Here is a 72,089-nt window from a genome sequence, read left to right as displayed (position 1 = left end):
ACCGCAGACAGGCTTCAAAGGCCTAACATAAGAAAATGGGCTGGCTGTAGGCACTTTATAATTGGTTCCAGGGGTACACGGGCAGCAGTGGTCTGGTCAGTGGAGGAGTATTTAAAGTAGGGACCGCAGACAGGCTTCAAAGGCCTAACATAAGAAAATGGGCTGGCTGTAGGCACTTTATAATTGGTTCCAGGGGTACACGGGCAGCAGTGGTCTGGTCAGTGGAGGAGTATTTAAAGTAGGGACCGCAGACAGGCTTCAAAGGCCTAACATAAGAAAATGGGCTGGCTGTAGGCACTTTATAATTGGTTCCAGGGGTACACGGGCAGCAGTGGTCTGGTCAGTGGAGGAGTATTTAAAGTAGGGACCGCAGACAGGCTATCAAAGGCCTAACATAACAAACAATAGGCTCATGGCAGTTTCACAGCGGTTACATGGATACACGGGCAGGCAGCTTGGTGGTCAGTGGAGGAGTATTTAAAGTAGGGACCGCAGACAGGCTATCAAAGGCCTAAAATAACAAACAATAGGCTCATGGCAGTTTTACAGCGGTTACATGGATACACAGGCAGCTTGGTGGTGAGTGGAGGAGTAGTGCAAGGAGTGTCTGTCCCAGTACTCCCAAAATATAAATAGATGTTAATGTCTCGCAAAACAACCAAACCAAAAAAAAAAGGTGGCATACTTAGGTACAGGGGTGGGCTCATCTACTGAGTTTCTGACATAGTAATTTGGCAGTAACTATTTAATGGTGCCAATATAGGACACAGACACAGACTACTTTAAGTTGCATCATAGATGTCTACAAATTTGTATTGTCAGTGCCAGACATTGAATGATGTCAGCGAATAGACTAAAGATTGGTGGAGCTGTGCGACATAATTTTGCACGTGGTAGAGCACATTTTGAGCTGGGGTAGGGGGGAACTCTCTTGAGGCCGGCGGGACCGCCCCAGGGCCCCTCATGTTACAACGGTGTGTCTGACGTTGGGTGCGCACCACCACCGCCAGAGACACTACATTGTACTATGAGGGACCCAGTAGCAATGCCGTCAACCAAAAGCGAGCACACCCACCTCTTCAGACAAACAGCAGTCTCACGGGTGCTTGCGCCAAGTCGCGATACCACGGCCCCGTGTGGGGAGTTTTGCCATTTAGGGAGGTGTAAACATGTCGTATGCTGTACAATCAGCTGCAGCAAATTAGACATTAGAAAAGTAATTCACAGGCAAGAGCTTTTCATAGGAAAGCTAGGTGTCGGCCGGGCAAGGTGGGGCAAAAGATTTCGAAATCCAGTTGTGGTTCATTTTAATGAATGTTAGATCGTCAACATTTTGGGTAGCCAGACGAGTCCTTTTTTCGGTTAATATTGAACCTGCAGCACTGAATACTCTTTCTGATAGGACACTTGCTGCCGGGCAAGCAAGCTCCTGCAATGCATATTCTGCCAATTCTGGCCAGGTGTCTAATTTGGAGGCCCAGTAATCAAATGGGAATGACGGTTGAGGGAGAACATCGATAAGGGATGAAAAATAGTTAGTAACCATACTGGACAAATGTTGTCTCCTGTCACTTTCAATTGATGCAGCAGTACCTGTCCTGTCTGCGGTCATAGCAAAATCACTCCACAACCTGGTCAGAAAACCCCTCTGTCCAACGCCACTTCTGATGTGTGCACCCCTAACACTCCTAGTCTGCTGCCCCCTGGAGCTTGTGTGAGAACGATCACGTGCGCTGTGTGCTGGGAATGCCTGAAGCAAACGGTCAACAAGAGTTGATTGTTTGGTTGCTAATATTAGTTCCAAGTTCTCATGTGGCATAATATTTTGCAATTTGCCTTTATAGCGTGGATCAAGGAGGCAGGCCAACCAGTAATCGTCATCGTTCATCATTTTCGTAATGCGTGTGTCCCTTTTTAGGATACGTAAGGCATAATCCGCCATGTGGGCCAAAGTTCCAGTTGTCAAATCTCCGGTTGTGATTGGTTGAGGGGCAGTTGCAGGCAAATCTACGTCACTTGTGTCCCTCAAAAAACCAGAACCCGGCCGTGACACGCAACCAATTTCCTGTGCCCCCGTGAAAGTTTCCGCATTAAAAATATACTCATCCCCATCATCCTCCTCGTCCTCCACCTCCTCTTCGCCCGCTACCTCGTCCTGTACACTGCCCTGACCAGACAATGGCTGACTGTCATCAAGGCTTCCCTCTTCCTCTGGTGCAGACGCCTGCTCCTTTATGTGCGTCAAACTTTGCATCAGCAGACGCATTAGGGGGATGCTCATGCTTATTACGGCGTTGTCTGCACTAACCAGCCGTGTGCATTCCTCAAAACACTGAAGGACTTGACACATGTCTTGTATCTTCGACCACTGCACACCTGACAACTCCATGTCTGCCATCCTACTGCCTGCCCGTGTATCCTCCCACAAATAAATAACAGCACGCCTCTGTTCGCACAGTCTCTGAAGCATGTGCAGTGTTGAGTTCCACCTTGTTGCAACGTCTATGATTAGGCGATGCTGGGGAAGGTTCAAAGACCGCTGATAGGTCTGCATACGGCTGGCGTGTACAGGCGAACGTCGGATATGTGAGCAAAGTGCACGCACTTTGAGGAGCAGGTCGGAGAACCCAGGATAAGTTTTCAATAAGCACTGCACCACCAGGTTTAAGGTGTGAGCCAGGCAAGGAATGTGTTTCAGTTGGGAAAGGGAGATGGCAGCCATGAAATTCCTTCCGTTATCACTCACTACCTTGCCTGCCTCAAGATCTACTGTGCCCAGCCACGACTGCGTTTCTTGTTGCAAGAACTCGGACAGAACTTCCGCGGTGTGTCTGTTGTCGCCCAAACACTTCATAGCCAATACAGCCTGCTGACGCTTGGCAGTAGCTGGCCCATAATGGGACAACTGGTGTGCAACAGTGTCATCTGCCGATGGAGTGGTTGGCCGACTGCGTTCTGTGGAAGAGCTGTAGCTTCTGCAGGAGGACGAGGAGGAGGAGGAGGGGGTGCGAACGCCTACAGCCAACTGTTTCCTAGACCGTGGGCTAGGCACAACTGTCCCTAAATTGATGTCGCCTGTGGACCCTGCATCCACCACATTCACCCAGTGTGCCGTGATGGACACATAACGTCCCTGGCCATGCCTACTGGTCCATGCATCTGTAGTCAGGTGCACCTTTGTACTCACAGATTGCCTAAGTGCATGGACGATGCGCTGTTTAACATGCTGGTGCAGGGCTGGGATGGCTTTTCTGGAAAAAAAGTGTCGACTAGGTAGCTCGTATCGTGGTTCAGCGTACTCCATCAGGGCTTTAAAAGCTTCGCTTTCAACTAAACGGTAGGGCATCATCTCTAACGAGATTAGTCTAGCTATGTGGGCGTTAAAACCCTGTGTACGCGGATGCGAGGATAAGTACTTCCTTTTTCTAACCAGAGTCTCATGTAGGGTGAGCTGGACTGGAGAGCAGGAGATCGTGGAACTTTCGGGTGTGCCGGTGTACATGGCAGACTGAGAGACGGTTGGAGACGGTATTGTTTCCGCCGGTGCCCTAGATGCAATATTTCCTCCTACTAAACTGGTGATTCCCTGACCCTGACTGCTTTTGGCTGGCAAAGAAACCTGCACAGATACTGCCGGTGGTGCGGAAAATGGTGGCCTTACAGTGACGGAAGGGATGTTGCGTTGCTGACTAGCTTCATTGGCCGAGGGTGCTACAACCTTAAGGGACGTTTGGTAGTTAGTCCAGGCTTGAAAATGCATGGTGGTTAAGTGTCTATGCATGCAACTAGTATTTAGACTTTTCAGATTCTGACCTCTGCTTAAGCTAGTTGAACATTTTTGACAGATGACTTTGCGCTGATCAGTTGGATGTTGTTTAAAAAAATGCCAGACTGCACTCTTCCTAGACTCGGATCCCTTTTCAGGGATTGCAGACTGAGCTTTAACCGGATGGCCACGCTGTCCTCCAACAGGTTTTGGCTTTGACACGCGTTTTGGGCCAGATACGGGCCCGGCAGATGGAACCTGTTGCGATGTTGATGCCTGCTGCGGCCCCTCCTCCACCTCCGCTTCTGAACTACTGCCGCCTGCACCCTGTTCCCCCAATGGCTGCCAATCGGGGTCAATAACTGGGTCATCTATTACCTCCTCTTCGAGCTCGTGTGCAACTTCGTCTGTGTCACTGTGTCGGTCGGTGGTATAGCGTTCGTGGCGGGGCAACATAGTCTCATCAGGGTCTGATTGTGGATCTGTACCCTGAGAGGGCAATGTGGTGGTCTGAGTCAAAGGAGCAGCATAGTACTCTGGCTGTGGCTGTGCATCAGTGCACTCCATGTCAGAATCTACTTGTAATGGGCATGGCCTGTTAAATGTTTCACTTTCTAAGCCAGGGACGGTATGTGTAAAGAGCTCCATGGAGTGACCCGTTGTGTCGCCTGCTGCATCCTTCTCTCTTGTTGTAGTTTTTGCTGAGGAGGACAAGGAAGCGACTTGTCCCTGACCGTGAACATCCACAAGCGACGCGCTGCTTTTACATTTACCAGTTTCGGAAGAGGAGGCAAAAGAGCTAGAGGCTGAGTCTGCAATGTAAGCCAAAACTTGCTGTTGCTGCTCAGCCTTTAAAAGCGGTTTTCCTACTCCCAGAAAAGAGAGCGTTCGAGGCCTTGTGTAGCCTGACGACGAAACTGGCTCCACAGCTCCAGACTTAGGTGGAATATTTTTATCCCCACGACCACCTGATGCTCCACTACCACTACCATCATTACCAGCTGACAATGAACGCCCACGACGACCTCTTGCACCAGACTTCCTCATTGTTTAAAAATCGTAACCAAACTAACTTTATTTGTTGCTGTCAAACAACTTACACGGTGAGCTATAACTTCAGTATGATTTCAATATCCCTTAACAGGTTGGTGAGACCACAAGGAAAATCAGGCACAATGTTACACACTCTGTTTTCTGTGACACCAAATCACAGAGATGACACACACGCAGGACTGTCACTCAAGCACTAATGTCAATATTAATCTCCCACCTAATTTTTTTTTTTTTTTTTCTCTGTGAGACTTTAGAAACCAAATAATATTTAAAAAAAAACAAAAAAACAAGGCTTTCTATGGCCCACTGAATGAGAGATGGCACGCACAGGAGTGGCACACAAGCCCTGACTGAGGCCAATATTTTTCTCCCACTGATTGATGTAGTGTTTTTGTGTTGAGGTTGATTTTAAAACACAAATGAAGGAAAAAAATAAAAAGGCTTTCTATGGCCCACAATTAGAGAGAGAGGTGGCACACCCAGGAGTCAAGACTGGCACACAAGCTGAAATGGCAATATTACTCTCCCACTGTTTTTTTATGTATTTTTTTTTTATTTTCAGGGAGACTTTAGAAACCAAATAATATTAAAAAAAAAACAAAAAAACAAGGCTTTCTATGGCCCACTGAATGAGAGGGACAGAGGTGGCACACCCAGGAGTCAAGACTGGCACACAAGCTGAAATGGCAATATTACTCTCCCACTGTTTTTTTATGTATTTTTTTTTTATTTTCAGGGAGACTTTAGAAACCAAATAATATTAAAAAAAAAAAAAAAAACAAGGCTTTCTATGGCCCACTGAATGAGAGGGACAGAGGTGGCACACCCAGGAGTCAAGACTGGCACACAAGCTGAAAGGGCAATATTACTCTCCCACTGTTTTTTTATGTTTTTTTTTTTTTTATTTTCAGGGAGACTTTAGAAACCAAATAATATTAAAAAAAAAACAAAAAAACAAGGCTTTCTATGGCCCACTGAATGAGAGGGACAGAGGTGGCACACCCAGGAGTCAAGACTGGCACACAAGCTGAAATGGCAATATTACTCTCCCACTGTTTTTTTATGTATTTTTTTTTTATTTTCAGGGAGACTTTAGAAACCAAATAATATTAAAAAAAAACAAAAAAACAAGGCTTTCTATGGCCCACTGAATGAGAGGGACAGAGGTGGCACACCCAGGAGTCAAGACTGGCACACAAGCTGAAAGGGCAATATTACTCTCCCACTGTTTTTTTAGGTTTTTTTTTTTTTTTTCAGGGAGAATTAGAAACCCAATAATATTAAAAAAAAAAAATAAATAGGCTTTCTATGGCCCACTGAATGAAAGGGAGAGAGGTGGCACACCCAGGAGTCAAGACTGGCACACAAGCTGAAAGGGCAATATTACTCTCCCACTGTTTTTTTATGTATTTTTTTTTTTTTCAGGGAGACTTTAGAAACCCAATAATATTTAAAAAAAAAAATAAATAGGCTTTCTATGGCCCACTGAATGAGAGGGAGAGAGGTGGCACACCCAGGAGTCAAGACTGGCACACAAGCTGAAAGGGCAATATTACTCTCCCACTGTTTTTTTAGGTTTTTTTTTTTTTTCAGGGAGACTTTAGAAACCAAATAATATTAAAAAAAAAAAAAAATAGGCTTGCTATAGCCCACTGAATGAGAGATAGCACACACAGCAGTGGCACACAAGCCCTGACTGAGGCCAATATTTTTCTCCCACTGATTGATGTAGTGTTTTTGTGTTGAGGTAGATTTTAGAACACAAATCACGGAAAAAATAAATAGGCTTTCTATGGCCCACTGAATGAAAGGGAGAGAGGTGGCACACCCAGGAGTCAAGACTGGCACACAAGCTGAAAGGGCAATATTACTCTCCCACTGTTTTTTTATGTATTTTTTGTTTTTTCAGGAAGACTTTAGAAACCCAATAATATTTAAAAAAAAAAATAAATAGGCTTTCTATGGCCCACTGAATGAGAGGGAGAGAGGTGGCACACCCAGGAGTCAAGACTGGCACACAAGCTGAAAGGGCAATATTATTCTCCCACTGTTTTTTTAGGTTTTTTTTTTTTTTTTCAGGGAGACTTTAGAAACCCAATAATATTAAAAAAAAAAAATAAATAGGCTTTCTATGGCCCACTGAATGAGAGGGAGAGAGGTGGCACACCCAGGAGTCAAGACTGGCACACAAGCTGAAAGGGCAATATTATTCTCCCACTGTTTTTTTAGGTTTTTTTTTTTTTTTTCAGGGAGAATTAGAAACCAAATAATATTAAAAAAAAAAAAAAAAAAAAAAATAGGCTTGCTATAGCCCACTGAATGAGAGATAGCACACACAGCAGTGGCACACAAGCCCTGACTGAGGCCAATATTTTTCTCCCACTGATTGATGTAGTGTTTTTGTGTTGAGGTAGATTTTAGAACACAAATCACGGAAAAAATAAATAGGCTTTCTATGGCCCACTCAGTGAGAGATGGCACACACAGGGATGGCACTGTAGCAGAAATGCCAATCTTAATCTCCCACAAAAAAAAAACAAAACAAAAAAAAAAACTGTCCTACAATTACTATCTCCCTGCAGTAATGTAAGCCAGGTATGGCAGGCAGCAATAGGAGTGGACTGATGCACAAATTAAATAAAAAGTGTGGACAAACAGAAAAGATAGCTGTGCAGAAAGGAAGGAACAAGAGGATATGTGCTTTGAAAAAAGCAGTTGGTTTCCACAGTGGCGTACACACAGCAATACAGCTATCACGGAGCCTTCTAGGGCAGCCCAATGAGCTACAGCGCTGAGGGGAAAAAAAAAAAAAAATAGCTTCCACAGTCCCTGCACACCGAAGGTGGTGTTGGACAGTGGAAATCGCTGCAGCACAAGCGGTTTGGTGGTTAGTGGACCCTGCCTAACGCTCTCCCTGCTTCTGATGAAGCGGCAGCAACCTGTCCCTAAGCTCAGATCAGCAGCAGTAAGATGGCGGTCGGCGGGAACGCCCCTTTATAGCCCCTGTGACGCCGCAGACAGCAAGCCAATCACTGCAATGCCCTTCTCTAAGATGGTGGGGACCAGGATCTATGTCATCACGCTGCCCACACTCTGCGTTCACCTTCATTGGCTGAGAAATGGCGCTTTTCGCGTCATTGAAACGCGACTTTGGCGCGAAAGTCGCGTACCGCATGGCCGACAAGCACAGGGGTCGGATCGGGTTTCATGAGACGCCGACTTAGCCAAAAGTCGGCGACTTTTGAAAATGATCGACCCGTTTCGCTCAACCCTACTCAAGAGTACTGTATGGATGAAGAGTGGAAGCTTTGTTAGTTCAGCAATCCCAAAACACGTGACGTTTCAGTCAACCAGGCCTTTATCAGACAAATGGATTGCGTTATCAGTGGTGTGTGAATATTATACTGTACATAATAGCACAGGTAGGAAAAGCAACCTTTCTCAAAGTGAAGTATTCTGTGTGTGCCATTTCTTTTTATTTTCAGAGTATGATTATCTTATTCCCCTCTGTAGTGAAATATGCATAGGTATTAGTGATGAGCAAATATACCCGTTACTCGAGATTTCCCGAGCACGCTCGGGTGTCCTCCGAGTATTTTTTAGTGCTCTAAGTTTTAGTTTTTAGCGCCGCAGCTGAATGATTTACATGTGGGGATTCCCTAGCAACCAGGCAACCCCCACATGTACTTATGCTGGCTAACAGATGTAAATCATTCACCTGCGGCGCAGAAAACTAAAACTCTGAGCACTAAAAAATACTCGGAGGACACCCGAGCGTGCTCGAGAAATCTCGAGTAATGAGTATATTCGCTCATCACTAATAGGTATGATTGTGTGACTAGCAGTAATTTAACATCTGTCCTGAAGGCTGCAGGTCTCACCAAGGTGATATGTTATTCTGAGAAAAGGCAGTTTTCCTGTTTTCGGACCACAGGGGGGGCCTTCCTGGAAAAACAGAATTGGAAACATTTAACACCTCTATGAGGCCTCAAAGGCAGATGCCAAATGGGACCTAGTACAGCCTGACAAATTCTATTTACTATCTATCTGTGAGAACTTACACCAAGAATTTCAGAGAAATAATATATTCATTGGTGGAGTGGCCATGGGCCATTCAATCAACAAGCAATTATAATATCAACCTGAGAGACTGGTCTAGAAATCTGACCTCCAGGGTGACTCTATAAATTAGGCCTGTACACATAGAATCGTGGTTCACAGATTGAGGGGCAGCCAAGCTGATGTGTTCCATTCCATATTTTTCCCCTCAGAGAGCAGAAAGCAGACTTCCAAGTTAGATATTTCTGTAAGTTTTCTCCCGTTTATTTTTATAACTGTTTTGCATATTTGTATGTCACCTTTTATTACCATATTTTATACCCTTTTTATTGTAAGCACTGTACCTTTTCTATTAAAGCATAAAACTTTAATAAGTTGAACCTTGCATGTTCAAAATAATCTATAGCCTTAAAGTGTGTGAGCCTTATGATTGGCAGACAGTAGTAGTAATATTTCTGGGACTCATCGCCCGTGTGTTCTGTGAGTGGTGGCAGCGTGTATGAGTGGGTGTGTGACCTGGGTCGGTGTGTGATTTATGCTCCCATTACAGCATAGGACAGAGGTTGAATGCTGGACTGAGAGAGGGGAGATAGGGTTGCGCCTGCAAGGGTTAATCTAAGTCGCGTGCTGAGAAGTGGGTACCGGACGCCCTCCTCACCCAAAAAAAAATTGTAAGATGATTTTCTGCTGCAAAAGTAGCAAAAAATATATGCATATCATAAATATATATCAATTGGTTATCACTGTATTTGGACTGCAGAATAAATGTAACATGTTAATTATACTGCGTGGTAAATTCTATAACAAACATGAATAAAAAAACAACTTTTCTAGAGTTATAGTTTTTTATTCATCTTTGTAATGGACTAAAAGGCGTGGTGTTCAATAAATTGTATCTACCCAAAAATGATACCAATGAAATGTTTCTCTGTGTAAAACATAAAAAAATGACAAATTAGGTATAATCATAATTGTATTGGCCTACAGGATAAAGGTTACATATCAATTATTCAGAACAGAGAGCAATATTTAATTAAATGCATATATAAAATCCAGATTTATTTTTTTCTTCAGTCCACCTACCAAAAAATATAGTATAAAGTTATCACAAAAGTCATACATACCACACAATGGTAACAATAGATCTTACTATGAAAAAATAAGCACTCATACACCTCTGTTGACAGAAAAATGTTAGACTAAAAATACCTTCACACTAAACAACTTTCCAATGAGAACGACAACGATCCGTGATGTTGCAGCGTCCTGGTTAGCGATCTCGTTGAGTTTGACACGCAGCAGCGATCTGGATCCTGCTGTGATATTGCTGGTCGGAGCTAGAAGTCCAGAACTTTATTTGGTCGCTAGATCGGCGTGTATCGTCATGTTTGACAGCAAAAGCAACGATGTCAGCAATGTTTTTACATGGAGCGTGAATGATAAGTGAGTCGCCGTTACGTCACTGGATCGCTCCTGCATCGTTCTGGAGCTGCTGTGTTTGACGTCTCTACAGCGACGCTCCAGCGATCTAGTTTAGGTCGGATCGTTGTCTATATCGCTGGAGCGTCGCTTAGTGTAACGGTACCTTTAGGACTATCAGAATGTAGCGACAAAAACATATGATCGATTTGTATATTTATTGTGCAAACGTAAAAAAACAAATCAAGAAAAATTGATATTGACTTGATCATACTGAACGACAGAATGAAGATAATACTTAATTTGTGCAACATGGTGCAAAGTGTAAAGTTTAAAATTAAAAAAAAAATGGCAGAATTTTTGTTTTATTCCTTCCCTTAAACAGTTACGGCTCATGCAGACATCCTTGGTTCATGGCCTGATATCGGACCGCAGTGTACTAGTGCACTGACAGGTCGTCACTTTCGGGGACAGGGCTGGTCTCTGCTTGCTGTGTTCTCATTACAAGGTGCACTGACAGTACGCTTTGTTGCCAGCACAACACTTCTAATCAGAGTTTGTGAGAAAGCGCACTGTCACTGTGCATTGAAAAGAATGTTGCACAAAAATACAGTCATGTACTTAAGTATTGGCACCCTTGAATTTGTTCCAGAAAATGAAGTATTTCTCCTACAAAATTATTGCAATATCACGTTTTGTTATACACATCATTTCCTTTGTGTGTATTGGAACAACCCAAAAAAAGACAAAAAAGGCAAATTGGACATAATTTCACACAAAACCCCCAAAATGGTCTGGACTAAATTGTTGGCGCACTCAACTTAATATTTGCTTGCACACCCTTTGGAATAAATAACTGCAATCAGTCGCTTCCTATAACCATCAACAAACATACTACACCTTTCAATTGGAATTTTGGTTTCAAACTATTTTATTAGATTTCCATTTTTGGCGGGGGAGGGGAGAGATGGGAGGGGAGGGGGGGGGAGGGAAAGGGTATGGAAAATGGAAAAGACATACCCCCTAACGACTGGGGGAGATAACAATTCTGCTTTCACATTTGAAATGCATGGAATATGATAATACAGGAACTATGTACATTTCTAATACAGTCAAAGTCGTGTGTAAGAACAGTAGAAACATTAAACATCACGTTGTGTGACTTTTTTTATGAGTCAACGAAAGTGTTAAGGACAGGGGTACTTACTATGGTTAACGAATGGAGCATGAACAGGTCTGTTGTTTCAAGTGATAGGTATAGGGAATTGCTGATCCCATCTGGACCATTTTTTTGCGAATTTTGAGCATTGGTTGTTTGTAATTGCGAAGTGGAACTCGTGGGATCTATGCAGAGAGATTCTTGAAATAATGTCTTTTATTGATGGGGTTTGTTGAGTTTTCCAAAGGGAGGCAATGAAGTTTTTTACCACTAAGCATATGTGTATCACCAATAGTTTCAGATTATGGTCGAGCCGATCGAGTCCAAGAGACAACAAAGCGCTCTGGGGCTTCAGATCAAAAGGTTCAATGGTAAGTTTGTCAATTATCTCTTTAGAAATTTTCTTCCATAGGGGGTTTACCGCTGGGCAGCTCCAAAATATGTGTATTATGTCACCCCTTTGGCCACAGCCTCTCCAGCATTGAGCAGAATTTATAGAATCCATGTGTGCCAATCTGCTGGGGGTGTAGTACCATCTTGAAACTACTTTGAAGTGAGTCTCTTGAAGAGACATTGAAAGGGTGGATTTGTAGGAAGTGGTAAAAGCCTCTTCCCATTCATCGATGTTGTATGTGTTTTTTATGTCTTGTTCCCACTTAGTCATTGGGGGGCTCTTGGAAAGATTAGAATCTGAGTTGAAGTTGTTATATATAAATTTGTGGCTCCAAAATATGTAGTGTCTTGTATTGCTTAGAAGTTTGATGGATGTTTCTGATAGTTTAGGTCTATTCCCCATGAAAGACCCAATGTTTTTTTTAAGTATCAGGAACTCGAGGAAGGAAGATGGGTGGATGCCGTATCTACTTTTCAGAGTTTGGAAGCTTATGAAGGTCTCCCCTGTGTGTATATCCCCAATTTTCTTTATTTTTGAATCTGCCCAAATTTTTGGGAGGGTTTGGTCGATTATGGAGTAAGCCAGGGAGATGGGGATGTTTTTTAGAATAGCTGAGTGTTTTGGTCTTTTTTTTTTGGTACGATAATTTCTTCCAGGCTGTGGCTATTGCCTGGAAGAGGGGGTGCGATACTGAGTTTGGGAAGTTGCCAAATATTGTTTTGTAGATGACCGATTTCGGGTGGCGATTATTATTTAGTGCTGTTTCCAGGTCTAACCATACTGGCGGGCTAGAGCTCTGTAGCCAGTGGGTACTCTGTTTTATAAGCAAGGTGTGATAATGGGCTTTGATGTTTGGTATGTTAATCCCTCCGTTGATTTTTCTTTTGTAAAGAATTTGGGTGGCAGTTCTAGGTTTTTTTGAGTTCCAAATGAAGGCTTTTATTTGTGACTGTAGGTGGGTGAGGCTGATATCTGAAAATGGCAAGGGAACGCATCTGAGGATGTAGAGAAGTTTAGGTAGGGTGAATAATCCCATTGTTAGCACCCTGCCCCACCATGTCAGTGTGTTGTCTCTGTGTGTTAGGATTTCTTTGTCCAGTATTACTTTTAGTAGGTTAAAATTTGATTTTACTGTCCCCTTAATTGATTTGTTTATTATGATGCCTAGGTATGTGAGTTCTTTTTCACACCAATTCAAGGTTGTTGAGTTCTTTATGATTTGGGTTTGGTCTTTGTTTAGGCCTATTGCTAGAATATTGGATTTGGTTTCATTTATTTTAAAGTTTGATAGTGTGGAGTAACTTTCTATATTCTGCAGCGCTTCGGGAATAGAGGTTTCTGGGTTGGAGAGGGATAATATGATGTCATCTGCGAAGAGTGAAATTTTGTGATGTCTAGTGGGTGTGGAGATACCTGAGATTTTATTGTTGGATCTTATTATTTCGGCTAATGGTTCAATAGCTAAGTTAAATAGTATTGGTGAGAGTGGACAACCTTGTCTAGTACCATTTCTGATACTAAAGGGGTTTGAAATTTGACAATTACAGTAGACGCTGGCCTTAGGATCGGAGTATAGGGCCATTATACGTGATATTATTAGTTTGTCAAAGCTGAATTTGTCTAGGCATTCATTCAGGAAGGTCCAGTTAACTCTGTCGAAGGCCTTTTCGGCGTCGAGCGACAGTAGTGTAGTGGGAATTCCTTGTCTCCTAGCCCAGCTTGTGAAGTTGATGATTCTTCTAGTTGCGTCTGCTGGTTGCCTACCTCTCACAAATCCCATCTGATCGTTTGGTATCAATCTTGGGATAACCATACCGATCCTATCTGCAAGAATTTTTGAATAGATCTTGACATCTACATTTATTAAAGAGATAGGCCTAAAGTTCTCCATGGCCTCAGGGTCTCCTTTTGATTTGGGAATCACTGATACTGTGGCCACTAGCATCTCCGCAGGGAAGGAGCCGCCTCGGAAGATATAATTAAATGTGTCTGCCAGATGTGGGGAAAGATTATTTGAGAAAGCTTTATAGTAGGCATTTGTAAATCCATCTGGGCCTGGGGATTTGTGAAGACCAAACTCTTTGATGACATTTTCTATTTCGTCAGGCGTAATGGGGGCATTGAGGGCGGTGAGTTCTTCTGGAGTTAGGGCGGGGAGGTTTATTTGTTTTAGGAATTCTTTCAATTGGAATTTTGGACAGCTCTTCTTTTACAATCTACTCCAGGTCTTTCATATTTGAAGGGTGCTTTCTCGCAACAGCAATTTTAAGATCTCTCCACAGGTGTTGAATGGGATTTTGATACGTACTCATTGCTGGCCAATCCAGGGCTCTCCAGCACTTTGTTTCCATCCATTTCTGGGTGCTTCTTGAAGTATGTTTTGGGTCATTGTCCTGCTGACTTAAGACACAAACCCAGCTATCTGACACTGGGCACTATATTGCGACCTAAAATCCTTTGATCTTCAGATATCATGATGCCTTGCACACAGTCAAGGCGCTCAGTGCCAGGGGCATCAAAACAACCCCAAAATATCTTTGAGCCTCCACCATATTTGACTGTATGTACTGGGGTTTCTTTGTAGGCTTCATACCGTTTTTGGTAAACAGTAGAATTATGTAATCTACCAAAAAGCTCAATCTTCATCTCATTGGTCCATAAAATGCTTTCCCAGAAGGATTTTGGCTTACTCACTTACATTTTGACAAACTGAAGTCTAGCTTTTTAAGGACTCTGGCTCAGCAGTGGTGTCCCTTGGGGTCTCCTTCCATAGCATTTAATTTAATTCAAATGTTGACAGATAGCTTGCGCTTATAGATGAGCGAACCGAAACTCAAAAGTTTGGCGTTTGTATCAGACAGTTGGTGTCTCGTGCTAAACGCTGAACACTGACTTTCCCTGGAATTCCGAACATTGCAATGGACTTCCGTGGAAAGGGAGAGATTATTTTTTCATACCCAGACCCAAAGTTTGTGTCTCCATTGTTTTCAATGGCGTTTGGATTTCGGCACCCAAACTGAAATTTGGAATAGTTTGGGTCGTGGTATCAGAACTTCCATAGGTCCGCTCATCCCCACTTGCGCTGACACCGATACACCTTGAGACTGCAGGACAGCTTGAATGTCTTTGGAACTTGATTGGGGCTGCTTATTCACTATCCGGACTATCCAGCATTTCATCTATTTTTATCTGCCATCCATGTCCAGGGAAATTAACTACAGTGCCATGGGTTGTAAACTTCTTGATTATATTGTGCACCATGAACAAAATAACATCAAGATCTAAGGAGATGGATTTGTAACCTTGAGATTGTTGATATTGTTCAACAATTTTGGTTCTCTAGTCCCCAGTTCTCTTCTTTCTGTTCTCCATGCTTAGTGTGGCACACACAGACACACAATGCAAACACGGAGTCAACTTCTCCCTTTTTTATCTGGTGTCAGGTGTGATTTTCATATCGACCACAACTGATATTTGCCACCGGTGAGTTTGAACAAGCATCACATGTTTGGTTTAGTGTGAAATTATATCCAATTTGTTTGTTTTTTTGTGCGTTTCAATACAAAGGAAATAACAGGTGTATAACAATTTTGTGGGAGAGGTACTTCATTTTCTGGAACAATTTCAAGGGTGCCAACACTTTCGGCCATGACTAAGTGAGCTCATATTGAACTTACATTGGGATTGCCAATGCTCAGTAGAACATGGAATAGCACACAGCCCCTGAAAGAAACGTCAGCGATGACGCTTCATTTCAGGATTGGGAGTGAGGCTGCAGCAGTGACTCTCTGATGATATCCTGTATGAGTATTCGAGCATGCTCTGGAGGCTCCCAAATGAAGCGTCAAACAAAGTAGGGTAAAAAAAAAAATTACACTAAGATTAGAGAGGGAACGGTAGGGACTTTTCAATTGAGTCATATTTCAAAAAGCTATTACAATAAATACACATTAAGGCTGTGTGCACATGTTCAGGATTCTTCACATTTTTTCGCTATAAAAACACGATAAAAATGCTTAAAAAATGCATAAATATGCATCCCATCATTTATAATGCATTCCGCAATTTTTGTGCATATGTTGCGTTTTTTTCACGGAAAAAAACGCATCACGGTAAAAAACGCAGCATGTTCATTAATTTTGCGGATTTCCCACTATATTATTGCATTGGGAACCTCTGGAAAAGAAACGCAAAAAATCTGCAAAAAAAGCGCAAAAAAAGTGAGGGGAAAAAAAAAAACGCGAAAAAAACGCATGCGGATTTCTTGCAGAAAATGTCCGGTTTTGTTCAGGAAATTTCTGCAAGAAATCCTGACGTGTGCACATAGCCTTAGGATGAAAATCAATATTAGTTTTGGACCACCCCTTAAATAAAAGTTAATTAGGTTAATAAGTTATATGCACCCTAAAATAGTACCACAACAAGACATTACATTATGTCAAGGTTGAATAGCAAGCATCAAAAAATAGTATGGCTCTTTGAATGTGGCTGGAAAAGAAAAAAGTTTGAAAGGCTGGAGAACTCAAAATAATTATTGACCAGAATAAATTATATGGGATGTGTGTTAATTTCTCTATTATCTCTATATATTCCATGTTCATTCCCCACCTAACAAGCACAGGGAATACAATGCCGATGTTTATACGAGATTTGTGTTCATTCCCCTATAATTATTATTATTTATATAGCACCATTAATTCCATGGTGCTGTACATGAGAAAAGGGGGTTACATACAGGGTTATATAGATATATCTGTAGATAAATCTGTATATATTTCATGTTCATTCCATGTCTAGGGTGGCTGAGAAAACGGATTATACCCCTTCAGTTTTGTATCAATAAGTTATGTTCATTTTTTTCTATTCATTCCTTTCGTTCATTATTTTTAGAACTTTAGTGTTTGAGGTGGTCAAAAGCAACATGTTTTTATTTTTCTTTAGATTTTAAGCATTTTTTCTTTTCCTAAAAGCATCTTTTGCAATCTTTTGAGTTATGGAGTTGTGTCAAATTTAGTGTAGATTCAAAGAGGTATCCACCTCGAATGTGTGACGAGCTTCATTATTCCCACCAGGTATTTTTCAAAACCGTAAGAGGGTGTGGGGGGGGGGGGGGACAAAAACAAAAAACACTCAAAATACCAAACATAGTCCACTTTGTGGTTCATACCTAATGCTGAAAGACTCTTCTTATTCATTTCAAACCATTAATAAGGCGGTTTTTGAATCTCAAAAAACGTCAGAACATAGCCTTAGGTTGAATTTAGATGTCCATGATGAACGGAGCAGACGTTAGGAGGCCTGACCTAAACTCAACTGCTTCACAGGCAACAGTGAGGCTGTTGATTTTAGAGACTTGCGGCCAGCCATAAACTGATCATGTTTCACGTACATCTGAATTTGGCCTAAGAAAGGTTTTCCTAATGCCCTGCAATAAGATCACCATTTAGCAGAGGCACTGTATATAGGGAAATTATATGGCTAGTCAACCGTCTATGGTAATGCTCCTCAGCCAGAACATTTTACATGGGGGCACTCTGGCTAGCATGCTGTATATATGGACCACTCCTTGGCTAGTCACTGGTTCCAGAGACATTCCTCGGCTTGTGCATTGAATATGGGGGCACTCTCTGGTCAGGTCACTGATTATGGAGGCACTCTCTGGCTAGTATACCGTTTCTGGAGACACTCCTGAAACCGAATACTGCTTATGAAGACACTGACCAGTGCACATGGTATTTGGGGGCACCGTCTGGCAAGTGCATGTTGTCTGGAGATACTGTATCTCTGGCCCCTGCACTGAATATAAAAAGACAGTCGGCTGAAGTACCAGTATGAGGGCAAATGGTAATGAAAAGCCCGAGTTTTCTTATCAAAGTATTCTCCTTATTCTCAAACGAACCAGTGTTTAGGCTTCTTTTTTTTGCATTGCATACCAAAGTCTGCTTCCCATCCCTGGGACAAAGTTATTCATAATCTCACAAAGTAACAGAGTGCAAATAGCTGCCTGAAATCTCACATACAAGTGAAGACTTACATGGTTCATCTCAGTATTCGAGCCTTTGGTTTTACTATATACTATACAGATTATATCTATTGATATTATTATAGCTTCCATCCTATATAAGACTTTGGACACCTAGTGCAATACAGTACAGAATACACAAAACTTTCAAAATAGCTCACGTGAATTATGATAGTGAATAAATTAGTCTGCTTCATTATTTAAAAGAAATTTTATTAAATCAAATAAAAAAAAAAAAAAAACAAAAACACAGCCACAGGAAATAACCAAAAAAAAGGCAATAAAAATGACATTGCGTACACCGACAATGACGAATAAATACACAAATCTCATGTGCCCTCTGCAAACTGGAATCTGTTCTACACAGGCCAAGTCCATATATCCAACGCAGAGGACGAACTGTTATACCCATTTATAACCAAAAAAAAAAAAAATCAGGAACAAAAAAATTCATCTGTGCATCACTCTACTGACAATATAACTAGAAGGGAAATAAAAGTAGTACAGCATATATTACTTGGGAAAGGCACTGAATGTTATGTTTAGGCAAGTAAATGAAGAATAGTTGCATTATATTTTATGTTGCATTGAACTTGGCTTGCAAATTATACAAGAACATTATGCATACTATGGTTTTCAGTTTTTTGAGCAGTTATTGCCGTAAAAGGGGTTTGTACGAATAATACAAGCTGTCCCCAGCAGTCCCATAGACCATGAATGGAACGATGGTTCCCATGCCAGATCACATACTGTCACAAATGAGAAGGTAGAGAAACTTTTTTTTTTCTCCATATAAAAGAAAATCAAATGACACTTGGGCAACACTGATTAAATTCTGATAAATAATTGGCCCTTTTTCCTCGTACTTAAAATATAGCAATCACTTTAAGGCCTCATTCAGACGTCCGTTTTTATTAACAATGACTTGGCATGATGAGACAAATCAGCTGATGACTATGGACCCCATTTCTAAAACATCGATATAGTTCTCCTGCAGGTGATAATTCATATTCAGTGCTTTTCATGGTGTAGATTTATTGCTATCTAATAAGAAAAGTGCACAGGTATATGTCAATTTAGTGCAAGTGCTAGATATCCCATTCTCAACTTATCCTTTAAAAAACGTTTCCATAATGTACGTGTGGTCGAAACGGGAGTACAAAATGTAAATTTGATGCATATTCACAACAAAGTAAGCCGTGTCATGAAGTAAGCATGTAAAATATTGCACCCCAGTGCTTCATAAATAATTAGAGCTGTACAGCAAAGCGAACATTACATGCATGACATTAGTTTTGGTATAAAAACCTGATAACTGGTTCCCTTTAACAATTGCGTTGGGGACATGACTTTATAGCACATGCAAAGTATTACAGGTTCTCCTCCTTCTAGTTAGTGCATCCTTCCTCGTAGACTGCACAGTTCCTGTTCTCACTATGCCAGTTGATGCAGGGTCACGTGACCAGAAATGGCCATCGGCCTCCTCCAATCGAAAATCAGCTTTTATTGCACAGTGTTTTTTATTAATTGGAGGAGACTGATGGACAGGTCTGGTTACATAACCCTGCATCAACTGGCATAGTGAGAACGGGAACTGTGCAATCTATGAGGAAGACTGTACTAACAAGAAGGAGGAGAGCCTGAAATGCGTGGACATACAAATCAGGTCTGTAACACATTTGTTGAACTAATGAAAACATAGACAAGCCCTTAGCTTTGTCTTGTGTCTGTTTTAGATCATTTTGAGGGGCTGGTTTTATGGCTGGTGCCACAGTGGTGTCAGTAAGAACCATATTACATACTATAGTGTCATTGTTAGTATGGATATATATATAAAAAAAAAAAAAAAGTTGATCTAGTTCAAACAGGAGAAAAGAAACGCTCATGTATTGCTCTCAACAAAAGCACCCTTTATCCATCTGGGTTCCTGCTACTGAATTAGCCAGACAATTTATGGTAGGTCCCTATGGATTATGGCTGGCTAACTCAAATGGTTTCTACAGCCTACACTGAATGAATCTCATTTTCAAGAGATCTCCATTTCTAGTGGAAATAGATTTTTGCTTTTTACTATTCAAAACCAAACAAAACCCCCCTGAATCACCCACATTCATTGACAGGATGTGTTTTGCTGTTGTATTGCTTAAGAGTCAAGACCTTCCACCTGAAGTGTATAACAATACTTATTGTACCTACACCTATCACAAACAACCCCCATTGAAAAAAGAACATTGGTTCTTTACGGTTAGTAAACACTTAAGTAGCTTTTATAAGAAACAAGACACACCAATATGTACAAATGAGCATTCTCATTCCATCCTACAGGAAACATTGTCAGCAAATTTTTACATGTGGAAGTGGTGGTACAACTGTTTAAGCACTTGTCTCCCAATAATAAATATACATTTTTTGTAGAGATCCGATGAGCCAGTCATGAGAATATAGTCAAAGCCACGTACAAATCAGGCTGGAAGTGCACTGGGGTGTGTCAGTGCACCTACGCTGCTTCTTCTAAGAACACTGACATGCCCCAGTGCACTTCCAGCCTGATTTGTATGTGGCTTTGACTCTCGATTTCTCAATACTGGCTCATTGGATAGCTACAAAAAAGGTATTATTGAGTGATAAGTGCTCATACAGTCGTATCACTACTTCCATGTGTACCAACTGCTGATGGGTTCCCTTTAAAGAACTATACTAGTCATTTTTTTTTCACACAAGACAGACACATTACACCGTATTAGCGGTCCAATGATTGTGCTTTCAAGACATTAGGCACCTGCATTCACAGCAAATGGTCCTCCCTAGGAGGAAACAACATGGTACATCATGAACAAAAAGTATAAAAGAGCACAGAAAATCAATAAATTGAGTGTAAATTGCTGTCGCTCCGGATTCCCAGGATTTTGCTAATCGGTAAGAGTCTTTGTAATGGGCTGTGCACTCCCTGAAGTCAAAGCGAGTAAGATAGTGATCACATCATGAACGTTAAAGGCCTTCCAATAAATTTTCATCCTTTGTATCTTCCGGGAGCTCATACAGCAAATCAGAACTGATATCTATAAAAAAAATTAAAAAATTACTTGATAAGAACAATGTACATGTGTACAACTATACAGTGTAGTTGAGAGCAGAAGGTTCATCCAACGGGTAACAATTACCGTATATACTCATGTATAAGCCGAGTTTGAGTCAGGCATACAAAGGAGTACCAGAGGAGCCATGCATACAACAGGGGGAGCCACACATACCAGGACAGGACATGGGAGCCACACATAGCAGGACAGGACGGGGGCAGAGCCACATACCAGGACAGCGACAGGGGGAGTCACGAATACCAGGATATGGATGAGGGGACAATGCATACATGACTTATACTCCAGTCAATAAGCTTACCCAGTTTTCCGTGGCAAAATTAGGGTGCCTCGGCTTATACTCGGGTCGGCTTATGCTCGAGAATATACGGACGGTACTAGTATAGGTGTCCCATATCCCGTGTGTGAACAGAACAGAGCACATGTGACCACCACTCCTTTCGCTGTATAGAACTAAGGCTTCCATAAATCAATATAAGTGAATGTGGCGCTGGTCATGCATGTTCATTACCATTCCATTCAAACAAGGGACAAAGGGTCCCTATTCTTGTGATCAGTGGGGGCCCAGTAGTCAGACCCCTGATCGTCATGTACCTGTTCAGACAAAGTTCATGGGATAACTTCAATATCATCACAAATGAATGATGAGGTTTTTTTTCCTTGAGACCAAGTGGTTTCCCCTTTGTTACACCTACAAGCCTGTGTTTTCTTCCTCTAAATCCCATCAGGATTTGCAGAAATGAAAAATTGTATACAGATGTCCCTTATGTGGCCAGATTTTTCATTTATGTAAAAGACACATTTATTAAAGCAATCCTCCAACTGGCACTGAAAAGGGACAATGCATTTTTCACATGTAGTGACCCCACCTGGTGCCCTCTGTTTGTTTCCCGCTGCCTCCTTTGTGCAGACTAGTGTTCTGTTCCAACTGCATCTCTAAGATGGCCACCACCTTGGCATAGTGTAGCCACAATAGCCCATCTAGCTGTGAGTGGTTTCCTCAGTGCGCCAATGATGTGGTCTACTTTGCAATATTTGTAGTGTGGTTCTTACAGCACGTTTCCCTTCTTTCCTTTTTTTAGTTTCTTGACACTGGTTGCACCAGTTGAGTTTTCGATCACTTAATATACAGTAGTAAGTACATAATCCTATATGTATTTCGAACAATCTTTCTTAGCCCATTGTTCCTGGCAGAACTCCGACATCCTAAAGCAACAGGCTGAAGTCTGCGACTCTGTAACCCTGTAAATAGCAATAATCTATAAGATGCAGTGTATTCTACATAACAGTACGTACCGTCAGGTGGACTATGGAACAAAACTTCGTGCTTATAGACATTTCCGTTTGCTGCAGCAGGACTACTAATTTCAGCAATGGTGGATTGAGTGTTTGCAACTGAATCACCAACTTCTTGCATCTCTTCCTCCTCTTCTGATTCTACAAGAACCAAAACTTCAGATTCTCGCTTTCTGCAACACAATACAAAGCCCCGTGTTAGAAAAGCAAGATTTATATTAGCAGATCTAATCATTCCAGAAGAGTATGCTACAAGGTGTCTTCAATATGCAAGTATACAAAAATCATTTAACACACCAAAAAAAAAATTACTGAAAAACTAATCAAAAATCGTATTTTTTCTTTAATTCAATATGCTTTACATCTAAAAGAAACCACATAGGAATTCAATTCAATATAGAATGATGCCCACATACAATTAGACAACCACACTGCAATCAGGTCCTGCCCATGCTTTATTTTTTTTGTTAATTGGTACGGACTATTGAATGGATCGGCTGTGACATCTAAATACCCGAATAAGGTATATGGGTTGTATTCACGGGATGATTTATACAAAAGAACATGGAGAACTACTCACCGGAAGGGGTTGGCTGTAATAGTCCAGAAAATTAAAAAAAAAAAAAGTTAAAAAAGTAAATATTAATAAAAGGAGTAAAAAATTCAGATATTGCACAAAGACATCAAATAGGCAGTGTAACTCTATCCCAATGACCCCAAAATGCCAATCTTATCTTGTATGGTAAAAGTTCAGACATTTGTGTATTATGCTCCATTGCAATTAAAGCTCGCATTACTGTATTTCTGAATTTGGACTTTCTAATGCCCCAGGATTATAGTTTTTCATGTTTTCATTTCATTTCTATCAAGTGTGATTTGTGTAGTTATAAATGACATCTGCAGGCTTCGCTCAGCTTCCATCTCAGGGACCGTAGTGTTGTAAAACAGCAGAGCTGCGAGAGCTGCAGCAAATGTGTTTGTAAGGAGACAGAGTTTAGTTCTACTGTTCTTTTATTAAAAGTAAGCTCTGGAAGCAGATTCTTATACAGATCAATGTCCTGTCCATAGTCTTTAGCAGCTCATTTACATTTAAGAAAAATGTGGATTTCTCTGGATTAAGATATCGGATCTCAGATATCATTTTATTCAGCTTCCTGTGACCTACATACCCATATAGACGGCTTAGAATGGTTTATCCTACTGACAGATCCCTTAAAGGCCGGATTCACTGGAGACTATGCAAAATTGTACATCATTCAGTGTATTCATCAACAATTAAGTAAATTAACTAGGCCAAATAAAGTTTTCCATATTAAAAATTGGAACGAATCCTTACCAAAAAAAAAAAAAAATCCCTTTTGTTTGGTGTCTGTAGAACATCCATTTTTTTATTTTTTTTCTAAAGCAAACAAATTGGCCCAAATTAATGAAAGACTGAAGATTTTCATCCTGGTCTTGATGAGGGGTGCATAGGAATCAGACGCTCCAGGTTCATTAAATCGAACCTGTCAGCAGTTTTGGGCGATATAAGATACGGCCACTGCCTTTCAGGGCTCATCTACTGCATTCTCTCTCCCCCCCCCCCCAAAAAAAAAAAAAAAAAAAAAAAGGCACACAGACATAAAATACATTCATCTGAACAAGTATCACAAAAAATATTTTCAAATTGGGTTCAGCCAACCGTGAACAGCAAGAAAAGGTCATTTATTGTGGAGTGAAAAGTTCTACAATTTTGTAACATAGTGGTCAACATTGAACATTGCAGATAAAAGTGAGAAGACCTACCCTTTATATAGAACTGAGGATCACAGTACAGTACAGTTCCTATAATAATGGCGATCACTATCAGCAAAAGGATCAGGATAGCAGATACTAATCCAATAATGTTATGGGGGGCTGAAAAATAAAAGTACCAAAAAGAAAAATAAAGACGGACAAAAGAATAACCAAACTTTTATTTTTTCCTTACATACAGTACCGCAGCAGTTTGGGTATTTACACCAATTTAAAAGGATACGCCATGATTCTTTTATTGTAATGGAGTCAATACCAGGATTCCTCAGTGTAGCCAATGGAACATCAAGGAACAGGACATTTGGAAAAGAACACCAGACCCTTTGTTTTAAATACGTCCCTGTGATTGGACCACGAGTCAAACATTTACTGCATATTGTTGCCCTAAACAGTTCCGATCACTCCCACAATGTACAACAGGGCACATACAGTACTTTATTGCTGCTCCGGTTTAGTATGATCCAGGATGTTGACAGCCGCCCACCAGGGTCTCCCTGTAAAGCTTGGATATCCCAGTGCCCAGGACCCTTCCCAATCGAACATTTATCACCTCTTCATAATCGTTCTGTCTAGAACACCCCTTAAATGTAACAGCCTTCATAGAAATTACATTGCAATTTGCACATCACTTTTTTTTTTTTTAAACAATTGTCTTTCTTTGCAACAGTTGAACCCACCATACTTCCCTTGCAGTCTTTCATTTATAGAGATAGCAGGTCACATATAAGCCAGCTAGACAGCAGATGCATAACCAACACCAGAAACATTTTAACATCAGGATATAATAATGTTATTTTCTTCTACTTACTGGTTATATCAAGATACACATAGATGTCTCTGGTTGCAACTCCATTCTCCGTCATGCATATATAGGATCCCTCATCTTCCTCCTTGGAGCAGTTGACAATAGTGAGGTAGGAGATTGAGCCGCTCTCTGTGATATGGTATCTTGGCCCTAGCTTGATCTGCACATTTGGGGTGCTCAGATTACGCAGCCAGGTTATAACAGCTGGGGGGTTGGCCTCCAATACAGTACATGAGAGGGTTACATTTTCCCCTTTAAAGCAGGTTCTTAGTGCCTCAGTCTGGGGCTTAGGATATCCTGAAGAAAAAAATGGGATACATTGAAAATAAAAAAGGTCTGATGAGGCTGGGATACTTACTTCAAAAATGAATGTAAAAATGGCTCTTTAATCCCTTTAGAAAGCTTCCATGAGCTTTTTTTTTTTTTTTTATTAGGAGTCCACATTATCGGAGGATGATGGAGCCATTCTGGCACCAGTACACCAGTTTCATCAGGTCTCAAATCTCTCTAACAATTGATGCAGTTTAAATTGTGAAATTTGGCGACAGATCCATTTTAAACCAGTTTCTATGAGTTAGGTAGAAATTACATATACTCAAACCTCATCCAGCATTCAACCATATGTAAACCAGTGCTAACCGAAGGAAGACTGTACAGAACGAATATCCTTGCACTGAAGACTCATCACCCCAGTGGGGTACACAGGAAAAATGGGGTCCTATAGAAAAGATCAAAATGTAATATAGTGCTAGGTTTTGTCCCCGACAAGGGCTTTGTGTCATTTTTATGAATCTTCGGCCAATTCTCCCACCCTGTTGTCTGCAAACAAGGTTTTAAATACATCAGATAGGGATTGCATACATTAGTTAGGACTGCTCTATAAGGGTATACCTTGGCGATTTGGTGGAGCAGCTTAGTATACATTTTTTTGCAAAAAAACGTATCAACTAAATACCCTGTTTTCTTTACATCTTTTGACTAGCACTTGCTTATTACTGTGATTTTTTTACAACAGAGTATTTTTGACCTCACTGTGCTTTTTTGTGTCTTCAAGTTTTCTGGTGGTCTGAACAGGTTCCTACAGACTTGTTCAGTGTGCAAGTAGCCCATGTGTTTCTGGTTCTTTAATTGTTCTCTTGTTTCTACAAGACTGGGGAGTCCACCACTCCTCTGTGGGTCATTTGCATTTAAGCTGTTCCATCCTGCATGTCCACATGTATATTTTTTTCTCTCTGAACCCTGCTTATACAGGTACTATACAGATAATCAGGTTTTAAATACATCAGATAGGGATTGCATACATTAGTTAGGACTGCTCTATAAGGGTATACCTTGGCGATTTGGTGGAGCAGCTTAGTATACATTTTTTTGCAAAAAAAGTATCAACTAAATACCCTGTTTTCTTTACATCTTTTGACTAGCACTTGCTTATTACTGTGATTTTTTTACAACAGAGTATTTTTGACCTCACTGTGCTTTTTTGTGTCTTCAAGTTTTCTGGTGGTCTGAACAGGTTCCTACAGACTTGTTCAGTGTGCAAGTAGCCCATGTGTTTCTGGTTCTATAATTGTTCTCTTGTTTCTACAAGACTGGGGAGTCCACCACTCCTCTGTGGGTCATTTGCATTTAAGCTGTTCCATCCTGCATGTCCACATGTATATTTTTTTCTCTCTGAACCCTGCTTATACAGGTACTATACAGATAATCAGGTTTTAAATACATCAGATAGGGATTGCATACATTAGTTAGGACTGCTCTATAAGGGTATACCTTGGCGATTTGGTGGAGCAGCTTAGTATACATTTTTTTGCAAAAAAACGTATCAACTAAATACCCTGTTTTCTTTACATCTTTTGACTAGCACTTGCTTATTACTGTGATTTTTTTTACAACAGAGTATTTTTGACCTCACTGTGCTTTTTTGTGTCTTCATGTCTGCAAACAATGTGGTTTATCAGCGGGGTCTGTCCTGTACAGGGGCACCACTGGGTTTTAAAGAGGATATAACAATTAGGACTGGGCCAGTCTCGCCCCAGATTTCATGTATACCTTTGCCTAATTGAATGGATAAGAAATATATTTCTGGATTTGTAAAGAGCTTTTCCTTACAGAGGAACTTACAACAGTTTAGACAATCCATCCCTTTTCTCGGAGTATTGTCTGAAAGTCTGGTGGTTTCGGGTAGGCGAATATCTATAAAACACTTTTATATGCCAAAAACCCATTTAACCTTATCAAATTAGTGCAGTGGACAGACTAAAACCTCACCTGACTCGTAATAGAATTTTTAATTGAGCACTAAACACAGATAATACCCAGTGGTGTAATGTTAATTGCTGTCATTAGTCTCCATATAGACAACTGATAACACGCCAGTAATCTTATTCCAAGATACTGTTCTCATACACAGAGAAATCTCTATAACCTAAACTGTTCTGAAGGATACAGAAGGGTTACAATATGATTCTAAGCTCTAGTGTTTTCTACATTATGTGTTATGATTATGTAAAATATTCCTTTCATTCACGACTAATGCGGGTAGTCCCGATCAGGAAGTTCACATGAAAAATGTGAAGTATTTTCTGGCTTGACTGTAATACATGACTCACATACATTCTCCATCTCCCACTGGTTCTAGCACAATAGCTTGTTTTCATTGATAACAGCCTACGACCCTTCACATGGATCACACAATAAGGTCTACTGTTTGGTTAGCAAAGACAACATATCTAGAGGCAAAGTGTAACTTGTTTTACATAAGGATAATACAAGAGCAACATTTGTGGAAAAAATCTAACAAGGTTATTTTGGGAGAATTTGCTGTGGTCCGTTTAAATTTAAGGGGTTGTTGAAGGGTACTTGACTGGTGCAGACATAGGGCCCTGAAGCATAGAGTTTTCTGAGAATAGTCCCTAACCTCCTTACTCTACACGTATTGGCATGGTTGGGTTCAGAGCCCCCAGGAAAACTTACATAAAATCTAACTCCAACTCATTCACTTTGCAAACTGTTCCCTATAGCTTTAAATCTCCCCTTACCCCACCCATAATTCACCATTTTAAAGGAACCATCAGTTAGGTCCAGGCCAAGAAGCAGAATCCATGAAGAGCTACTGGTCATCACAGATCCCGCTCTACTGGGCTTTTAAAGACCTTAATAGATCTTACATATATTTGTTTACTTGCCTTCAGAGGCTTAAAAGGGGCTGTCCCATGAACAAAGTTAATTTTAATGAACAGATCTTGGAATAATAATTTCCAGACTTGGATGTGTTAAAAAAAAAAAAAAAAAAAAAAAAAAAAATTTCCCGTTCTGATATAAACCTATAAATGTGCCACTGCTATGTAGGGGAATAAGAATGAGTCACATATGAGAAGTGAGTATACAGACAAAACAGCAGTGTTTCTAATGCATCCCCAGTCCTCTGAGATTATGATAAATCAAGTTAGTCACGTAGGAGCTCCAGGAGCAGCCGAGTTGATCCAGGAGCAGCCGAGTTGATTTATGATGAACTCACAGGAGTGGTGACACGTTATAGTAAATTTATTATAATTTGGATGGCTTTCTTGAAAGTAAAACTATCTGGCTAGATGTGCTAGGTTGATCCTTTATTTCCAAAGCATTATTACTTGTATAATGGAGATAGAGATACAAATTCATGAAAAACATTACAATTCCCCGCCTATTTTATCACAGAAGGTGGCGTTTGACTTTAGCTTTCTAAGCTCATCATAAATCAAGTCAGTGACATAGGATCTCCAGCGGCTGCCAAGCTTATAAGTCAATGACTTGATTTTTGTTGACATCACAGGACTAGTGACATGTCAGAAACAATCGCTCCTGTGATAAAACAGGCAGGAAAATATGTTGCTACCTCACACAAAAACAGCTGTGAGCCCCTATAGTTTGATCTGAATACTCACCCTACTGTGGTATGTGCCGACCATGAACTGGAGCAGCTTTGCATGGTCAGACACAGCCATTACAGTACATAGCAGGGGCACATTTATAAGATTATCTCAACATATAATGACATAAAAAAATAATATAAGTTATGCGACAATGAGGTTTATAAGCCAAGCAATGCAGTGTGAATATACTCTTAATGTTTAAAATGGCTTTCTAATATAAATAAAACTGACTGTATGTATGTATGTATGTATGTATGCATGTATGTATGTATACACACACACGCATACATACATACTTACATACAGTACAGACCACCAAAAGTTTGGACACGCCTTCTCATTTAAAGTTTTTTCTGTATTTTGATGACTATGAAAATTGTAAATTCACACTGAAGGCATCAAAACTAGGAATTAACACATGTGGAATTATATACTTAACAAAAAAGTGTGAAACAACTGAAATTATGTTGTATATTCTATGTTCTTCAAAGTAGCCACCTTTTGCTTTGATGACTGCTTTGCACACTCTTGGCATTCTCTTGATGAGCTTCAAGATGTAGTCACCGGGAATGGTCTTCCAACAATCTTGAAGGAGTTCCCAGAGATGCTTAGCACTTGTTGGCCCTTTTGCCTTCACTCTGCGGTCCAGTTCACCCCAAACCATCTAGAATGGGTTCAGGTCTGGTGATTATGGAGGCCAGGTCATCTGGCATAGCACCCCATCACTCTCCTTCTTGGTCAAATAGCCCTTACACAGCCTGGAGGTGTGTTTGGGGTCATTGTCCTGTTGAAAAATAAATGATGGTCCAACTAAACACAAACCGGATGGAATAGCATGCCGCTGCAAGATGCTATGGTAGCCATGCTGGTTCAGTATGCCTTAAATTTTGAATAAATCCCCAACAGTGTCACCAGCAAAGCACCACCACCATCACACCTCCTCCTCCATGCTTCACGGTGGGAACCAGGCATGTAGAGTCCATCCGTTCACCTTTTCTGCATCGCACAAAGACACGGTGGTTGGAACCAAAGATCTCAAATTTGGACACATAAGACCAAAGCACAGATTTTCCACTGGTCTAATGTCCATTCCTTGTGTTCTTTAGCCCAAACAAGTCTCTTCTGCTGTTGCCTGTCCTTAGCAGTGGTTTCCTAGCAGCTATTCTTCCATGAAGGCCTGCTGCACAAACTCTCTTCTTAACAGTTGTTGTAGAGATGTGTCTGCTGCTAGAACTCTGTGTGGCATTGACCTGGTCTCTAATCTCAGCTGCTGTTAACCTGCGATTTCTGAGGCTGGTGACTCGGATAAACTTATCCTCAGAAGCAGAGGTGACTCTTGGTCTTCCTTTCCTGGGACGGTCCTCATGTGAGCCAGTTTCTTTGTAGCACTTGATGGTTTTTGCCACTGCACTTCGGGACACTTTCAAAGTTTGCCCAATTTTTTGGACTGACTGACCTTCATTTCTTAAAGTAATGATGGCCACTCATTTTTCTTTGCTTAGCTGCTTTTTTTCTTGCAAATACAAATTCTAACTGTCTATTCAGTAGGACTATCAGCTGTGTATCCACCAGACTTCTGCTCAACACAACTGATGGTCCCAACCCCATTTATAAGGCAAGAAATCCCACTTACTAAACCTGACAGGGCACACCTGTGAAGTGAAAACCATTCCCAGTGACTACCTCTTGAAGCTCATCAAGAGAATGCCAAGCGTGTGCAAAGCAGTCATCAAAGCAAAAGGTGGCTACTTTGAAGAACCTAGAATATAAGACATAATTTCAGTTTCCCACTTTTTTGTTAAGTATATAATTCCACATGTGTTAATTCACAGCTTTGATGCCTTCAGTGTGAATGTACAACTTTCATAGTCATGAAAATACAGAAAAATCTTTAAATGAGGTGTCTGTACTGTATATACATATATACACATACTGTATATACATATATATATATATATATATATATATATATATATATATATATATTCATACATACATACATACACACACGACACAGATGATTGTCTTTCTGATACTCAGATTTAGAGATTATGTTTTTTTTCAAGATTCTAAATTGAAAAGAAAGTCTAGAAATGGAATGTGTGGCACAATGCAGCGGTAAATACAGTCATTTGTTTCCTTACTTAATTGAACTTCACACATCTCCTCTTTCATTATATTTGCTATCGAGTGTTTTCCTTTGCAAATAAGCTTTTGTCCATTAGGATACTGGGAGCCATTTACAGTCAGCTCCAATGTGTCTGAAGTCCCATTTGACAGTATATTACTGCTATTTTCCCATTGCAGTAGTGGAGATGGATAGCCTCCATGCCAAAAGCATGTCAATGCCAATGCTGAGGGAACAGCTTTGTACTGAGCACTGCACTTCATAGGAAAAGCAGGTGGATCTGTGAGGGTAAAAAAAAACAAAACAAGAATATAATGTTAACTTTTCACAGCCACTCAATTACCAAATGGTTTTCCACTTAAGGCCCATTTAAATGAGTTGTTGGGAATGATCATTACTTGGTTGCTCATTTATCAGCTTGTATCCACATGTGGCAATCACCTGAACGAGCAAAAACGCTTGCTCATGTTGGCATTAAAATTATGATCGGCAGCACACTGTCCTATACTGTGTAAACAGGTGATGTGCTGCCGATAACATGTGTTTTCTATAAACACAGAACTTTCCTCAGCTGGTCTAAACAGGCTAGTACATGATCGGTGGTCATTACATAGCCCAGATCACCTTGTATGAAGGAGTCTGACTGGTCACATTGTTGCTGGGTTCTGTTACTTCAGTGTCCACACGTTTTTCAAAGCAAGAATAGTATAGTCTGCAGCACTTTGTTTACGATTGACAGAGCTAGACCCCAAATGTACCCCATTTCAAGATGAACTCCCAGAAAATGTCGCCTCCAGAAGCCTTCTGGTAACTTTTAAACATATAATCATCGCTTAAAGGGGCATTCAAGTTCCTAAATTGCTTCAATTGTTTAGAAAGCATGAAAATAGAGCAAGCAAATAAATTGCAAACTTATCTGCTGTCATACTCCTGCAATGAGAGCTTTTATCTTTCATAGTGTACAGCATGTTTCCATAGAGCTCGGCCTCCAGATTCTTTCTGACAGGGTGCAGTATCTACACGACTCCAGCCCACTGAGTTCTATAAAGCAGTTACCTGATTACGGTACTTTTCTCCTCCTCCCTCATCTTCTGAAGAGATACAGTTATAATCACCAGCCTGCAGCTTTCACTGAAGGTCTGCTAATCTCAGCTCTCTGCTATAACCTGAGCATGTGCTTGTTCAAATGCCTTGTTATAGCTATATATAATACACTGATAGCTGAATGGGTTACTGCAAAAATGTGCTGAGCTTTATGGTTCTGCTAATACTACAGATCTACTATTCACCAGAACCGTCACTCAAAGAGGGAAGAGTGTGCCTTGCCAGAAACTGAGAAGTAAGGAAAGTAAGGAGAATGCATTGCTCCTGAGCTGCTGAAGAGAACTTGAGAATCCACCTTTAAGGACTGGTTCACTGGCCACCTTCAACTTCTTATGTTCTGTACACTCACACCATGGAAATGGCGCACTGGTCCCTTCTCCTCTCCTGACTGGTATCCAGGGCCAGTAATCTTATTCCACAAGTGCGGAATATCGTGGTGCACCTCTACAGCTCGGATCAACTCCGTATGTACAGAAAAGTCTACCCTAGAAGGTATACCACTTTTTTTTGTGGAAGCAAAAGCATATAGGGGTTCAAGGACCTTTACGGAAGTCCTATCACAGTTTTGTACAAAACGGAGCTATAATATGGAATATGACATGTACTTTAGTTAGTATGTGGATGAAATATGTTGGCAAGTCCTATTTCTGGCAAATCACTGGAGATTTAATCTATTGATGGTTGTGGAGAGTTATCATACTTACGATATACAAGAAGCTGAAGAGTGTAGTTGAGCGTCTTCTTACTAAGAGGATTTACAACAGAGCATGTGTAGTTTCCCTGGTAATTTGCAGCTACGTTGCTCAAATAAATATTAAGAAAGCTTGCATTTACTGAGTGAAAAAGCTCAGGAACACTCCCCGATTGGAGCGTAATCGAATTTGTCGGTTCAGGGATGGAATAACTAGTGCAGCTGAAATTTATGTTGGAACCACTTGAAGTGTAAAGGGTACCATTTGGAAGAGTCTTGGTAGGAGATATCAGGAAAGTGATATTATGGGGACCACCTGAATGGATAAAGGGAAGTTAATATTCACATGGATTCTTAGTTGGTAATAATACAGATTAAGGAGTTAAAAACTGACAAGATAACTATAGTGCAATTATTAGTGAATGCACACCAATATAAGCAGCATTTCCCTAATATATTGGTATAGTTCTATATTTTGCATAGATGTATTTTATTGGTTCCATATTTCGATTATCCAGAATGCATGGTCAGGAATGTAATAACGTCACAAACATCTTTATGCAAAAGCATAATCTAATGTGAATGGACCTCAAGTAAGTTTCTTGCGAGTCACTGGAGACCTCACCATCTTAAATTAGTTGATTCATCGTCAATGTAAATGTCTGACCACAAGACCTATTGGGGGATATGAACATTGGGATTCCAGCTGGATTCTGCTTATAAAGCAGCTATCCTCTTGAGACAATCCTATGTAAAGTGCCTTTTCTCTTTTAAAGGGAATCTGCCAGCAGGTTTTTGATATTTAAATCTGACTGCAGCATAATGTAGCAGCAGAGAGCCCGATTCCCGGGATGTGTCACTTGCTCAACAGCTTGCAGTACTTTCAATACAATCAGTTTTTATCAGCAGGAGATTATTACTGCAGGACTAGGTGTTGCGTGCCAGGCAGTCCAGTTAAAATGTAACCCCACCCCCATTTCCGATTGGCATGTTGCTGACCATGTTCAGTGTACACAGGAAGCCGCCAAGCAGTAGTGTGGGCAGGTTATACAGAACTCAAATTATGACCACTGCTACATCTACAGCACAGAAAACAAGGATTCTATCAAAACTGCACCAAGAGTCCAGTAAGTGATAGATCACTAGAATCAGGCTCTCTGACCCTACATTATGATGCTCTGCTTACATTGACAAGCCTGCTGACAGATTCCCTTTAACCCCTTCATGACATGCGCCTTACATGTATGGTGCATGTCATGTCCCTCCCTTTGATGTCGGCTCTGGCACTGAGCCCACATCTTTCCCGGCACATGTCAGCTGTTCTCAACAGCTGACATGTGCCCCTAACAGCCATAGGTGGAACTGCGATCCACCTATGGCTGGCCCTTAAGCCATTAAATGCCGCTGTCAATCTCTGACAGCGGCATTTAATATGATCGCACCGTAGGCACATTACTAATCCCGACCATCGGTGACCCCATCACATGATCGGGGGTCACCAATGGGTCAGCATGACGACCAGAGGTCTCCAGCAGACCTCTATAGTTGTCACAGCCAGATTGCTATGAGTGTCGCCCAGCGGCGCTGATAGCAAGTGAGCATTTCTGCTACACATAGGCGATCTGCACCGCCTGTGTGTAGCAGAGGTGATCGGGTTATAGCAGCTTCTAGTCTCCCATGAACTATTTAAGCACGTGAAAGCAAAAAAAAAATTGTTTTTTTTTTTAAATATTTAAAAGAAAATCTATATAAAAAGTTCAAATCATGCCCCATTCAAAATAAAACAAAAAAATAATAAATATACATATATTTGGTATTGCCGGAATTGCCAGATCTATCAATATAAAAAGAATACATCCGATCGGTAAATGTCGCAGTGAAAAAAAAAAAATTAAAATGCCAGAATTCCGTTTTTTTAGTCACCGCAGCATTGTATTAAAACGCAATAACGGGAGATCAAAAGATCGTATCCACATCAAAATGGTATAATTAAAAACGTCAGCTCGGCACGCAAAAATAAGCCCTCACCCGGCGCCAGATCACGAAAAGTGGAGACATTACAGTTCTTGGAATATGACGTAATTTTAATTTTTTTTTTTTTTTTTTAAACAAACTTTGGATTTTTTTTTCACCATGTAAATAAATTAATCTATACATGTTTGGTATCTAGGAACTCATAATGACCCACAGAATCACAATGGCAGGTCAGTTTTAGCATTTGGTGAACATAGTAAAAAAAAATAAAAAATCCAAAACACACCAGACTTGGAATTTTTGTACCGTTTTCGAGTACATGACTTGGTAACAGCAATGGTGTCGTTCAAAAGTACAACTAGTACCGCAGAAACAATCCCTCACACGGCCATGTTGACGGGGGGGGGGGGGGGGGGGGGAGAGTTATGGCCCTGGGAAGAAGGGGAACGAAAAACAAACTCAAAAACGAAAAATGGGCCAGCATGAAGGGGTTGAAAGAAAGTAAAATGATGCAGCACTTGTTATGCTTAGTTAACAGGTATGTGCACAACATAACGCAGGTTTTTAGCCATATCTGTATGTCTGAGAGGAACATTGAAATGAGTGAAACTGAAGAATATCTGCTTTAATGATGCAAAATTTGTTCAGAAATTTCTGTGGCACAAAAAAAAAATGCAATGACGAATCGGGGCCTTTGTCTCCAGCACTCGTATATTCTATGCGCATACAGAGCCATTCTCCCATAACAGCAGCGCTGCTAGAGGAGAATATCTACTGTACCTGTATACCGCATTCCATCAGGACAACTTATTTCTTCTTACCCTTTTGGACAGATTGTAGCCAGTGTTAACTTCAGTGTTGAGAACAAAGTCATTTCTTTTTATGTTCAGCGTACCTCACCATATTTTTTCCTGATACTATACTAAAAACTATGTGAGAACAGCATCACATGCACAATCACAAAGTTCTGGTATAGCGCTATAAATCCCCTTGAAGAAGGTTAAACGAGTGTTTAATTAGAGACTGCCCCTCTTAACCCCTTCCCGACAGTGCGATTTTCCGTTTTTCGCTCCCCTTCTCCCCAGAGCTCTAACTTTTTTACTTTCCCATGAATATGGCCATGTGAGGACTTGTTTTTTGCAGGGTGAGTTGTACTTTTGTATGACACCATTGATTTTACCATATTGTGTACTGGAAAACGAGAACAAAAATCCAAATGCACTGAAATTGCAAAAAAAAGTGCAAGTCCACAATAGTTTTTTTTTTACCATGTTCACTAAATGCTAAAACTGACCTGTCATTATTATTCTCCAGGTCATTAAGAGTTTGCAGATATCAAAACACGTCTAGGTTCTTTTTTATTTAATTGGTGAAAAAAAGAATCCCACACTTTGTAAGAAAAAAAAAAAATTAAAAACCGGCACCATTTTCCAAGACCCGTATTATTTTTTGTGCGTTGAGCTGACATTTTTATTGACACCATTTTAGGGAAATATAAGGTTTTGATCGCCTGTTATTGCAATGTTGCAGAGACCAAAAAAAAACATAATTCTGGTGTCTTGAATTTTTTTCTCATTACACCGTTTACCAATCAGATTAATTCACTTTATATTTTGATAGACCGGACATTCCAGTCCAAACGTGTATTTTTATCTGTTATTGTTTTATTTTGAAAGGGGGGCGATTTAAACTTTTTTTCCGTTTAAACAATTCTTTTCTTTAAATTTGCTTCAATAGTCTCCTTAGGAGACTTGAAGCTGTGATCAACCAACGTGTGATGCACATAGCAGGGCTTCAGCCCTGTGTGTAGCAGAAATCATCATCTTCTATGAACGCTGGCTACAGGCTCATAGAAGATCAGCACTTGACAGGGGCGCAGAGCTTCCGGCACACCCAAGTTGAATGTCGCTGTCAATGATTCCGCGGATGTTAGGGGCACATGACAGCTGATCAAATCAGCTGTTATGTATTGGGACCGATGTGGGCACATCGCCAGAGCCCATATCAATGCAGTCTACCTTGTTCATCCAAGGTCATAATGGGATTAAAATGCGTTCAGGGCTGGGCGTATGGATGGGTTTGTTCTTTACAAAATGACCCTTTAAATAAGTCCAGTAATGTTGCACCACATCATGAAGTTCGCAGTTCACGGTAAGAAACACTATAGAAATTGATTCTGCATCACTGCGGAGTTTCAGAGAAAAACGGACTTTAAAAGTTGCCGGGGACCGAGAGCCACACGGAAGACTAGTTGGACAGTTCTCCCTGAACAAGGTCAATGACTGACAGGTCTCTCCCTATGAAAGCATGCAAGGAAAGTTCTGTTCCTCAAGGGAAGCGGGTGGCGAGAATCAAACTGGGGCCTGCTTTTCCAACTAGTATACTACTGTGTGACTTAAAGTAGGTATTTTTCTGAAACACTGCAGCATTTCTGAGTCAAACATACTTGGCTGGAATCGTACAGCCAGCGCTGGATACATGCTGCCAGGTTCCCTTTAAAGGGTTATAGTAAGTTATCCCCTATCCATAAGACAGGTGAACATTTACCAATCGTTAGGGCTGTAGCCAATGGGTTCCTGACGATCCTGAGAACAGGGCTTTGGGAATCTGGGTTTGAGAGCTCTCTATTAATTATTATTTATTATGCTTAGCTTATATAGCGCTCTCTTATTCCACAGCGCTTTACAGACATCATCATCGCTGTCCCCATTGAAGCTCACAATCTAGATTGCCTATCCGTATGTCTTTGGAGTGTGAGAGCAAACCCACACAAACACGGGGAGAAAACACACAAACTCCTTGCAGATGTTGTCCTTAGTGGGATTTGAACTCAGGACTCTAACGCTGCAAGGCTGCTGTGCTAACCACTGAGCCACTGTAAATGGAGCAGTGCATTTTACCATCAGTCAGTCAAGGGGAATGGTCTGTCATCTGAACATCAAATACCTGTTAGGTGGTCTGTCCTATCACAATTGGTAGCTTTAGCCTAATATGTATGGCCACATTCACGCTGCCAATCAAGTTCTGATTATGTTCAACCACTGAGGCTACTTATAACAGGTGATATGGATTTATACCTATGATCCTATGGAAATTACCATTCATTATGTTGGAGAAGAGCTGGTGGCTTTTTCTAGGACGTGCCATCACCACTTCGTGCACAGTGGCAGAAGCCAAGAAGATGGCTTTTGTGGGAACAGAATAATTCTTTATACAAGGGGATAAAGAAATTGTGAGATCTCAATTTTGGGGGCAAAAATATTCAACTATTTGCTGTAAAATGGAATTGAGATAATGCTTACTTGCTATTTTCAGCTGTATTTGAGCCGGAGTGTCGGCCATTTCTGAACAGTCTTTGCAGCCATACAGTCCTTCATCGTCCATAAGTAGATCTTTTATTACAAGAGAACTCCCGTTCAGTCTTGAGTATTTTGGATTAGAACTGGTTTCATTGCTACAGTTCAGTACTTCTTGTTTAGGGTCCTCCATAAACCAAATGACGGGTTTTGTATTCTCTTCTACAGTGCTACATGGTAGAACTGCTAGTCCACCCTTTTCTCCAGAGATGATTGATAATGATGCTGCAACATGTGAAAGTAGTGGGGAAAAAAATACAGAGATTAACCTTAAGCCAAATGAGAATGCAGGCCTTAAAGACATTGATGGGATATAACCAGAACATGCCAAAGTGCTAAGAGGGTAAACGCCAATAAAAATCTATAACACAGTGGTAGCACTGATGGAATCTGCAGGGTCAACATTGGGGTTCCTGCTACATGTAGCATTTGCTAGCCGTCACAGTGACCAGACAGCGATGGCTTATCCTTGCAATCTACCATCAATGACGTAAATGGGAAAACCACATTAGGTAATTTTATAAATGAATGTGAAACATAATTTGTAATTTACATACATATATACATACATATATATTCCCCCCCCCCCCCCTATTGAAATATGGTCTACTCTACTCTATGTAAATCTAGTATTTTCAGCCAAGTGGGCCTGACCCGCAATACATCGTGCTCCTTGGAAATCCTCTTTTAGGACCATGCTCAGTTGGCTAAAACGACTGTTTATACATACGGGAAAGAGCCATATCAAAAAAGGAAACAAATAGTAGATGCAGGGGGACAGCTACAGTACTTCTTCACCAGGTAAGAAAACATTTATGGCAAGTGACAGTTCCTCTATGACAAAATCCATTTTATATAACTTCAAAGTAAAATTAGTCAACAAATTATAATAATAATAAAAAAGTTATTTTCAAGTAAATATAATGTATATTTTGCTTTTATTGTACAGTGTTCGGCCAACCTTTCCGTTCCTCAGTTTTCCTCCGCCTTTTGTCACCTAAAGACAATTCAGTTATGAATATCCCAAAAGGACCGTAATAATGAAATGTCATTTTTCCACAAATTATGGTATCTAAAAATGCAACCATCCACACTCATTATAACTAGTGATGAGCGAATATACTCGTTACTCGAGATTTCCCAAGCACGCTCGGGTGTCCTCGAGTATTTTTTAGTGCTCAAAGATTGTTTTTCTTGCCGCAGCTGAATGATTTACATCTGTTAGCCATCATAAGTACATGTGGGGGTTGCCTGGTTGCTAGGGAATCCCCACATGTAATCAAGCTGGCTAAGAGATGTAAATCATTCAGCTGAGGAAAATAAATCTCCGAGCACTAAAAAATACTCGGAGGACACCTGAGCATGCTCAAGAAATCTCGAGTAACGAGTATACAGGTCCTTCTAAAAAAATTAGCATATAGTGTTAAATTTCATTATTTACCATAATGTAATGATTACAATTAAACTTTCATATATTATAGATTCATTATCCACCAACTGAAATTTGTCAGGTCTTTTATTGTTTTAATACTGATGATTTTGGCCTACAACTCCTGATAACCCAAAAAACCTGTCTCAATAAATTAGCATATCAAGAAAAGGTTCTCTAAATGACCTATTACCCTAATCTTCTGAATCAACTAATTAACTCTAAACACATGCAAAAGATACCTGAGGCTTTTAAAAACTCCCTGCCTGGTTCATTACTCAAAACCCCCATCATGGGTAAGACTAGCGACCTGACAGATGTCAAGAAGGCCATCATTGACACCCTCAAGCAAGAGGGTAAGACCCAGAAAGAAATTTCTCAACAAATAGGCTGTTCCCAGAGTGCTGTATCAAGGCTCCTCAATGGTAAGTCTGTTGGAAGGAAACAATGTGGCAGAAAACGCTGTACAACGAGAAGAGGTGACCGGACCCTGAGGAAGATTGTGGAGAAGGACCGATTCCAGACCTTGGGGAACCTGAGGAAGCAGTGGACAGTCTGGTGTGGAAAGGCGTGTGCAGGAAATGGACTACAGGTGCCGCATTCCCCAGGTAAAGCCACTTTTGAACCATAAACAGCGGCAGAAGCGCCTGACCTGGGCTACAGAGAAGCAGCACTGGACTGTTGCTGTGGTCCCAAGTACTTTTTTCTGATGAAAGCAAATTTTGCATGTCATTCGGAAATCAAGGTGCCAGAGTCTGGAGGAAGACTGGGGAGAAGGAAATGCCAAAATGCCTGAAGTCCAGTGTCAAGTACCCACAGTCAGTGATGGTGTGGGGTGCAATGTCAGCTGCTGGTGTTGGTCCACTGTGTTTCATCAAGGGCAGGGTCAATGCAGCTAGCTATCAGGAGATTTTGGAGCACTTCATGCTTCCATCGGCTGAAATGCTTTATGGAGATGAAGATTTCATTTTTCAGCACGACCTGGCACCTGCTCACAGTGCCAAAACCACTGGTAAATGGTTTACTGACCATGGTATTACTGTGCTCAATTGGCCAGCCAACTCTCCTGACCTGAACCCCATAGAGAATCTGTGGGATATTGTGAAGAGAAAGTTGAGAGACGCAAGACCCAACACTCTGGATGAGCTTAAGGCCGCTATTGAAGCATCCTGGGCCTCCATAACATCTCAGCAGTGTCACAGGCTGATTGCCTCCATGCCACGCCGCATTGAAGCAGTCATTTCTGCCAAAGGATTCCCAACAAAGTATTGAGTGCATAACTGAACATTATTATTTGATGGTTTTTTTGTTTGTTATTAAAAAACACTTTTATTTGATTGGACGGGTGAAATATGCTAATTTATTGAGACAGGTTTTTTGGGTTATCAGGAGTTGTAGGCCAAAATCATCAGTATTAAAACAATAAAAGACCTGACAAATTTCAGTTGGTGGATAATGAATCTATAATATATGAAAGTTTAATTGTAATCATTACATTATGGTAAATAATGAAATTTAACACTATATGCTAATTTTTTTAGAAGGACCTGTATTCACTCATCACTAATTATAACACTTTCCTATCAGAGTTTACATTTCCCAAAGTTAAAAGGATGAAAGCTGCAATTTTATTTTGTTAGGACGTTATAAGGGTTAAAAGTTGACCAGTGATTTCTAATGTTTCTAACAAAATTTACAAAGCCATTTTTTTTTAGGGACCACCTCATATTTGAAGTGAGTTGGGGATCAATATAACAGAAAATACCCAAAAGTGACACCATTCTAAAAACTGCACCCCTCAAGATGCGCAAAACCACATTCAAGAAGTTTATTAACCCTTCAGGTGCTTCCTGAGAACTAAAGCAATGTGGAAGGAAAAAAAAAAATCAAGATTTTACTTAAACAAAAAATTTACTTTGGAACCAAACTTTTTATTTTTATTTTCACAAGGGTATCAGGAGAAAATGGACCACAAAATTTGTTGTGCAATTTCTCCCGAGTACGCCGATACCCCCGTATGTGGGTGAAAGAATGGAAGGGCTCAGAAGGAAGGGAGCACCGTTTGACTTTTTAAACACAAAATTGGCTGGTGCCATGTCGCGTTTGGAGACCCCCTGATGTACCTAATCAGTGGAAACTCCAACCCCAACACATCCTTAATCTTAATCCAAACATTCCCCTAACCCCAACCCTAGCTCTAACCCTAACCCCACCCCAATAACCCTAGCTCTAACCCTAACCCTAGTCCAGAGGTGTCAAACTGCATTCCTCGAGGGCCGCCAACAGGTCATGTTTTCAGGATTTCCTTGTATTGCACAGGTGATAATTTAATCACCTGCACAGAATGATTCCAGCACCTTGTGGAATGCTAAGGAAATCCTGAAAACATGACCTGTTGGCGGCCCTCGAGGAATGCAGTTTGACACCTCTGCCCTAATCCCAACCCTAACCCTAGCCCCAACCCTAACCCTAGTCCCAACCCTAACCCGAAAAAAATACATTTTATTATTGTTATCTAACTAAACGGTGATAAAAATATAGTATATCAAACCCCCCTTTATTTGGATCACTGTTACACTATTAAAAGGCGTATCAGCGGTCCTTAAGGGGTTAAACATGTACTGTAAATAAATCACATGTAGTGAAGATGGAAGATGGGCAGCGGGAAACATGGAGTCACTGCAGTTTTGTATTGGGATGCTTTCACATTGCATTTTTCCACCTGTTCGTTGGTCTGTTGTGGCTTATGTACGAATCATCGCCCCCGTAAAACAGGATTCGAGCATATGCACCAACGGGGCCATAGACTGTAATGGTGCTGACAAAGTGAAAGTGCGCTCTGCAGTACATCATTTTCTGGCGTATATGCCTACTGGAGGTGGACACACAAATTGAAGTCTACTACGCCTGGGTGTACGCCTCAAGTAGGCATATACGCCAGAAAATGATACATGGCAAAGCGCACATTCACTCTGACTCCTGTTTTGCACAGAGCAAAACGCAATGTGAAAGCACGCTAAGGCTAGGGTCACACCTTGCAGGTGAACTGGTTGGGAATAGTTTAATTAAGACAATAGAAGTGCATTTTGCAAGTCGGGCACTGTTTACTTTCACACTTTGGTCAGCCCTAGAGTTGGTCAGGTATTGTTTAATTTTACACATTGGTTTGCAATGTTTACTTATCATTAGTTTAATTAATACGTGCCAGCTCTGACATTCTCAGGTGAAGAGATCAAAACATTATGGTTTAAACTTGGTAAAAATCACAAAAATAAATTAGTTTCACAAACTGATGTACCTGTCTTTTTCCACTAAAAACACAACAAAACCTGATACCTGCGTTTTTTGCTGCTTTTTTTGCAATTACCCATTTCTTTCTATAAGTGAAAAACGCTGCAAAGATGCTGAAAGGGACATGATGCTGTTTTAAAAAACGCATCAGTTTTTCAATCTGGTCAGAAAAAAAAAAAAGTGTGTGTGCAAGAGATTTCTGAAATCTTATAGCTTTTCTTGGTAATGTAAAATTCAGCTTTTAATTTACAGAAAAAATGCAGAAAAAAAAAAAACATAACAAAAAGGCAACATAGCCTTACAGCTCTGCGATACACCATGCGCTGCTGGTAAGTCTCTCTCATTACAGCATTGTAGCGGGAATCTCTTAGTAATATGACACCTGAGGAACGTAATCAAAATGCAATATGTGCCTATAGATTTCCTTAGAACAATGCTGTGTGCACAAGACTTCAGGTTGTCCTTGAGGAAACTAGTAATGAAGATCAGAAGAAGTTTATTTACCAAGTGTGGGGTCAGAATGATAAGAGCTACTTCTCTATGAACTTTGCTTTGGTGAGATGGAAGCTTTTCACAATATTAAGGCAGGGTTCAGATAGCCATATTAATAAATCGTCCATTTTTTTTTCCACATTTTTATTGTCATCTATATGCCATCCGCAAGTGAATTAAAAAAAAAAAAAAAATCTGCTTGATATCCAGTTTTAGGAGACAAAATTAATCCCCTAGTGACAAGCCCAATTTTCAAATCTGATGTGTGTCACTTTAGGCTGTGTTCCCATGACGAGTTTGACACTGTATTCTGCTTTATCAAAACTGCAGCGTCTTAGGGTACATGGCCACGATCAGAAACAGCAGCGGTTTGGACTCAGCGCACTTGTGTTGCATTCAAAACGCTGCGTTCTAGGTTCAATCACAGTGGATGGGATTTATAGAATTTCCATGCTCACTGTGCTTCTATTTGACGCGGCATTAACTTATGCTGCGGCTCGTAAACTCGCACCGCGGGTGTCATCTTCTGTCGTGCAGACGCTAGTCTCCGCAACAGAAATTTCCACAATAGAAACGTATTGATGCAGTAAATCCGCTTGTGTCCAAAGAGCTGCTACTTCCTGATCGAGGGAACGTAGCCTTAGGCTATGTGCGCATGTTGAGTATTTGCTTACAGAGATTTCTGGAAGGTTTCTGCATCTCTTGGCAGCAAAAACGCACACTTTGCAGCGGTTTTGTATGCGTTTTTGTGCAGCAATGAATGCTTTTTTGAGCTAAATAAAGATATTTAAAAAAAAAGTTTTGACATGTAATTTCTTGGTTCGACACCACCTTTTTCATTCTGATGCAGTAGCATCAGAGTAATGGGATTAGGGCTTGGTGTCAGCAGCTGTCATTGACACCAAGCCCTAGGCTTAGTAATGAAAAGTTGTCAGCCCAACACCCTCATTACTAAGTCAGTAAGTAAACACAGACAGACACACAGTCACCAGCCTATGTAGGAGCGTTAACAGAGCTAACCTCCATAGGCTGTAACCAAACAGCAACTGTTCATTTTAAAGAAAAAAAAATAAAAATATTGCGTGGGCTCCCACACAATTTTTATAACCAGCAGAGGGAAAGCCGGCAGCTGATGTTAACCCCTTACTGACAATGGGCATAATAGTACGCCGATGTCAGTATCCCTCCCTTTGATGTGGGCTCCGACGGCGAACCTACATCTTTTCCGAGACATGTCAGTTGTTTTGTACAGCTGACATGTGCCCGCAATAGCCGCAGGTGCAAGTGCGATCCACCCGTGGCTATTAACTAGTTAAATGCTGCTGTCAGCGGCACTGACAGCGGCATTTAAATCGAGCTTCCGGCCATCGGGCTGGAAATACACACACCGGTGACCCCCGTCATGTGATCGGAGGTCATCGATTTATCAACATGACAGCCAGAGGTTGTCTATGTCTGTCAGTGCCGGATTGCTATGATTGCCACCCAGTGGTTGGCGCTCATAGCAACTCAGCAATTCTACTACATAGAGACGATCTGACCATAGCCTCTATACAGCAGAGCTGATTCGAGTTGTGCCAGCTCCTAGGCTCTTATCAGAGACTATTTAAGCATGGCAAAAGTAAAAAAATAAATAAATAAATTGAACTAAAAAAAAAAAAAAATAAAAGTTCAAATTCCCGCCCTTTCGCCCCATTCGAAATAAAAGAATAAAAAAAAAAAATCAAACATACACATATTTGGTATCGCCACGTTCAGAATCGCCTGGTCTATGAATAACAAAGAAGGATTAACCTGATCGCTTAACAGCGTAGTGTGAAAAAAAGTCAAAACGCCAAAATTACGTTGGTTTGGTTGCCGCGACATTGCATTAAAATGCATTAACGGGTGATCAAAAGATCGAATCCGCACCAAAATGGTATCACTAAAAACATCAGCTCAGAACGCTAAAAATAAGCCCTCACCCAAATCGAGATCACGAAAAATGGAGACGCTACAGGTATTGGAAAATTGCGTTTTTTTTGTTTTTTTTTCTTCTTTAACAAAGTTTGGAATTTTTTCCATCACTTAAAGGGAACCTGTCACCCCGTTTTTTCGGTATGAGATAAAAATACTGTTAAATAGGGCCTGAGCTGTGCATTACAATAGTGTAGTTTGTGGACCCCGATTCCCCACCTATGCTGCCGAAATACGTTACCAAAGTAGTCGTTTTCGCCTGTCAATCAGGCTGGTCAGGTCGGATGGGCGTGGTGTCTTCCCCCAGATCTTGCGTAGTTTTCCGTTGGTGGCATAGTGGTGTGCGCATGTCCAAGGTCCCGAATCCTGCACAGGGGTGTGAAAATAGCAGCGATGTCCGTTATTCCATTGGTGGTCGGTGGGCGCGGCCATCTTGCTTTGGCCGCGCGTGCGCAGAAGCGGCGCTCTGCTGGCCGCGGCTTCAGGAAAATGGCCGCGGGCATCCGCGCGTGCGCAGATGGCTATCGCGGCGGCCATTTTCGTGAAGCCGAGATGCGAACTCTGCTTCACGAAAATGGCCGCCGCGATAGCCATCTGCGCACGCGCGGATGCCCGCGGCCATTTCCCTGAAGCCGCGGCCAGCAGAGCGCCGCTTCTGTGCACGCGCGGCCAAAGCAAGATGGCCGCGCCCACCGACCACCAATGGAATAACGGACATCGCTGCTATTTTCACACCCCTGTGCAGGATTCGGGACCTTGGACATGCGCACACCACTACGCCACCAACGGAAAACTACGCAAGATCTGGGGGAAGACACCACGCCCATCCGACCTGACCAGCCTGATTGACAGGCGAAAACGACTACTTTGGTAACGTATTTCGGCAGCATAGGTGGGGAATCGGGGTCCACAAACTACACTATTGTAATGCACAGCTCAGGCCCTATTTAACAGTATTTTTATCTCATACCGAAAAAACGAGGTGACAGGTTCCCTTTAAATAAAAAAAGAACCTAGACATATTTGATGTCTATGAACTGGTAACGACCTGGAGAATCATAATGGCAGATCAGTTTTAGCTTTTAGTGAACCTAGCAATAAAGCCAAACAAAAAACCAGTGTGGGATTGCACTTTTTTTTTTCTTTTTTTTTTGCAATTTCACCGCATTTGGGATTTTTTTTTCCAGTTTTCTAGTACACGACATGGTAAACCCAATGGTGTTGTTCAAAAGTACAACTTGTCCCACAAAAAATAAGCCCTCACATGGCCATATTGATGGAAAAATAAAAAAGTTATGGCTCTGGGAAGGAGGGGAGCAAAAAACGAAAACACAAAACCGAAAAACACTCTGGTTATGAAGGGGTTAATATTCTGGGAAGGAGCCAATAGACATAAAGGTTCTCAGGCTATTAATATCAGCTTACAGCTGTTTGCTAAGCTTTTACTGACTAGTTTACAGGGGAACCCCAGAAAAAAAGTTTACATAGGGTCCCCCTATAACATCTAACCAGCAAAGGCTAGGCAGACAGCTGCGGGCTGATATTAAAAGCATAGGAAGGGGTCATGGATATTGCCCCCTCAAAGCAAAAAAACATCAGCTCTCAACCACCCCAGAAAAGGCACATCTATAAGATGCGCCAAATCTGGAGCTTACCCTCACTCTTCCCACATGCCCTGTAGCGGTGGCAAGTGGGGTGATGGTTGAGGAGGTTGATGTCACCTTTGTATTATCAGGTGACATCAAGCCCGCAGGTTAGTAATGGAGAGGCGTCTATAAGACGCCCCCATTAATAACCCCATAGTGATATTATCAAAACACAGACACAGAGACTAAAGTCCTTTATTTGAAGTAATGACACAGACTCCTTTATTGAAGCTGAATTAAACCATACTTACCGGACGCTTAATCCACTGATGCCAACGTCTCCTGCAACAAAAACAAAATAAACCACAATATTACTCATCTGTCCGCAGGGAAGATAATCCATAATCTTCCACGACGATCCTGAAGACAGCCGGCAATACACCACGGGAGCGATTACCTCCTGTCAGTGTATCACTAAGCTGCCGTGAGAGAGTTCACCGGAGTTCATCAGCTGATTAGCACCGATGCTCTCACTTACGGCACCATCACTGCATGAGAATTTTCTCACAGCAGTGGTGCCGTAAGAGAGATCATGGGAGCTGATGAACTCTCTCACAGCAGCTCAGTGACACACTATGGGAGCGATTACCTCCTGTCAGTGTATTGATGGTGGCCAAGTAGAGCAGTCACATCTCTACAAGGGAGATCGCCGTGGGACACTCAGAATTATGTGGACTACGGCAGACAGGTGAGTATATGTTGTTTATTATTTTACATTTTTTCTAGGAGACAAGGGATTTAGTGTTAGGTGAGTATAATGGGTTTTTTATTTTTATTTGAATATGTACCGTATGTAAATATTTTACACATTGTGTTTTGTTTTTTTAAAATTTATTTTAAAGTGTGTGCAGTTGCCGGGTGATGAGACTACGTGTCCCATCAGCGGCTCCTGCCATCACTGTTCTCAGTGACAGCAGACGTAGGCTGATGGGAGCAATAGTCTCATCAGCCCACGCCTGCTGACCTGCAGTAAGCGTTTTACTGCAGTAAGCGTTTTACCGCAGGTCACATTGTTTCTGCGTGGTCACGCTGACATCTGACAGCATGACCCCGCAGATCTATGACCGACAGTCTTACTAACGGTAGCATTACCGCGGGTCACAGTTATAGCTATTGGATCATGCAGACACCTGACAGGATGACCCCGCAGCGCTGTGGCCGACGGTCTTACCAGTGGTTGCGTTACCGCCAATAATCACCCCGCCGGTGTTTCCCACGCTGTCACACAGATGACAGCGTGGGAAATACCATAGAAAGCCGGTAAAAATGCAAACTCATGATAAAATGCAGTAAATCCGCAAACATTTTTATACCCTTGTTTTTTTTCCTGCGGACTTGACTGGCTCAATTGAAGTCAATGTGTGGAAAACGCTACAAATCGGCACAAAGAATTGACATGCTGCAGAAAAAAAAAAAAATGCACTGCAAATACTCTAAGGAAATGTACTGATCATGTGCAGAGCACTTCAGGATTGCCATTGAATTAGCTTGCTTATATAAGGATTCCATAGCCTTTTTTACCCATTTTATAGCAGAAAAACCTGCACGAAAATGCATAAAAAATGCACTGTGTGCACATAGCCTTAAAGTTCCAGCAAAATAGATGAGATTTATAGAACTCTCATGCTCTCATGATGAAAATCTGCAACATCAAAACCTCACTAAAAGCTCATATGTGGACATAACTCTGGAAGGTTTCAACATCTCTCAGTGATTCGAAGACTGTTTCTAGAATACATGTTGTACTTTATTACTTGTAAATTTGGGTTGATACGTTTTGCGATTATTTATGAAAGTATTGGAAATTTGACGAAAATTTGCAATTTTCAAATGTTGGATTTTATACCTTAAAAAAATAGATAGTAATACTACACAAAAATGTAATAAATAATTCCAGGGTGTCTACTTTACTTTGACACCACCATAGCTGGCAGAATCCAAGCAAGGTACTTGGCCTTAGGTTGCCATGGCAACCATCAGGACCACATTCATGTTTGCGGGAATGTCGATGGACTTAAAGGCATATTCCCATCTCCAAGATCCTATCCCAACATGTAGTAGGTGTAGTAATAATAATAATATTATTAGCAAATACCTCCAATTAGAAATGTAGTATTGTTCTTTTGATTCTCTGTCGATTACCCTATGTGCAGAGCAATGCAGTAGCTTTGGTATCCATGGTTATGACCACTATCAACTAGCTGATTCATTTACTGTCACTATATGAGTGGTCGAAACCATGGATACCTAAGCTACTGCAATGCTTTGCACATAGGGTAAGTGACATAGCGAATCAGAAGAACTATACTACTTTCTAATTGAAGGTATTTGCTCATATTATTACTACACCTACTACATATTGGGATAGGATCTTGAAGATGGGAATACCCCATGAAAGAGGGGGCCCCCACAATTTGTTAACCATCTAGATGTTTGACAGAAGCATCTAGCAGGTTAAACAGCCATGATCAGTGATAACACCAATTGTGGCTGTTGCAGCAGGATGTCACCTATAATGTAAAGTTTATACCTGCTGCACTTTTACCCTTCGTGACATGTTAGTCACTTTTGTGCCTCAGGTCAGTAAAACAAACATATTGGCTGTCATTAAGTATGGCATCTGTGTTTTTTGTTTTTTTTAACACACCCATTTAGCCGGAAAAAAAACAGATCACAGCAGTTAATGCTGCATACTTTAAAATTTGTTTACAAGAACAGAATGGCAGCATCAAGCAACCGCTGATGAACAGTTTTTTTTGCTGATCGGCAGTCGATTAATAGGATGTTTACATAGAAAAACAATTTTTAACGATGTGCACATAACGAACTGTAACAGATCACTCAGTGAGCTTAGGCTGCCATTGGTCTCAGCAGTGCGAGTCCTGGTTACAGAACAATGCGCTGCCAAGAAAGATCATATCACCGTACGGTCGGGTGTTTTGCTGGTTCGTCGGTTGACTGGCAGCCTGTTTAGACTGCAAGATTATTGAGAAACAAGAATTTATAAGAATGCTAGGTCACAAATTCTTGCAATTTACAGTTGTGGCCAAAAGTATTGACACCCCTGCAATTCTGTCAGATAATACTCAGTTTCTTCCTGAAAATGATTGCAAACACAAATTCTTTGGTATTATTATCTTCATTTAATTTGTCTTAAATGAAAAAACACAAAAAGAATTGTCCTAAAGCCAAATTGGATCTAATTCCACACCAAACATAAAAAAGGGGGTGGACAAAAGTATTGGCACTGTTCACAAAATCATGTGATGCTTCTCTAATTTGTGTAATTAACAACACCTGTAACTTACCTGTGGCACCTAACAGGTGTTGGCAATAACTAAATCACACTTGCAGCCAGTTGACATGGATTAAAGTTGACTCAACCTCTGTCCTGTGTCCTTGTGTGTACCACATTGAGCATGGAGAAAAGAAAGAAAACCAAAGAACTGTCTGAGGACTTGAGAAACCAAATTGTGAGGAAGCATGAGCAATCTCAAGGCTACAAGTCCATCTCCAAAGACCTGAATGTTCCTGTGTCTACCGTGCGCAGTGTCATCAAGAAGTTTAAAGCCCATGGCACTGTGGCTAACCTCCCTAGATGTGGACGGAAAAGAAAAATTGACAAGAGATTTCAACGCAAGATTGTGCGGATGTTGGATAAAGAACCTCGACTAACATCCAAACAAGTTCAAGCTGCCCTGCAGTCCGAGGGTACAACCCGTACTATCCGTCGGCGTCTGAATGAAAAGGGACTGTATGGTAGGAGACCCAGGAAGACCCCACTTCTTACCCAGAGACATAAAAGCCAGGCTGGAGTTTGCCAAAACTTACCTGAAAAAGCCTAAAACGTTTTGGAAGAATGTTCTCTGGTCAGATGAGACAAAAGTAGAGCTTTTTGGGCAAAGGCATCAACAGAGTTTACAGGAGAAAAAAAAAGAGGCATTCAAAGAAAAGAACACGGTCCCTACAGTCAAACATGGCGGAGGTTCCCTGATGTTTTGGGGTTGCTTTGCTGCCTCTTGCACTGGACTGCTTGACCGTGTGCATGGCATTGTGAAGTCTGAAGACTACCAACAAATTTTGCAGCATAATGTAGGGCCCAGTGTGAGAAAGCTGGGTCTCCCTCAGAGGTCATGGGTCTTCCAGCAGGACAATGACCCAAAACACACTTCAAAAAGCACTAGAAAATGGTTTGAGAGAAAGCACTGGAGACTTCTAAGGTGGCCAGCAATGAGTCCAGACCTGAATCCCATAGAACACCTGTGGAGAGATCTAAAAATGGCAGTTTGGAGAAGGCACCCTTCAAATATCAGGGACCTGGAGCAGTTTGCCAAAGAAGAATGGTCTAAAATTCCAGCAGAGCATTGTAAGAAACTCATTGATGGTTACCGGAAGCGGTTGGTCTCAGTTATTTTGGCTAAAGGTTGTGCAACCAAGCATTAGGCTGAGGGTGCCAATACTTTTGTCTGGCCCATTTTTGGAGTTTTGTGTGAAATGATCAATGTTTTGCTTTTTGCTTCATTCTCTTTTGTGTTTTTTCATTTAAGACAAATTAAATGAAGATAATAATACCAAAGAATTTGTGATTGCAATCATTTTCAGGAAGAAACTGAGTATTATCTGACAGAATTGCAGGGGTGTCAATACTTTTGGCCACAACTGTAAATGAACCCTTAATGGCAGACCATCATTCCTTGTGTAGAAAGGTTGATCCGAACACCCACATGAGGTCTATGTAGAGTCAGAGCGAAAATACATTAGGCTGAATGTGGCAGCATGATAGGTTGCCCAAGTTAAGGGCAGCATATTACAGCTGCAAGTCCTTACACCTGGTCCTTGACAAAGCAGCCAGTATGAGCCCAGTGGTATTCATGAGACAAGCGCTCCCTCCACCCCCAATTACAGTGACTGACAGGCTGCCCTCTAGATCACCATAGATCCCACCCTGTCACTCTCAGATCTGAGGAGTGGAGGTTCACAGCCCAGGGCATAACCACTCACTTTATCAATGCACCAGACTCACAACTGTGAGTCTGGCCAACTGCACAACATTTATTAGCACCGATATAAAGTCTATCACAATTTTGGATCCTTAAAGGGAAAAGGCAAAGGCAAAAGTAAATTTTATCTAAATCCCTATTTGCTGCCATACTTTACAGTTTTAAGCTATTGTCTAATATACTTGCTTTAAAAATTCCCTACCTTTCCCTAACTACACAATAACTGATAGTCTATTTTTTTTCACTTCCTGTTTGATGACAATTTGTTTGCGAGCCTCAGGGCATGCTGGGATACTCAAACAAAGCATCATCAGAGCAAGGGGTAGTGGCTCCGGTCAGAAGAGAGTAACATTCACGTGGTGCTGGAGTAACGCTTCTTTGGCGCAGTACATGCTACTCGCCCTTTTCTTCCCTGAAAAATGACAATGTGCAGACAATCCGTAAGAGGCAGTACGTTCACTGCGTCCAAACTGCTGCCGTCTATTGAATGCAGGTGAATCCGCCTGTGTTCACTGAATGGATGGCAGAAATTCACATGCTGCGGTCTGGAGAGACGTGCCACATGTCAGGCTCTGCGGGTGATCAGCGGGCTTCTGTGGATCCAGAGTGGACAAGGGATTTCTTGAAATCCCATCCACTATGCTGTAACATCTTGACGCTGCAGGTTGGACGCTGCACAAGTACGCCTCGTCCAACCAGCAGCGTTTACTGATCATCTGCACATACCCTTTAAGGCAGATTTAGCATTTAAATGAATTTTTCAAGTTCTTTTTCCATATGACAGACTATTAGTAATATTTGGTGAGGGTCTGATCATCAGCACCGCCGCCTGTCATCTGATGCTCCAGTGAGCACCTTCATAGTTTACACATCTTTACATCTGTGAAAAATTGACCGTTTTTCCTCTTAAGAGCATCATCTGTTTTTCATCGGCTTTTTTTCTCATCCATTTTTAAAAACTGAAGGAAGTAAATGGTCTGAACTTTTTCTTCCATTGACACTTCGCAATTGATTAGTTAGTGATGAAAGAAAAACTGATGAAAAACTGATGCTTTTCATCCTTAATGGCCGATTCTGATACGGCTCCATTTTGTTCATGGATGTGTGATTGGAGCAATGAAACTCTCCAGGGCCACGTGGATAAAAGTATCAGATGTGAACACAGCCTAAGGCCAGGGTCACACAACCGCAGATTCTCTCATCTGATTACGTCATCCGGGTGCAGTCAGTCCGATGTTTTCTGTGAAGACTTGGATGTAAGGCGAGTGGCATCTGATTTCAGTGTGAAATCGCAGCACTCTGTCAGTGTTTTTTACAGACACCTCATTGTAGATTGTAAGCTCTCACGAGCAGGGTCGCCTTATTTTGCTTTAATTATTGTATTGTTAACGTTGTTACTTATGACTTGTGTTTGAAACGGTTAAACTGTAAAGCGCTGCTGAATATGTTGGCGCTATATAAATAAAGATTATTATTATGATGGAGTGATGGTTCGGTATTACAGTTGTTACAGCTTCACATAGAGATTTTTCTACAGATACCTAAAATTGAGGGTTAACGGAGATTCAGGCTATGATTGCACAGTGCTTTTGGGGGCAGATCTGCTTCAATATCCTCATTAAATACAAATTAACCGGATTGGTATTACAAGTGTATGGGAAATGTACTTTGCTGTTCATATTTTAGTGTTTTGTTTTTTTTTTATTTCTGAAGAAGTTTTGAAAAACAGCTGGTGAAAAGAAGAAGTGCATGTCATGTCTTTAAAACAGATCATGCCGAAAACGTCTCCAAACTAGGCTCTCTCCAAATTTCCTGAAGCGTTCCTTGCAGTCTATGAAAAACTGCAAAATACTCCTCTCGGGAAAAAAAAAAAAAAAAAAAAGCGTTTCTTGAAGTAATTTCTGCTTGAAAAAAGTGGTTTCAGAACGCCTCAAAAAACGGTGTGAACATAGTTTAGGTTATGTTCACAAGTTGCATTTGTGATGCGTTTTTTTTTTTTCATGCAAATTAATAGCTATGTTTTACAGTACCAGCAACAGCTATGGGATTTCAGAAATCTCATATACACGTTTTTTTTTTTTCCTGGCCAAACTGGAAAACTGCTGCATGTCACTTCTTTCGGCATTTTTTCACCCATAGCAATGAATAGGTGCAAAAGCACAGGAAAACAGTATCAGGTTTTGCTGCGCTTTTGGTGCAGATAACAGGAATACCAGGCACTATAGTGTATCAGCATGCACAGTGAAAAACGCAGGAAAAAAGCAGCAAAAAAAAAAAAACCCAAACACAGCAGAACCTACTTTTTGCCTGCAGAAAAAAAACACAGCAAAAACTCAACGTGTGAACACAGCCTTAGGCGATCAGGAAATAGCAGCGTTTTGGATGCAGTGATTTTCGCTGTGTCCAAAGCGCCGCGTTCTAATCACGCAGGAAAATCCGCATGTGTTTACTGAACCGTATGGACAAACCTGATCTAATGAAAGGCTGAAGGGGTGAAACCAGGCAGAATAGACTGCTGATAAATGCCATGCTGCGGCACCACCACACAGAAGCACATTAGGCACGGGATTTCTATAACTCCCATCCGCTGTGCTTCTAATGTAGCACGCGGCGCTCTGGACCCACCGCAGGTGAACTGCATCCAGGACGCTGCTACTCCAGCTCGTGGCCACGGAGCCTCTGACTTCCATCACAAGTGAGAAGAAAGCGACCAGGACAGGTCTGACAGGTCTGTGGAAATAGGAGCCTGATCTTATCAGTGCTCCGACCTCCGGCAATGTCTGCTCCTACATTACTAGAGCTGGGGTCTGCAACATGTGGGTCTCCAGAACCTGTGAACTCCAATTTCGGGCTCCAGCTTGTGATAGCATGCCAGGAGTCATAGATCCAGGACTGAAGGCAAGCACAAGCTACAGACCCATGTCCTGGGGCTTCCAGCAGTAGTAGCAGGTGCGTGACATGTCTCCTACCTCCACTGGTTCCTGCGTACACTACACAGAGCACCAGGAGCAGCTCCGCCAGGGGCCCCATCTCCAGGGACCAGTCCTTCTCTTCTCCAGTCAGTGGCAGGACAGCGGGGGCACTCAGGGCATCGCCCACTTCTCCATGCCTCCTACAGTCGGTGGTACGGGACCTGCGGGATGGAAGTGTCCGGCTTCTCACACCAACTATTCAAATGTCGGTGACACCTGGAACTTATTGTTCTTCCGGCTTGTGACTGCACGCAGACCACTCCCTGTGCCTAGGTAGGCAGGTGCCCCTCCTCCGGGAGAGGCCGGCTGCACCTGGGGAGACAGACATACAGTGTAATACATATATACACAGTGTACAGCCCAGCCAGGGGTCACTGCATCCCATCACCGGGGCACTACCACAGCTGCAGCATCTAGATGGATACACAGATTAGATACCGCAGCACTCCAGCTCCAATTTCCATAAGAAACTCTATTAACCCTAAATGTGCAAGCCTCCAGCTCGTTCTGAGCCTTTAGGAAGCGAGACACATGAAGCAGCGCTTGCTGCTATTACTACTGAAGCCATGTCACCCCCATAACACACATTATGTCACACACAGCTCCCAGCTGCAGAACTGCTCAGTTAGTCAATAATCTGCACACAAGTGTCTAGTAATGGTGTCCAATAATCGCTCACCAGAGCCCGGTCTGTACTATCACATGTTTCAGCAGTCTTCGAGTCTGTTTGCTTGTGCGGAGCATGCTCAGATCAAGCCGATGTGTTTGTCTGCAAAGTTACTCATGGCCACTAGAGTGCGCCGCTCCAAGCATGCTCAATACATGTGTGAAGTAGTGGCCACCATTTTGGGAAAGGGAAGCTGCCAACAGTTTTTTTTTATAGCTTTTGCCTGAGCTTTTAAAACACAAAATATCCAAACTTATAGATCACTAGGTGTAAAGCTCAACCAGAGCGCGGCTATAACGCCAGGCAGAGGGAGTTCTATGCTCCATGGATTAATAAGAGAGATAATGCACAATATGTATGACTAACTGTAAAGGGAACAGGTGCAACATATAGAAAGTTCCTAGGCAATAATAGGGCAAGGTGTATGCAATCATTACAATGGGGACAAGCAAAGTATAGAATAAGGAGCTGAAGGCCTCGTTCACACACTCAGTATTTGGTGAGGATTTTTTTTACCTCAGTATCTGTAAGCCGAAACCAGGAGTCGGACAACCAGAGGAAAAGCGTAATGGAAACACGTCACCACTTCTGGATTTATCACCCACTAATGGTTTTGGCTTATAAATACTGAGGTAAAAAACTAACCAAATACTGAGTGAACGTGACCAACACATTGAATGCAGAACCCTGGACTGGAGTGCTGCAATGTATTTTCCTTTATAAGGCTACTTTCACATTAGCGTCGTGCACTGCACGTCGATGCATACTGTACAAGCGCCGCACAACGGGGGCAGCGGATGCTGTTTTTCAACGCATCCGCTGCCCCATTGTGAGGTGCAGGGAGGCGGGGGCGGAGTTCTGGCCACGCATGTGCGGTCGGAAAAGATGGGAACGACGCACCAAAAAACATTACAAGCAACGTTTTTTGGTGGCGACGGTTGCGACGTGTGGCAATGCGTCGCTAATGCAAGTCAATGGAGAAAAAACGCATCCTGCAAGCACTTTTGCAGTATACGTTTTTTCTCCAAAACGACGCATAGCGACGTGCAGTGCACGACGCTAGTGTGAAAGTAGCCTTAGGCCGGTTTAGGCATGTGGACACCTCTATTCTTGATATCCAACCTTGCTGAAGCTGAAGTTCAGCCCCCCCCCCCCCCCCTTGTGAGTTTTGCCTGGTTTGTTCAAGAAAATAGGGGGGAACCCACGCCGGGTTTTTCATTCATTTATTTTGTTATATCGCAGGCTGAGGAATACCCCGATCATCCGCTCCTGCTGTCACTGTTATTAGCGGAAGCAGGTGTCGGATGATGGGAGTAAGAGTCCCAAAAGCCCCCACCTGCTGTCATCGTTCTGACTTTAATATAAACTTCATCATTCTCCTCTGCTTGCGCCGATCGCCAGCAGAGCAGGGGAGAATGATGAGCGCCGTCTTCAGCATCGGGGAGCAGCCTCTGGGGAACAGTAGTGCTTCTTCCCCAGCGCCGATGCGTGTCACACGGAGGACATCCATGTGTGTTCTCCGTGTGCAGGACGTTTTGCTGTCCGTGCTGACAGTGAAAAACGGACATGTCTACGTGTGGGGCACACAGACACACGGTCTGTGGAACCACGCTGACATGTGCACAGACCCATTTGAATGGGTCTACGTTTGTCAGTGTCTCCGGTACGTGTTAAAACTGTAACCACACGTGCCAGAGACACGGATGTGTGAAAGAGGCCTTAGTGGGCGCTGGGTCGGATGCCTGGTGTTTGCACCTGCAGCGCCCCAGAGACCTGGTCGTTGCAGTAACGTCGCTCTGCCACTAAGGGGAGTGATGGTACGTCTGATGGCACTAAAGGAGTTCACATGACCAGGTATCACAGTCACACATTACATTTCACACTCTGGCCACCAGGGGGAGCAAAGGGTTCTATGTATTAGGCCACTCCTCACACTCTGGTAAAACTGGGGGTTGGATAGGAAGTTAGGGAGAAGCTGACTGGGTTTTGCCCAGGTAACATTTAGTGAGAGAAGAGCGTTACTTGGGAAGATTCAGGGGGGTCCCTGTCAGGGGTGGGATCCTGGCAGAGGCCTAGCAAAGGACAGATCGTTACGGAGCCGCGCCTGCACCTCATTGTGGCGGCATCTTAAGAAAGGACACGAAGCAAAGGATATTGTGGAGAAGTGAGAAACGAGATCACAGCACAAAGGAGATAGAACCAGTAGGAGTCGTGCCCCGAGATCGGCAACATCCTACTGAGGCGCGTAGCCGGCGGCCGGAGCACCGAGGAAGTAATAGGCTCTACGCATTACTTTGAACCAACGGCAGGGCAGTTAATTTTAGGTTGGCTGCCTCACTTTTACACCTAATGAAGACAATGGAGGCAATTGTGGGAGAGGGGCGTCTCTAGGGTCCCTATAAAATAACTCCAGACCTACCCCGTCATACGGGTGCGTCCTATCCATATCATCTGGGGGACGGAGAGAGAAAGAATAGAAACATACACGACAGTTGTGAGGACTATCCCGTGGTGCTCAGCAGGGAAGTACTACAACACCCAGGCGCTAGTAGGTAGGCACTGATTTCCACCTGCTAAGGGAACTCTGGATGTGCCTTCGGACCGGCCGGTCTCAGCCAGCCCTGTTAGCAGTGCTCTGGATTGTGGATGCCGAAGCCTTCAGTAAAAAGGTAAAGAGACTGCAACCCTGTGTCCTCGTTATTTACTGCGACCTACACCGTCACCTACATCTTTAATTGGGCCCCCCTTAGCAGGGCCACGGACCGGGTCAGGCCACCGTGACATCCCCAGAATCGAGAGACCCGGTACCGAGTACCCCGCTGCCCTGCGCTTGGGGGCCGCTCCACACCTGCTGTATAATGGATAAGAGCTGCTCTCTCATGGACTGTAGAAAGGTAGAGAGAGAACAGATTCCCCCAGACGTCAGAGGAAAAGGAAGAATTTTCGGCAGATACAGATTTGGTGGCAGCTGTGTATTGACTACTATTAGGGTAAGTGCACACGCTGCGAATTTTGCTGCGGATCCGCAGCGTTTCCGCAGCTGCGGATCCGCAGCGGTTTCCCATGCATTTACAGTACCATGTAAAGCTATGGGAAACGAAATCCGCAGTGCACATGCTGCGGCAAAAAACGCGTGGAAACGCAGCGGTTTATTTTCCGCAGCATGTCAATTCTTTGTGCGGAATCCGCAGCGGTTTTTCACCTGCTCCAATAGGAAACTGCAGGTGAAAACCTTCAGCTTAAACCGCAATAAAAACTGCGATAAATCCGCAGTAAAAACCGCAGCGGTTTTGCACTGCGGATTTATCAAAACCGCTGCGGAAAATTCCGCATTGGAATCCGCAGCGTGTGCACATGGCCTCAGGCTGTGTGCACACGTTGCTGATTTTTCAGGTTTTTTTCACGTTTTTCGCTATAAAAATGCTATAAAACCGCAAAAAACAGCATACATTATGCATCCCATCATTTAGAATGAATTCCGCAATTTTTGTGCACATGATGCGTTTTTTTTCCGCGAAAAAAACGCATCGCGGTAAAAAACGCAGCATGTTCATTAATTTAGCGGATTGTTTGCGGATTTCCCACTATATAATGCATTGGGAAATGTCCAGAAAAGTCAGCAAAAAAAAAACGCACCAAAAATGCGCAAAAAACGCATGCAGATTTCTTGCAGAAAATTTCAGGTTTTTCTCAGGAAATTTCTGCAAGAAATCCTGAACGTGTGCACATAGCGGCAGGGGCAGACGGCTGTAGATTCTCTCATCCAAATGTCTCCACCTTCTCCATTCTGTCAGTGGGCGGAAATCGGTCTACACTCAGAGGACATCCGAGTGCAGTCTGATGTTTTCCACAAACTCATTAATTTGCATAGCTCATTGTGATCTGAATATGGGATCAAACTCAGGCATGCAGCAATTTTTTTTCTGAGGAAAATATCAGACATGCACGGCGCCATAGAGTAACATTAGTCAGAGTGTGATCTAATGTTTAGTCAGATTACCGTCGTCTGGACCTGACCTTAACATGAGTTTAAATATGATTGGCAAAGGGTATGTGCACACGCTGCGGAATGTTGAGCGGATTTTTCTGCACTAAAAAGGCGCAGATTCTGACCTGCGTTTTCTGCCAAGAAATGCAGAATCTGCACAGAAAATTCCACAGTCAAATCTGCAACATGTGCATATAGCCATACGATGCGGATTTAGTGCGGATCCGCAGCGGATTTTTCCACGCAGAAACGCTGCAGATTCGCACTGTGATTTACAGTACAATGTAAATCAATGGGGAAAAAAAAAGCTGTGCGGAAAAATCCGCGCAGAAATGCTGCGGATTTAAAAGAAGAGCATGTCACTTCTTTCGTGCGGATCTGCAGCGTTTCTGCACCCCTCCATTATAGAAATCCGCAGTGGTAAAAACCGCAGAAAATCCGCATCAATTCCGCATGAAAACCGCAGAAAATCCGCTGCAAATCTGCACCTGAGGTTTCTGCCAGGAGATGCGGATTTTGTGCAGAAAATTCTGCACCCCATTCTGCAAAATTCTGCGGATTCCTATTGAGGAACAGGTGTAAACCGCTGCGGAATCCGCACAAAGAATTGACATGCTGCGGAATATAAACCGCTGCGTTTCCGCGCGTTTTTTTCCACAGCATGTGCACTGCGGATTTTGTTTTCCATAGGTTTACATGGTACTGTACAACGAATGGAAAACTGCTGCGGATCCGCAGCATGTGCACATAGCCTTATTCTGAATACACTCATATCCCAAATTATAAGATGGTGTTCACAATTACACAGGCACATTATTTTAGTTTTCTAACCTTTATTTTCTATTCGCCACGACAGCACCCACTGAGAGAGGGGATCCGCCCCTGGGAACAGGAAACCTACAGAGAGATAAAAGGGGCGGCCCCCCCTCGCTCCTCAGTTGGTTTACTGTTCCCGGGTGGAACACCTCAGAGAGAAACTCTGCGGACTTAAGGAAGAAGAGGACAAGCTTACCTGGACTGCCGCCTGTTCGTCTCTGTTGAGCGGCAGGGGCTCCAGAGTAAGTCTCAGTGAAGGGGGATGTCCTGTTGGCTTCCCCCTATCCTGATAGTATCGGCATGGATACGGGATTAATAACAGTCTCCCTGCTGGGACACTGTTATATCGCTCCACCACATGAGGAACCCCGTCGGCTACTGTCCGGTAAGCGGTTTAGTTTTGTTACCTTACACCTCGGTGTAGCGGTGTGCAGTACGGCAGCGGTAAGCGGTGGCTTCAGCCGCATGGTGGATGGTGAGAGCGCACATGCGCGATCTGATGGCGTCCCGGAAGTGGATAATAGAACTTCCGGGGGCGCGAGGTCAGCCTGGGCTCGGCTGTAGGCGCCATTGTGGTTGCCGGTGATTAGCGCAAAGTATCTGCGGCTGGAGGAGGAGACTGCGGGCCGCGCCAGGGCTAATCGCTAATCTCCCCTAATGGTCAGGTACAAAAAAAAAAAGGGGGGAGGAGTGTTTCTCAGCTGTGAGGCAGCAGTGCTATATAAGGCAGTTCAGAGCTCTGCTGGTTGCGCAACATGTCGTCCCAGGAGGATATCGAGCGCCCACTGGAGGATTCAATCCTGCCTAGTGGTGATGCTAAAAAGAAAGGCAGTGGACACTCAAAGATGAGTGACTCCACTGAGAAATCGGTGAAAAAGTCAGGCCGCTCTGCACCGAAAGCTGATCGTACAACCCGGCAGACGGTATTTAACCTTACTCCTGGGTGAATGCGTAGCTGGCTTTATGGGGGCTAATGGTAGTTTCTCCTACTTCTATCTTATAGGGTAAGCGGACGGAGAAATCTAGGCACAAGCAGTGTGCGATGTGTAATGAGCCCCTGCCGGACTCCTATATTAAGAAATTATGTCAGAGTTGCATAGATTACACCTTGCAGCAGGAAAGTTCGGTCAGGATGAAAGAAATTCGTCTCATGATTAGGGAAGAACTTCAGTCCTTGGGAGGTAGTCCGGCGGTGAATGTTGAGAAAAGAACCAGGAAAGCGCCTTCACCTGCAGCAGACACGTCAGCAGAAAGTGGGGAGGTCAGCTCAGACATTTCTCAGAAATCGGGCTCCTCGGATGACGAGGATTACGTCTGTTTCCCTACAGACAGTGTAAATAATCTGGTTAAATCAGTGAGAGGTACTATGGGGGTATCAGAGTCTAAAGAACCTCAGACACCTCAGGACGTTATGTTTGCTGGTCTTTCACAGAAGAAAGGCCATGTGTTTCCGGTGAATCAGGCCATCAAGGACCTGGTTAAACGGGAATGGAGTAAAGGACAAAAGGGGTTTGTACCAGTCTCGTGTAAAAGGCGGTACCCCTTTGATGATGAGGACTTGACCACTTGGTCCAAAGTACCTAAAGTGGATGCGGCTGTGGCATCCACCTCCCGCCGTTCCTCCCTACCAGTGGAAGATGCAGGTTCCTTATCAGATCCTATGGACAGGAAGTCTGACACAATACTTAAGAAGTCATGGGAGGCCTGTGTAACTGCCTTTAAACCTGCAATTGCAGCCACATCTACTAGCAGGTCTATGCTAGTTTGGCTCGACCAGCTGGACCAAAACATCAAAACTGGGGTATCCAGGGAAAAATTGCGCTCTGCTATTCCTTTGATTAAGGGGGCTGCGGCATTTATATCTGATGCCTCTATTGACTCACTCCGTCTGGCGGCCAGAACGGCTAGTCTTACTAATACGGCTCGTCGAGCCTTATGGCTAAAAAACTGGAAAGGAGATGCCCAGTCCAGGTCCAAGTTGTGTGCCATACCCTGTCAGGGTGAGTACCTCTTCGGGACTGTATTAGATGAAATACTCACTAAGGCGGGTGAAAGGAAGAAGGGGTTCCCTAATCCCTTTATTCCTTCTTACAGAAGGGCGTTCAGGAAGCCACCATTCGGCAAGAAGGGAGGCTTTAAAGACCGGTGGAATAATAATAAAGAATTTAAACAAAAAGGGAATTTGTTCAATAAACGTCCCTTTAAGCCAGCGGATAAATTCCGTTAACCCTGTTTTGCCAGTGGGAGCTAGACTTCTAGAGTTTGTGGAGCAATGGAAGGAGATAACGGTCAATCCATGGGCCATCAATTTAGTATCTTCAGGCCTCGTTTTAGACTTCATTCAAACACCTCCGGATTCCTTCCTTCTCACATCCTTAAAATCTAGGCCTCAGCAGGAGGCCCTTGAAACGGAAATTAAATCCCTCATATCCAAACGCGTATTAATAAAGGTGCCACCATCCCAGATAGGGAAGGGCTTCTACTCCCCCCTGTTTCTGATTACTAAGCCCGACGGCTCTTTCAGAACCATAATCAATTTGAGAAAATTGAATTCCTTTATAAAACCCAGAACATTTAAAATGGAATCTATTCGTTCAGCTATTAAAAATTTGTTTCCAAATTGTTACATGGTAGTACTGGATCTTAAGGATGCTTATTATTATCTCCCCATACACCAGTTACACCAACAATTTCTCCGGGTAGCAGCGGTTATAGATGGGCAGGTCTGTCACCTACAATACCGGGCTATGCCATTTGGTTTATCCATGGCTCCGAGGGTTTTTACCAAATTACTGTCGGAAGTAATGTCCTTTCTACGAGTAAGGGACACACTGGTAATTCCGTATTTAGATGACCTGTTGATTGTAGGTAAAGATTCCCTACAGTGTGAGAAGAGGTTGGGGGAAGTAGTATTTTCTTTGCAAAAACTTGGCTGGATTATAAACTGGGAAAAATCCAGGCTCCAGCCAGTGACATGTCAGAAATTTCTGGGGCTCCTATTGGACTCAGTTGACCAGATATGTAGGCTTCCTGATGAGAAAAAGACCACCATAATACATAAAGTGAGTATAGCCATCAGTAAGCGTAGTATGTCATTAAGGAATGCCATGTCTTTATTAGGTTCCCTGACTTCTTGTCTTCCTGCAGTCCAATGGGCGCAATTCCACACTAGACAGCTACAGAAATTTATATTACAAGAGGACATTAGGAAGGAAGGAGAGCTGGATGACACAGTCGTTCTAACGTCAGATGTAATACACTCCCTTGCATGGTGGTTAGATTGGAGCAATCTGTCTAAGGGAGTTTTGTGGGTTATCACTTCGTCCACTAATGTTACCACGGATGCTAGTCCTGATGGCTGGGGGGCACACTTTCAGGATCAGGTAGCCCAGGGTCTCTGGTCTTGTGCAGAGCTTGAGAATTCCTCTAATGTAAAAGAGTTGAAAGCTATATTTTATTCCCTGCTCCACTTTCTCCCTCAGCTGAGAGGCTCTCACACAAGGGTCTTCTCCGACAACACTACCGCAGTGGCCTATCTGAACCATCAAGGAGGTACACGGTCAGAAAATCTTATGGGAGTTGCTTCAGACATCATGGAGCTAGCCGAAGGTCACCTACTATCCTTGTCGGCAGTACATATCAGAGGCATAGACAACTTTCGTGCAGACTTCCTCAGCCGCCACACTCTGCATCAGGGGGAATGGATGCTCAACAGGGAAGTGTTCAAGTTAATAACAGCCAAATGGGGTGTACCCCAGATAGACTTGTTCTCCACACGAGCAAACCGTCAGGTGAAGATGTTCGCCTCTCTATGCAGAGAGGACAATCCGGACATATTCGATGCCCTCCATATAACATGGGCATTCGACCTAGCCTATGCATTCCCTCCATGGAATCTACTGCCTGTGGTCATAAGAAAGATAAGGGAAGAAGGGGCAAGAGTTCTGCTGATAGCCCCATTCTGGCCCAAGAGGCCATGGTTTTCGTGGCTCAGAGCGATGTCAATTTCAGACCCCTGGATTCTGCCTCAGACCAAAGACCTTCTATCTCAGGGGCCGTTCCTACATCCTCAAGTAAAGGGAATGAACTTGACTGTCTGGAATTTGAGAGGCAGTTACTAGAGCTTAGAGGGTTTTCTAAAGGGTTAATAAATACCCTCATGAGGAGTAGAAAGCCTTCCACTACCAGAATTTATGTTAGGATTTGGAAGAAATTTCTTGAATTCCATACTGCACAACTCTCTTCGGAGGTTCCTATATTCTCAATATTAGAATTTCTACAGAGGGGTCTGGACTTGGGACTCTCGGTTAGCACATTAAAGGTCCAAATTTCGGCTCTAGGAGCTCTGTTTAATTCTGATGTTGCAGGCAATAGATGGATATCTAGGTTTATTTCCGCATGCGAGAGATCAAAACCTATTAAGATACCACAGATTCCTCAGTGGGATCTGACGTTAAGGCCCCGTCTCACTAAGCGATTTACCAACGATCACGACCAGCGATATAACCTGGCCGTGATCGTTGGTAAGTCGCTGTGTGGTCGCTGGGGAGCTGTCACACAGACCGCTCTCCCCAGCGACCAACGATCAGGGGAACGACTTCGGCATCGTTGAAACTGTCTTCAACGATGCCGAAGTCCCCCTGCAGCACCCGGGTAACCAGGGTAAACATCGGGTTACTAAGCGCAGGGCCGCGCTTAGTAACCCGATGTTTACCCTGGTTACCAAAAAAAACAAACAGTACATACTCGCCTTTCGGTGTCCAGGTCCCTTGCCGTCTGCTTCCTGCTCTGACTGAGCCGCCGTACAGTGAGAGCAGAGCGCAGCGGTGACGTCACTGCTGCGCTCTCACTTCTCACTGTACGGCCGGGAGTCAGTGAGAGCAGGAAGCAGACGGCAAGGGACACCGAAAGGCGAGTATGTACTGTTTGTTTTTTTTGGTAACCAGGGTAAACATCGGGTTACTAAGCGCGGCCCTGCGCTTAGTAACCCGATGTTTACCCTGGTTACCAGTGAAGACATCGCTGGATCGGTGTCACACACACCGATTCAGCGATGTCAGCGGGGCCTCAACGACCAAAAAAAGGTCCAGGCCATTCTGACACGACCAGCGATCTCGCAGCAGGGGCCTGATCGCTGGTACGTGTCACACATAGCGAGATCGCTATGGAGGTCGCTGTTGCGTCACAAAACTTGTGACTCAGCAGCGATCTCGCTAGCGATCTCGCTATGTGAGACGGGGCCTTAAGTCCTGGATGCGTTGACACAAAGCCCTTTTGAGCCTCTTCAGACAGCCTCTTTGAAGCATGTCTCATTAAAGACGATATTACTAGTGGCATTAGTATCTGCCAGAAGGGTGAGTGATCTCCATGCCTTATCAGTAGATCCTCCATTCCTATCAGTGGCTTCTGACAGAATAGTTTTAAAGACAGATCCATGTTATCTCCCTAAGGTAGCTACTAGTTTTCATAGATCTCAGGAGATCTTGTTACCTACCTTTTATGAGGACCACTCGACTCCAGAAGAAGCTAGGCTTCATACCCTAGACGTTAAAAGAGCTATTCTAACTTATATAGAAAGAACTAGGGACTGGAGGGAGAGTAGGGCTCTCTTTGTGTCTTTCCAGGGGAAAAACAAGGGATCCAGAGTCACAAAGAGCACACTGTTGCGCTGGATCCGGGATGCTATAATCTTGGCGTACAGATCTAAGGGAAGAGATCCTCCTCTGCATATCGGAGCACACTCCACTAGAGCCTTATCAACTTCCTGGGCAGAAAGAGCGAACGTGCCAATACACCTTATATGTAAGGCTGCAACTTGGTCTTCGCCTAATACCTTCTATAAGCACTATAGACTAGACCTATCTGCTGCTTCTGATCTAACCTTTGGGGTGTCGGTTCTCGGCTCAGTTAACCCACCCAATCTATAATCTCTGTAAATCTCTCAGTGGGTGCTGTCGTGGCGAATAGAAAATACCGGATTACTCACCGGTAATGCTCTTTTATAGAGCCCACGACAGCACCCATTCGATTCCCTCCCTTTTCTTTATTTGGTTCCACGTGGTGTCTTATAGGGAGATGTATATAATAGAGTAATATGATATGAAGTTGTAAATATGTATATATGACTAAAACCTGTTAAACTAAAAAACCTGGCGGCGGTTCCTCCTTTTTCTCTGTAAAACAACTGAGGAGCGAGGGGGGGCCGCCCCTTTTATCTCTCTGTAGGTTTCCTGTTCCCAGGGGCGGATCCCCTCTCTCAGTGGGTGCTGTCGTGGGCTCTATAAAAGAGCATTACCGGTGAGTAATCCGGTATTTTCCCCCTTTAAAATGATTTTTTTTTTTTTCTCTGAAAGGATTTCTGCAGATTATAGGTGACAAAGGTGGAAAAAGTCATGAAATTATTCTTCTTGGTATGAAGACCGCTGGCTTTTTCCTTAAGTAGCTTCTAGGAAAACTTCTGAGGCTGCCGTCACACTAGCAGTATTTGGTCAGTATTTTACATCAGTATTTGTAAGCCAAACCAGGAGTGGAACAATTAGAGGAACAGTATAATAGAAACACATCACCACTTCTGCATTTATCACCCACTCCTGGTTTTGGCTACAAATACTGACCAAATACTGCTAGTGTGACGGCAGCCTTAGGCTACTTTCACACTAGCGTCGGGCTCGGCCCGTCGCAGTGCGTCAGGCCGAGGTCACCGACGCTAGCGTTGTTTCCGCCGCACAACGGGGGCAGTGGATGCATTTTTCCAGCGCATCCGCTGCCCCATTGTGAGGTGCGGGGGAGGTGGGGGCGGATTTCCGGCCGCGCATGCGCGGTCGGAAAAAGCGGACCGTCGGGAGCAAAAACTTTACATGTAACGTTTTTTGCTCCCGACGGTCCGCCACAACACGGTGCAACCGTCGCACGACGGATGCGATGTGTCAATGCGTCGCAAATGCGTCGCTAATGTTAGTCAATGCAGAAAAAAACGCATCCTGCAAGCACTTTTGCAGGATGTGTTTTTTCAGCAAAACGACGCATTGCGACGTATTGCAGTTAACGCCAGTGTGAAAGTAGCCTAAGGCTTCGATGTCAGAATTAAGACTAATGCTTAGCAAACATGCTCAGATAAGGTGTTATCTGAGCATGCTCGGGTGCTAACCAAGTGACTTTGACGTGCTCGAAAAATAAGTTTGAGTCCGTGCAGCTGCATGTCTTGTGCTGTTCAACAGCCGCAACGCATGCAGGGATTGTATAGCAAACAGGCAACCCCTGCATGTGTTGCGGGTGTCTAAGGGTATGTGCACATGTAGGTGGGATCTCTGCGGATTTTTCCGCACCTGTTTTTGTAAATCTGCAGGTAAACCACACTGTGGATTATCTGCGGATTTACTGTGGAATTACCGCGGTTTTTGTGCGGATTCCACCTGTGGTTTTACACCTTTGGAATCCTATTATGGAGAAGGTGTAAACCGCAGCGGAATCCGCACAAAGAATTGACATGCTGCGGAATAAACAACGCTACGTTTCCGCCCTTTTTTTGCGCAGCATGTGCACTGCGGATTTTGTTTTCCATAGGTTTACATGGTGCTGTAAACGCATGGAAAACAGCTGCGAATCTCTCTCAAGGTACACAGAGGGGCTTGGAGAACCGCTCTGCACGCCAAATCTGAGACAAAGATGGCGTGCAAGGCGGTGATCCCTATTTTAGATTAACCCCTTTGGCGCTGATTGGCTAGAAGCTATTGTTCAGCCAATCAGCGCCATAGGGGTTAATCAGGCGAGGTGACGTGGTGATCACCCCACTTTGACTGCTGTGATTGGTGCTACGTCACACAGCATGCATCACAGCATGTCACGTGTTGTTTTTTTTTTTTTTTGTTTCTTTAACTTTATTGTCACATTGCTGTGATCAATCAATCGCCGATGCGGGGGGGCGGTGCAGCCCCCCGGGGCGACGTGCTGGGATGGTCTGCTGTCAAGGACAGCAGCCATCGGAACCCGATCCCCACTCGGTGAAAGGAAAATGGTGGCACCGTACTAGTACTGCGGCTAGCACAAATGCAGTTCCCACAGTGCAGTACTAGTACGGCGCATGTCGTGAAGGGGTTAATCTGACAGGGTGACCTCCTGTCACTACTGTCTGGATGACACAAGACAGGAATATTGTCTGCTGAATTAGGATATTTATTATATAGAAATAAATGAATTCCCACGTGAAATAATAAGGGTAAACCATACACATATATAGTACAGTTGTGCATAGGGCCGGCGTCACACTCAGTGTAGGGAAATACGGTCCGTATTTTACATGCGTAATACGCAGAAATGTTCCCAAAATAGTGATCCGTATGTCATCCGTAGGCAGGGTGTGTCAGCGTATTTTGCGTATGGCATCCTCCGTAAGTAATCCGTATGGCATCCGTACAGCGAGATTTTCTCGCCGGCTTGCAAAACGGACATACAATGGATCCATGGGCTGTCAGATAATACTCAGTTTCTTCCTGAAAATGATTGCAAACACAAATTCTTTGGTATTATCTTCATTTAATTTGTCTTAAATGAAGAAACACAAAAAGAATTGTCCTAAAGCCAAATTGGATATAATTCCACACCAAACATAAAAAAGGGGGTGGACAAAAGTATTGGCACTGTTCGAAAAATCATGTGAGGTTTCTCTAATTTGTATAATTAACAGCACCTGTAACTTACCTGTGGCACCAACAGGTGTTGGCCATAACTAAGTCACACTTGCAGCCAGTTGACATGGATTAAAGTTGACTCAACCTCTGTCCTGTGTCCTTGTGTGTACCACATTGAGCATGGAGAAAAGAAAGAAGACCAAAGAACTGTCTGAGGACTTGAGAAACCAAATTGTGAGGAAGCATGAGCAATTTCAAGGCTACAAGTCCATCTCCAAAGACCTGAATGTTCCTGTGTCTACCGTGCGCAGTGTCATCAAGAAGTTTAAATCCCATGGCACTGTGGCTAACCTCCCTAGATGTGGACGAAAAAGAAAAATTGACAAGAGATTTCAACGCAAGACTGTGCAGATGTTGGATAAAGAACCTCGACTAACATCCAAACAAGTTCAAGCTGCCCTGCAGTCCGAAGGTACAACAGTGTCAACCCGTACTATCCGTCTGTGTCTGAATGAAAAGGGACTGTATGGTAGGAGACCCAGGAAGACCCCACTTCTTACCCCGAGACATAAAACAGCCAGGCTGGAGTTTGCCAAAACTAACCTGAAAAAGCCTAAAACATTTTGGAAGAATGTTCTCTGGTCAGATGAGACAAAAGTAGAGCTTTTGGGGCAAAGGCATCAACATAGAGTTTACAGGTGAAAAAAACAGGGTCCCTACAGTCAAACATGGCGGAGGTTCCCTGATGTTTTGGGGTTGCTTTGCTGCCTCTGGCACTGGACTGCTTGACCGTGTGCATGGCATTGTGAAGTCTGAAGACTACCAACAAATTTTGCAGCATAATGTAGGGCCCAGTGTTAGAAAGCTGGGTCTCCCTCAGAGGTCATGGGTCTTCCAGCAGGACAATGACCCAAAACACACTTCAAAAAGCACTAGAAAATGGTTTGAGAGAAAGCACTGGAGACTTCTAAGGTGGCCAGCAATGAGTCCAGACCTGAATCCCATAGAACACCTGTGGAGAGATCTAAAAATGGCAGTTTGGAGAAGGCACCCTTCAAATATCAGGGACCTGGAGCAGTTTGCCAAAGAATGGTCTAAAATTCCAGCAGAGCATTGTAAGAAACTCATTGATGGTTACCGGAAGCGGTTGGTCGCAGTTATTTTGGCTAAAGGTTGTTCAACCAAGTATTAGGCTGAGGGTGCCAATACTTTTGTCTGGCCCATTTTTGGAGTTTTGTGTGAAATGATCAATGTTTTGCTTTTTGCTTCATTCTCTTTTGTGTTTTTTCATTTAAGACAAATTAAATGAAGACAATAATACCAAAGAATTTGTGTTTGCAATCATTTTCAGGAAGAAACTGAGTATTATCCGACAGAATTGCAGGGGTGTCAATACTTTTGGACACAACTGTATATGTGTGTGTATATGTATATGTGTGTATGTGTATATATATATATATATATATATATATATATATATAATCAGTGAGATATATACTGTGTATATAATATATATATATATATATATATATATATATATATATATATATATATATATATATATATATATATATATATATATATATATATATATATTGTGTATAAATATTTAATACAGCGCTAGATAGCTTAAAAGCCGGTAATTCAATTGCCGACTTTTGCTATCTCCTTCCAAAACCCGACAGGATATGAGACATGGTTTACATGCAGTAAACCATTTCATATCCCTTATTTTTTTACATATTCCTCATTAGTAATGTTCCAAGTGTCTGTGTGCAAAATTTTGGGGCTCTAGCTGTTAAAATAAAGAGTTAAATCACGGAAAAAATTGGCGTGGGCTCCCGTGCAATTTTCTCCGCCAGAGTGGGAAAGCCAGTGACTGAGGGCAGATATTAATAGCCTAGGGAGGTACCATGGTTATAGGACCCCCCCTGGCTAAAAACATCTGCCCCCAGCCACCCCAGAAAAGGCACATCTGTAAGATGCGCCTATTCTGGCACTTAGCCTCTCTCTTCCCACTCCCGTGTAGCGGTGGGATATGGGGTAATAAAGGGTTAATGCCAACTTGCTATTGTAAGGTGACATTAAGCCAGGTTAATAATGGAGAGGTGTCAATAAGACACCTATCCATTATTAATCCAACAGTAGTAAATGGTTAATAAAGCACACGCACATTAGGAAAAAAGTATTTTATTGAAATAAAGACACATGGTGTTGTACTAGTTTATTATACTCTCAATCCAATTGAAGACCCTTGTCACCTGAAACAAAGTTAAAATAAAAAATCAACACTATCCCATACTTTCCGTCGTTCAGTCTTGTCCCACGCTGTAAATCCATCTGAAGGGGTTAAATAATTTTACAGCCAGGAGCTCTGCTAATGCAGCTGCCTGTTGTGAATTCTGCTCTTGGGTTCCCTCCGGTGGTTGTTGATAGTAATGCAGTTGTCCCTGGGTTGCAATCCTGGGCAGGTGTCCCTGCTGATTGCAGCTCTGACTGTGATATTTAGGTGTGCAGGATTCATTAGCCCTTGCCAGTTGTCCATTGTTCTTGGAGGTTTTGCATCTCTGTCTGGTTCCTCCTGCCCTGCTCCAAATCAGCAAAGATAAGTGTCTGGTTTTTGTTTCTACAGCACACATGCTGTGTGCTTTACATTTCAGTGCTATTCATGTTTTTTTCTTGTCCAGCTTAGACTGTGTTTGGATATTTTCAGTCAAGTTGGATTCTCAGGAGAAGCAGATATACATTCCATGTCTTTAGTTAGATGGTGGAATTTTTGTATTATCTGCTGTGGATATTTTTAGGGTTTTAATACTGACCGCTTAGTATTCTGTCCTATCCTTTCCTATTTAGCTAGCATGGCCTCTTTTGCTAAATCCTGATTTCTGCCTGCGTGTCTCTTTTCCTCTAATACTCAGTTAATATTTGTGGGGGGCTGCCTATCCTTTGGGGTTCTGCTCTGAGGCAAGATAGAATTCCCATTTCCATCTATAGGGGTATTTAGTCCTCCGGCTGTGTCGAGGTGTCTAGGATGTGTTAGATACACCCCACGGCTACTTCTAGTTGCGGTGTCAGATTAGGGTTTGCGGTCAGTACAGGTTCCACCTACTCCTGAGAAAGTCTCATGCGGCTCCAAGGTCACCAGATCATAACACCCACGTAGTATATAGCACAGCCCA

General features: G+C 42.6%; 1 protein-coding gene across 2 annotated transcripts; it reads right to left on the bottom strand.

The window, feature by feature from the left end:
* Positions 1 to 18,066: 18,066 nt before the first annotated feature.
* On the bottom strand, positions 18,067 to 55,663 carry VSIG10 (V-set and immunoglobulin domain containing 10). 2 transcript variants are annotated; one of them, XM_077292229.1, is made up of 10 exons: positions 55,492 to 55,615; positions 54,810 to 55,124; positions 37,973 to 38,251; positions 32,710 to 33,012; positions 30,918 to 31,181; positions 24,866 to 25,159; positions 24,049 to 24,159; positions 22,844 to 22,856; positions 22,264 to 22,436; positions 18,067 to 20,931 (listed from the first exon to the last, which is right to left on the bottom strand). In XM_077292229.1, exons 2-10 carry the CDS (start codon positions 54,868 to 54,870, stop codon positions 20,861 to 20,863), a joined length of 1,569 nt encoding a protein of 522 aa, XP_077148344.1. In that variant the 5' UTR covers positions 54,871 to 55,124; positions 55,492 to 55,615; the 3' UTR covers positions 18,067 to 20,860. The 2 variants fall into 2 exon arrangements, with proteins under 2 accessions (XP_077148344.1, XP_077148348.1); XM_077292233.1 differs by lacking the exon at positions 32,710 to 33,012 and having other exon boundaries at positions 55,492 to 55,663.
* Between the last annotated feature and the right edge of the window lie 16,426 nt (positions 55,664 to 72,089).

The sequence above is a fragment of the Ranitomeya variabilis genome, chromosome 1 (assembly GCF_051348905.1).
Source record: "Ranitomeya variabilis isolate aRanVar5 chromosome 1, aRanVar5.hap1, whole genome shotgun sequence".
Lineage (NCBI taxonomy): Eukaryota > Metazoa > Chordata > Amphibia > Anura > Dendrobatidae > Ranitomeya > Ranitomeya variabilis.
The sequence above is the reverse complement of the archived record's forward strand: the minus strand, read 5'-3'. Positions and strand labels throughout refer to the sequence as shown.

Excerpts from the sequence above, each read along its gene's own strand:
- VSIG10 (XM_077292229.1), bottom strand. The coding sequence starts at position 54,870 with ATGGGGCCCCTGGCGGAGCTGCTCCTGGTGCTCTGTGTAGTGTACGCA. Across the intron at positions 38,252-54,809 it reads GTACGCAGGAACCAGTGGAG|CATCATTATCAATCATCTCT; the intron begins GTAGGAGACATG and ends CACATGTTGCAG. Across the intron at positions 25,160-30,917 it reads GATGTGTGAAGTTCAATTAA|GATATCCTAAGCCCCAGACT; the intron begins GTAAGGAAACAA and ends TTTTTTCTTCAG.